General features: G+C 41.0%; 1 protein-coding gene across 1 annotated transcript; it reads right to left on the bottom strand.

Annotated features, from left to right (window-relative positions):
* Positions 1-8502: 8502 nt before the first annotated feature.
* LOC147454634 (respiratory burst oxidase homolog protein A-like) lies at positions 8503-36131 on the bottom strand. The gene is made up of 15 exons (XM_086516524.1): positions 34494-36131; positions 33338-33497; positions 33221-33269; positions 32895-33008; positions 32385-32807; positions 31329-31715; positions 31142-31237; positions 30302-30417; positions 30133-30235; positions 29969-30039; positions 29394-29559; positions 28921-29085; positions 27766-27894; positions 27585-27663; positions 8503-8749 (listed from the first exon to the last, which is right to left on the bottom strand). Exons 1-15 carry the CDS (start codon positions 35236-35238, stop codon positions 8640-8642), a joined length of 2913 nt encoding a protein of 970 aa, XP_086372650.1. The 5' UTR covers positions 35239-36131; the 3' UTR covers positions 8503-8639.
* Positions 36132-72089: the final 35958 nt, after the last annotated feature.

Genomic DNA, 72089 nt, shown 5'->3' on the forward strand with positions numbered 1-72089 from the left:
ATTTTTCCTCCAAAAAACCATTAGATCTTTGTTCGCTTTTCATTTATGCGAAATCTGGGGCTATGAAGTTAGACAAGTTTCTCGGATAGGTCACTTATTTTTTAAGCAGTTTTAGCCTTTGTACATATAACACCCTTAGCTAGGGTATAAAAGAGAACTTTGTAAGGTTTTAAAGGATAGTTTTATTATCATCAATAAATAGATAAGGTTTCTCTGTACGTCGTGAGCACTCTCTTGCTATCAAGATTTCATCTTTTTGCACCGCACCGCAAAGCCAAGAGCATCAGTGTGTTAGCCTCGAGGAGCTCTTCACGTCAATATCTACATTGCAAGCATCTCGCAAGATCCGAGAGTCAACACCACAACCTTCCAGGTGATAAATCTCACTATTCGAGCGTTGTTTTGAGATTTTGTCAGTTGCATTAGATTCTTATCACTTAGGAGCACCTAGTAGGTGTGTCCAACATCAGATTTGACGACCTTCAATTTCGCTAATGAAGAAAATCGTAATTTTCCCAGTGTGCAGATTTTAGGTTTGCTCGTCCAAAAGTGTTTTTGACCTAGCAAGGAAAGTTCCTGCCAAGTTTTGTGTTGATCGGAGTTTATTTGCCATTGGTTTTGCATGTGGATGTGTGATCAGAACAAAGCGGTAGAAATCAGATATTCTGTAGTTAGAGAGTTCATAGATTGTTTCCATAGAGTTATTGTGTTTAAACAAGAGATTAACAACCTCTTGGCATGTCTCCATGCCCTAGTCGAGTCACATGTTCCCTAGGATTGACATTTTAGTCTTGGGACCGTCTCTTTGTGAGATGTAACAGATGTTGTAAAAGCCCCGTGGACATTGGCATCGTTGTAGGGGAATGAGTACCTAAACTAGCGTGAGCACATACAAAAATTGATAGAGTTACCTTAGATAGACAAGTTAGATAGAGTTGAATAGAAGTGGAGATCGAGGCATCCTGGGTCTTTGTGTTTTTAGTGGTGAGTTTCTCGTCATAAGAGTAGTTAAAAGATAGAATATAGTATTGAGAATAGGTTCAAAGCTTGGTGTGTAGCTTTGTGGCTGTTATAGCAATGAAGTTTGCACTAGATTGGAAAAAAACACAAGAAAAATCATAGATTTCAAAGTTTTTCTAGTAAGTTGTTTTTTAAGGAGTTGTTTTCTTTTGTTTTAGGAGTACAGTATATGGATGCATCTTTGGATGAGGTTTTATCCACATTTTTGGCTGAGGCTTGTGTTAGCTTGTGCTTCATGTAAAATTCAACAAAACGGAGTGAGGAAATATGAAAATTCACCCAAGAAGTTCAATTTTTGTTGAAAATTTTGATTTCTTGTGACACATTAAACCTAAACTTATAGCAAAAACCTGTGGAAATGTGAATTTGAAAAAACTATGATTTTGCTGTTTTACAGAAAAAAAATACAATTTTCTTCCAGCTACTTGCTAGAAAAAGAAGTTTTTGTTAAGATTTGGTCCAATGGTAGGCCCTGATGTAAGGAACACCCCTATCAAGTCAAAATTGAAAAAATTTAGCAAAAGCAGTAGTAAAGAAAAACGGATTTTTCTCTCAGCTACCAGCTATAGGAGTCAAAACTTGACAAAGGTTGGGAAAAGGGTTCTACCTGACTTTAAAAAAAAGCAAGCCATCAAATCAATATTGTATTTGGACCCATAGTGTGAGTGTGAGGTCAAATCCCAGCTTTCAAACTCAAAAAATTGCTAGAATTGGAGTTAAACTCAAATTAGTTACCCAAACATTGTAAAATTTGGTAAGTGTACTCTTGAAAGAAGGTAAAACACTTGGAAATTGCAAAAAATTGCAAAAAATTGCCAAGAGCAGTAGCAAAGGAGAAAATCACATTTTTCTCCCAGCTACCTACTAAAAGAAGAATTTGTTGCCAAGATTTTGGTTTAGTGGGCTTTGATGCAAGGATCATCCTTATCAAGTCAAAATTGAAAAAGTTTGTCAAAAGTAGTAGAGGGAGAAAATCGTGTTTTTTTTCTAGCTACCTACAAGAAGAAAAAAAAAACTTGTCTTAACTTTGGACCAGAGCGGGACCTTGATGCAAGGACCGTGATTTTTCCTCTACCTTATTCATGTTGAACAAAAGTCAAATCTTGATTTAGCCAATGTTTTACCCTAACCCAGAAACTAATGCCTATGAAGTCCCAAATGTATTGGACTTACCCAAGCCAAGAACTTGCTTGTTTTACCTTGCTAGAAGTCCAAAAGTGGTAAAAATATTCTGTGGGAGGCCACATTTATGGTTTAAATAGTTCAGTATCCTTAAAACATCATGGGGAACATGCCCACAAAGCTGGAAGTCAATCAGAGTTGATATCTCCAGGTTGAGAAAAAAATCGGGAGTTTTTTCCACAATGGCTAATCACACACCCAACAAAATTTTCAACTTAATAACCACTTTGGTAAGATCCTATAAGCCCCCTTTATGAGATCAAAACTCAAAAGAGACTTAGAACTTGTACAGAAAGCTCGAAAAATTTGTAGCTAATAATGGAATCCTAGTTTCTATGCAAACCTCGCAGCCAAATTTCATCATTTTTGTACCAAAGCATATTCTTACAGTGTTCATCAAGCCCATGAGGTCCAAATCCCAAAAAAAAAATCTATTCATCATAACTAGAAAAAAAATCGCGATTTTTTCTTAATCTTACATTAATAATTTTTTTCAAGTTTTCATGCATTCTGCATGAATCATATGGTCATTTTAAGAGAGCAAGAGAATCAACAAGCTAAATGGATACATAGAGGCATGGAAAATGCAAGAGTTTATTTCAGACCTTGGCTCATGTCAGGGACGACATGAAGTAGGAGGGGAGGAGTATTGGAAGATTCCAACAATCCATACCTGCTTCAAAAAAGAAGATGCTCAAGAGGTTTTTTAAGCCCTTGTAACAGAAAGTGATTGTAGTTTTCCAGCCAACCATTAAATCTCTATTCACTTTTTATTTATGCGCAATCCGCTGCTATGAGTTTCCAAGTTGTATCATAAGTTTGACAAGTTTCCCAAATAGGTCACTTATTTTTGAAACAGTTTTAGCCTTTGTACATATACGACCCTTACTCAAGGTATATAAGGCATCTTTGTAAGTTTTTGAAAGAGAGTTTTATTATCAGATAACGTGTCTCTGTACATTGTGAGCACTCTCTTGCTGTCAAGATTTCATCTCTTTGCATCACACCACACGGTTACCGTATTGACAAGCCGAGAGCATCGATGCATTAGCCTCGAGGAGCTCTTCACATCAATATCTACATCGCAAGCATCTTGAACGTAGACTCCCACGACCTTCCAAGTGACATATCTCACTATTCGAGCGTCGTTATGAGATTCCATCATTTGCATTACATTCCTACCGCTTAGAGCAACTAGCATCATATTTGGCAACCTGCAATTTTGTTGCTGAAAAAAAAATCATGTTTTTTTTCAATGTACAGATTTTAGGTTTGTTAGTCCAAAAGTATTTTTGATCTAGTAAGGAAGGTGCCCACCAGTGTTGATCAGAGTTGATTTGCTATTGGTTTTGCATGTGGATGTATAATTGGATCAGAGAGGTAGAAATCAAGTTTTTCGCAATTAGAGAGTCCATAGATTGTTTCCACGGAGTGTATAGTGTTCAAACAAGAGAGTGACAACCTCTTGGCATGCCTCCAGACCCTAGTTGAGTCACTTGTTCCCTAAGATTAACATTTTATTCTTGAAATTTGTGAGATGTGACAGATGTTGTAAAAAGCCCCCTTAGAGACCCTATAACTAGGATATCCTTTAAGTGTTCCCATAACCGAGTGCTCCCATAACCGAGCTCTATCCTTCGCGATGCAAGGCCCATATATATTGATATTGGTAAAAGGTTGGTCATCGCACTTGACCTGCACTCCTTAGGCTCTTTCCAAAAGATGATTGAAGACCACCTTCGACTCCAGGTCCTTGTCCACAATTGTAAGGACGCCAATAAACCCATCAGCACCTTGGTCATAGAAGATAGGTATTTTATCCATTGCTTGCCTTCTTTTGCCAGAGGCATCCAGGTGGTGCTCTTGGATGGCCCAATAGTTGATATCCTTACTTTTCCTAATCACCTCCCACAAGAGGGAGGAGCTCTTTGTTTGGTCTTAATACCTTTACATTCCAGATTTAGACACTGAACTCTTCCATTACTAAGATAGGGGTACTCGCTCCTCAACCTTGAGGAGATCTTCCTTTATACCCTTGTTCTCGTGGTCTTCCTCCAATTGAGCATTTTCATTCACAGACTCAGCTTGACAGCTCAGTTATCATGAAACTCTCAGGGTTGTCATTCCGTAGCACCTCAAAGAAATTGTTATACATTACTAGGGTTTTGGAATGTGATATCCAAAGGGGCTTTCCTTCAAAAACCCAACCGCTCTGGCTTAGGATTTGAAGCACTTATAGGAGATGTTGGAAACTTGTTTTCAACCATCATCTTTCATCATATAGGTAGGTGAAAGAACAATCTTCTGCACCACCGGGGTGGCCATTTTGAGTTGAACTGAGGACGTAAACTGGTGCCTGAAGTCGCCTTTCCATTACCATTTTGGACTTTTTAGCCTTTGCTACGTTCTCTTGGGTGGTTGCCTTTTCCTTAGTTTACATGCCTATGTCATCGTTGATTTCATCTCAAATTTGTGATGGGCGAGTTTTCAAAATCATTGTGTGCAATCCCTTTTACGATTATAAGTTTCTATTTGTTGGCAATACTCTCATTTTGAGAGAGTTGAATTAGATTAAAGAAACCAATAACCTTGTACAACCATACTCCCTACTCAACATGAGCCAGGGAGGGAATAAGAATGACATGAGATTCAAAAAAATAATAGGCACATAAGAACTAGATCAATAGTGTACATCAACAAGCTGAGAAGAGAACTACCTTGTCAAAAATAACTTAAAATACTCAAGCCACATAAGGTGGGAGCCTGATAGCTAGAGCACCTCGCAAAGAATCCCCCAAGTACAGCAAGCTCTTGCGGTGAGCCATGTGACGTTGTCAAAGTCCAATGCTGCCAAGAGGACACATCAATAGTTGCACGCTTTTTAACCATCAAGGAGAACCTTGACAAATAATACAAAACCAATCTTTAACTGAAGGAGAGCAAACCTATGCGACCATGAGGGAGGAGCCTACCACACCCAAGCCCCATGCAAATTGACGCCAAAACTAGTTGGCCACCATTTACTCCCAGAGAGGAGGTGGGACCCAATTTCAAAAACAAGGGTGGATAGAGCAAGAAAACAGGGAGAATCGGCTTAGGTGACCCCCTTCGGACTCCCTTCCGACCAAGCCAGCACGCCTTCCTCGTCCTCGAGAGCCTTTGCACTCCTTAGATTACACTATACTGGCCCTTAGATTGCCTAATCCTCTGCACTCCTTAGATTGCACTATACTGGCCCCCTTTACCCCACTCTTGACTCTTTTGAAAGAGGGTATGTTCTTATGAGGGAGTTATTCATATGACAAAATTGATAGATTGGTTCTTTTGCAATCATCTTGAGTAACTGGTCTTAAAACAAAATCGATAGATTGGTTATTTTGCAACCGTCTTGAGTAACTGGTCTTAAGTTTCAAGACTCCTTGGATAGATCTTTAGCTCTATTGGATTGTTCCCATCACAGCAAAACCTTTCCTAATTTTTCTTCTTACTAGATTTCAATCATCTGAAATTACCAAAAATTCTTCATATGCAAGTTTACTTATTTCTTCTTATTTTCCTCCTAGAAGAGGAGACAAACTATCCTTGAAATATGTATGAAAGAAATTGCCGCAATTAGGTCTCCCCGACATTGAAAATTTGAAAATCCTTTCAAAACATCTCAAGTGCATAAGTGAAGGGTGAGTTTAAGAAATAAAAAAGACCATGGAAGTGGAAAGTCAAGACTTTTTGTGTGCATATAAGTGGAGATGGTCGAATGCACCTTACAAATTTGTATTTTTCTTCTTAATTTTTTTTTCCTCTAAGCGTTTTCAAGCCATTAGAACTAGGAAAGCCTTATAATTTTTTTAGAGCCATTACAAAAGTATTCTCCACGAGTTTCAAAACATCTGGAGGAGAATCCAATAAGATGCTCTCTCTCTCTCTCTCTCTCTCTCTCTCTCTCTCTCTACGCGTGAGTCTCCCCCCGAGCAAAGGGCAGCTCCGTGGAGGGGACATTAAGCCTGATGCTCGTCCTCTTGTAGCCCTCTCGCCCTAGCTCCTGCCACGCCCTGTTTGCTTGTAGCCTCGTCATCGGGTCTCTGCTCGACGCCCTTGTGTCTTTTGGTCGCCAAGCCGCCTTGCCTCGTCACGCCCTTGGCAAAACCACAACCCTCGTCCACTTGCCTTTGGCCCGTCGGCCTGCTCGTCAAAGCACCACCGCGACAATGACGTTTGATGCCTCCACAGACCGTCCGGCATCTCACAAGTTTTTTTTCTTAAAAAAACCATAAACAGGGGTTCACACCACAAGCCTTACCACCCAAGTCTATAGTTTCCATACCTTCTCACACCCAATCTAAACAGGGGTTCTCACAAGAGTTTCCCACAGGAAGCATAAAGACCCCGAAGATCTTTGCGAAAACACGATCGAGCTTTGTTGCCGAACAACCCCCAGCAAATCCAATCGACTTAAACCTTCAAGTAGATCTCAATCGGATCATGGAAGAGAGTCGAGACTTCAAAGCTCGTCGTAACAAGCTTGAGGCACGGTTTGATTCCATGGTCGATCTTGCCACCAACAAAGTGAAAGAAGTCGAAGCCAAAGCCATTGAAACCCACTCGGCAACACTTGTGAAAGTGAAGACATGTGACAATAGAGCTTTGACAACAACTCCAAAAAGAAAATACCCTCAAGATCCGGATTGGTGGGCTATCTCAAGCATGAGAAACAACCAAAAATGACCTCTCGTAGTGGATCAATTTCCTCAACGAGACTCTCAAGCCGATCAAGCTCGACTGTAACACAATAGATTGTATCACCTCGAAGGGCCTTGACAAACCTATACCACGTAACCATGCCATCCTTGAATTCGGAAGTAGGAAAGGTCGGCTCAAGCTTCTCCAACAATCACATCTTCTCAAAGACACCAAGTTTTGGATCGCAGAAGAACTCTCTGTTACTACTCAAACGCAAAAGTGACAAGCTCAAGAAAGTATATGAAGCCCGTAAACAAAGTAAATGGATAGTGTACCAAGGTGGTAAAGCTATCATCCAAGAGTTTCAAAATCTCAAATGGACTCTTTTCACCCCTCCTAGGTTTTTGTCTTCCCCCTTTCTTTCTCGTCTACCCAATGGACCCTAAGTCCTTAAGTGATATGTATCATTGCGATTTGCTATACAACACCACCGTCGTAATGTTTGTTTTTGGTCCCATGGATTATATCTTACCTCCATGGATAATAAATCAATCAATCTCTCTCTCTCTCTCCTTCCTTTCGAAACTCTCTGTATAGTTTCATAATATAGTTTAGCTTCAAAATATACTGTGAGAAATAAAATATTTGTGAGAAATAAAATATTTGTCACCAACATTGTGCCATGCTTACTACTCTTATATTAATACATGAAACAACTCATTAAATTACATTAAGTTCATGATTATGTACAACTAACCATATCCCTACACAGTAACCATAGGATAGAAAAGGGGGAAGGGGGTGGGGGGGGGGGGGGGGGGGGGGGAAGGGGGGATTAGGCTCAGCAATATAATTGATTGTGAACTAGATCTTCACGACCCTGTGTACTTTCAAGAGCATATCGAGTTTTGTTACCACTCCGACGGATGGAGGCATGGTGACAATACAAAAACATAAAAAATTGTGCATATAAAATATGAAACCAAAAAACACATGCTTGGAAACCCACAATCTTATGTGGGAGACTAATCAAAGAGAGCAGCATTCATACCTTTGAAACTACAGTACTACACATGCACATGAGACAAAAGCAACCCATGTGAGCCTACTTATAAACTAGGACTGTTGAGAGAGAGAGAGAGAGAGAGAGAGAGAGAGAGAGAGAGTTGGCTTATCCGTGAGCATCTGACATCCACCATCAGCTTCTAAAAGATAACAAAATGATACAGGTTTCTTTTGCGATAAATAAATGCGATTGATATGAAATAAATAAATACCATTCCATAAAAATTTGAATGATTTGTTGATGCAAGACAATGGTATCAGAAGAGTGTATAATCAAAAAAACTTGACACACAATCTCATGGATTACCACTACAATCAACAGTGCATCATCAAGCGTAGACGATATGTTTCCAATTAAGTAGTAGTAAGGCCTCATCTTTAAGGATTTTTGGATTTTAGAATCTTGTTTTCAAAATGCTGACTGTCCTGGCGCGCTTACACATTTTCAAAAACTAACTACCCTTTCCTCGATACGGTTTAAATTCACATCCTAATTAATTAATTAGGGACGAACATCCCAACACCGTTCTACGTTACAAATTGCAAAATAAATCACTCTTCCTGTGATTTTCTATGCCTTTTTTTTTTTGTGATTTCTTTGCTTTACAAAACCAATCCGATTTTTCCTGAGCAATATGAAAAAATCAGCTGGAATCTCTTGAAAATGGGTGGAGAATATTTACTTATATATCTTGTCAAAAATTTTCCTTGTGAAACTCGAAGCGGGTGTTGGAGTTGTGGTTGTACTCGCGTGCCAGCTCCTTGAGCTCCTTGGCCAGAATCATGGGTCCACAGTAGAACACTCCTGCAACACACATACAAATAGGATGTCCTCAAAATGCATCAAAATTTAAAAGCAACACTACAACAACCAATGCTCACAAAAAAAACATTTTTCCAACCAGTTCACACCCAAAGTTTTGCATTGATTTAAACAAAAGTCTAGCTTTTCAAATTTTATATGTAAACTAAACTTTCTAGTATTTTGGATTTTTTTAATTAAAAATCTACTTTTTCAACTAATATATGTAAAATTTTCGAGAAGATACCAAAAAACAAAAATTTAACATTCCTAGTTTTTTGCATTAATCTAAAAAAATTCTAGTTTTTCACCTAAAATATGTAAAATTTTCGAGAAGATACAAGGTAGCTCCCATCAAGCAGAGAGACAGCACCAAGCTTTCATACACCTGTCACCTCCCATTTTGTGATTTAGCCATTGTATATTTATTTATTCAGCATTGGAGAGTCTCACCCTTTTTTCTCTTGAACCATTGGGCACTATCAAAAAACTAAGAGAAGGATCTTTTTCATGCAAAAAGAAAAAGAAAGACCGTGTTCTTCAAACAATATACCTAGATGAATCCAAGATAAGCCCAGATTCACCTTTCAAGAAAAGTGCAAGGTATAGACACATGGTAGTCACCCACAAGACAACATAACCATTACCTCCATCATGCATAGTACTGAATAGATACCACGACATCCCCACTAACGTCATCAGTGCCCAATAGTGGGTGCAGAACAAGATCAAAATCTAGTCTAAATTTTAGAAATTCAGAATAACATGTCATCGTTTTCCAAAGGGTTTGCAGATATTTTTACCTCAGGCATCTCCCCTTCTTTTGGTTCTTAAACTGGGAAAAGAAAACCTTCCATTTCTTTGATTTAGCAAGTACTTAGATTCCAATTACCTAAGCATCTTTGCCTTGAATAAGCATCTACCCAGAGTTCAATTGGTGAGCTGCATTAACATCCCCTCATGGCTGAGGGTTCACCCATCACTTCAACTATCCCAATGAATGCCAACCTTGAATGAGGCCCATGTGCGTTATTGAGTGTCTACATGCTCTCCAAGTTTAATGGAAATAAACCATGCAGTAAACTTTGTCTTGCCTCTTTCTCAACTAAGCAAATAGGATCTTGAAACACGGAGCCGCAGCAAAACAAGGAAACCTTGCATATGTCAAGGCATAACCACAACCTCACCGACTATGACCTTTACCAAAAACACAACCACAAGGAGTGCTCATAATCAAAGAAAAAACAATACTTATGAAAAGCACTTTAACCACTAATGGATACTGTTAACATTATTATTAATAAAAAGATATGAACATTGAGGAGGAGAGAATGCCCTTATGCATGCACATGCCCATGCCTAATTGTCCTTCCTCACAATTTTGATAATGTTACACTATATATTATCCGAGTAAATCGCTTACAGTTCCCTTAGTTCGTGAATCCCGTTAATGCCTCTCATATGGTATCTACCTACCCAATCTTCCATCAACATTACAACCACCCAATGAGAATTCCCTTATTCCATGTCCCATAATTGCCCAAAGGAAGATTTTACTTCAACACAAAGGAAAGGATCTCACTCTATATGTGAAATTCAAGGGAAAGTCTAGCCCAATTCTGTCTGTTGCAGCAGTTTCGAAGTAATGAAATCTCATATATTTACTTACTTGATTTTTGTTCGAGACAGGTCTCTAAGGTAATGCAAATTTACCTTCTTTGCAAAGAGAGAGAATTGATTTGTTGAAACAACAGTAGGATTGTTCCTCAGAGAGCCTACCGAGGGAGTTGCCCCTTAATCATTCTGAGGATCATACCATTGATTTGATTCCAAGGAGCTCACCTCCCAACCAATCCCCCATACATAGTAACTTGTAAGTATGGCACAATAGCAGGAGATTATGAGTGAAGTCAATGATCTTCTCAAGAGAGGATTGATTCAATCCAGTTATCACCCTTTTGTTCACCAATTTTGCTTGTTTAGGAGGAGGAGGGATCTTGTACACGCAACAAGATTACAATCAAGAAGAGGTTTCATATACCCAGGATTGACGACATCCTCGATCGACTTCACGGATCAAGTCATTTTAGTAGGATTGACCTTAAAAGTGGCCATCATTTGCTCTTGAGAATGTTCACAAAACAGCAGTGTATACCTTTTGGACTTTGTGAGTTTTCAATGATGCATTTGGTCTCACTAATGCTTCAGCTACATTTAATTAGACGATGGATCAAATCTTTTGAGAACATTGGCAATTTGTGGGGACATTCTTTGATGATATCATTATCTTCTCCAAGTCGAAAACACAACATCAAGAGCATCTTGTAAAGGTCCTTCAAACTTTACGATCTCATAAGTTGATTATCAATGGCAAGAAAATCGAGTTTTTCATGTAGGAGATACACTTTCTTGGATCCAGCCAAGGTTGGAGCTATTCAGGACTTGGGAACGTGCATGGTGTGTGCAATTTCTTGGGGCAATGTTCTTACTACAGAAGGTTCATTTTCAAACTTTTAAAAATTTTCAAGCAGTCACTACTATTTTTCATCATGAGTTGGATGGCGACAACAATATGCTATAGATCCCAATTTTCAGAGCGTTTATGATAACTTACACGTTTATGATAACTTACACGATGGTGAGGCTATAGGATATCCTCTTAAAGAAGGATCTTTGATAGAGACAACCAAGTTGTGTATCACATGACAACTTACACAAAAAGTGTTGATTGAATATCATAATCCACCTTTTTCAGGGCATCGTGGGATTGAGGCTACATTAAAAGCAGTAGATACTTACTTCTTTTGGCCTCAACTCAAGGTAGATGTGGACATTTTTGTGCGTACATGCTTGTTACGCCAAAAAGTGAAGTATTACAAACATAAAACACTAGGACTATTAGTACCTTTGTCGATTCCAGATCGGCCATGGGAGAGTATTGCTGTGGACTTTATTTTTTATCTTTCAAAGAGACAAGGTGGGCATGATGACATATGGACTGTTGTAGACAAGTTCAATAAGCAGACTCATTTTATCCCCGTAAACAGGACAATCAAAGCTGATTATATGGCAAAATTATTCAATACTCGTATCTTTCAATATCATTGGATGCCTTCTTCTTCTTTTAGATAGAGATCCCAAGATGACAAGTTTGTTTTGGCAAGTTTTTTGTGAGAATTTGAAGATTACATTGAAGTTCTCTTCTTCTTTTCATCCACAAACAAATGGACAATTATCACAAATTCAGTTGTGTTAGATTTATTAAAGTGCAAATCATTAGTTGCTTTAAGGAAAACATATTGTCTCCTCATAAATTTGTCTAACCCTATCTTGAGTCAAGCCTTATGTCTTCTCGTTCTATTGCAACAAATCTTTCTTGAGTCGCTCTTAATAAAAGTTGTAGATTATTTGCCTTCCACTGCTTTACCGCCATATCAAGATCCTTTGTCGAATTGAACTTTGAAAGCTTTGGATCCTTGGTAGCAACAAGAAACTATTGCATGGTTTCTATTTTAGCTACTTCATCATCAACAACCTCAGAGAAAATACTCTCTACAAGATCCCTCTCTCTTTGTTGTCATACCTGAGCTCTACTTCTTCATTGTTATTCTCCTCTTCACTTTCCTAAGAGGTAGACTCTGAAATCATCCTTCACTGCTACTGTGGGAGGGATCAGAGTTTTTTCATAGAAGAACAATCGACTGAGCTCTAAAGCCAATGAAACCTTTTTGTACGTTAAGAACAGACGATGAATCACAATAGCAAACACTTCAACTTGGAAAGAGAGAGAGAGAGAGAGAGAGAGAGAGAGAGAGAGAGAGAGAGCAAACATAAGGGACACGAGAAAATGGAGTTCCTCCCTAGAAGCGTTGGCCCTAAAAACGAGTGTCCCCCAAGGGTAAATCTTTTATATTGCAAAAGATGGCTAATAAAAGTTGTTGTCATAAGTGCTCGAGGCCTTCTTGATCTTTTTAAGTGCTCAAGCCTTCTCCGTCTTCAAGAAAGCTCAAAGCCTTGGTCATCTTCACAAAAGCTCGAAGAGATTGCCCAAAACTGACGCTCCTTACAAATGCCCCCAGAAGATCTTTATATAGGTATTAGCCTAGCCTCTTGGGTGCCCCTAACCCTTGGATTTTCATTTGTCCAACCTTTGGTATTTCATTTATCCACCCTTAGGCTTTTCATTTGTCCAATCTCTATGCTTATAAAAAGAAGGGCACCCCACTTTCTAGGGTTGATTTGTGTTACGCACCTCACTTTTAGGGCTTGGCTACTCACGACGGTAGAGACATCTCTGCTTTGATTCAATGATGTCCAAAAGGTAGAGATAAGCTATTGGAAATGGAGCTAAAGATGTAAGCTTCTAATAATGAATTTCTCCTATGCACAACAAGTAATTGGCAATGTGGAGCCCTCATGATGTCTACAACTCTCGTCATAGTTGTCTTTGATTGAAATCATTTGGCTCCAATTTGGTAACACCCAAATGTCCAAAAGGTAGAGATAAGCTATTGGAAATGGAGCTAAAGATGTAAGCTTCTAATAATGAATTTCTCCTATGCACAACAAGTAATTGGCAATGTGGAGCCCTCATGATGTCTACAACTCTCGTCATAGTTGTCTTTGATTGAAATCATTTGGCTCCAATTTGGTAACACCCAAAGAGGTTGGATAGGTGGATTTGGTATGCCGTCACATATGTACACAAATAGGTTAGGATATGGTATCTACTATTGGTTGAATCAAAATAGCTAAGGAGAAATGGATGAGGCTGTCTAATTAGTCCAAGAACACAATGGATGGATGCAATGCCTTCAAGATAAAGATCTCCGCCACTACACTACCAAAAATGGATAATTTAGCAGCTTGTTGAGATCACCAGATGTTAGACTAGTTATGATCTCCAATATGCACATCATTCGTGAAAAGAGGGCGACAATGGCAAGAGATAGGGTTGCAACGGATCTGTAAAACAACCAAAAAATGAGCTGAAAACAGAACAAGGAAATGGTCTCAAAAACCCTAGGCGGCTATCTAATTCCTTGTTTGTATACCCTGCGAGAATATACTAATACTCACGATCAAAGTCTTCATGATTCTTGTGTATGTCTGCAACAAACTTGTTAGAAACAACCATGCAAGGCCTCATTATATTGAGATTTGTCTCACACCAAGGCAAATACTCTCTTGCACACGCAATTGCAACCCGATACACAATAATTGAGTTTCCTCTTTCAAGTAGCATTGTCATCTCTCCTTACAGATCCTGCAATTTCCTACGTGAGAATAAAGTCTTAATAACCCTCAAACATACATTCAAACACTAGAGAAGAGAATTCTGAAGGATTAGAAATTAGTGTGAATGATGTTAAGAGTAACATCGCACCTAGATTTCAAACATACTTATACGACTAGTGTGCTCCCAAATTGACCACCCACGTTTCTTGTCTGATTCAAAGCCATATTGGCAAGTCGCACACTCGTTGTCCACACACCCTATTTTGGGCCATTTTTACATGTACATCATGGTGCTATTAGTAGGGTTGGCCGACCTCGGAGTTTTGGCTCTATATAGATAGCCCATTTCCCAGTCATTTGTTCCTCTATTGTATATGCTATATGGCATCCCCAAAGGGTGGGGGGGGGGGGGGGGGGGGGGGATCGAGGGGTCACATATGGCGTTCTCTCTCTCTCTCTCTCTCTCTCTCTCTCTCTCTCTCTCTCTCACATGGGTCTCTCACTGTTTTTAGGGTTTCACCACTACTTCTTTGCTGTTTTTAGGGTTCCGAAATTGCCTTTTGACTGTTTTAGGGTTTAGTCATTATTTTTTTGCTGTTTTTAAGGTTTTGAAATTGCTTTTAAGTGTTTTTAGGGTTTCGCCACTGTTTTTTGCTGTTTTTTAGGGTTTCGTCACCGTTTCTTGCTATTTATTTAGGTTTCTCCACTGTGTTTTGCTGTTTTTTAAGGATTCACACGCGTTTCTCACTGGGGTTTTTTTTTTACTCTTCTTCTTCTCTCTCTCTCAATCATGGGAAGCGTCGAAGAAGTCCCAACGGCTTCCCCCACGTGTAAGAAGACGCATCCCTCGCCGATCGCCCACAAAGCCTCTTTCATGCGGACAAGGAAAAAGGATGTCGGCAATAGAGAAAGAAATGAGAGAATGCAGAAACGAAGTTGAAAGTGAAGGAAGGAGAGGAGCACTATACTTCAAAGATGGATCGAAGAAAGAGATGGAATGTGTAGGAGGATCGCTTCGCTGGAGGAGAAAGAGGTCATCCAAGATTCCATCATCCGAAATCTACAAGCAAAAAGTGGCAGCTCGAAGAAGGCAAAATTCAACCATCCATGATGGAAGAATTGAATACCATGAGAGAAGAAATACGGGTTATCAAGGAAGGTGAGGAGAAGAAGTCATGGGCCGCGGTCATCTCCGCAACACAAAAGGAAGTAGAGAAGGCCGAAAAATGGATTGAGGTTATCAAGCTCCTTGTACACCCACTCTTATTAACATGACCTTTGAAGAGGAACAAAGAAGGAGGATGCATGCTCTACATGTGAGGGTAACCAGCCTCAAGGACATAAACAATGTGGAAAAAGAGGTCACAAGCCTCACATCCATGATGGGGTGGACAAGCCTTCAAACACAGACATGGAGAGTGGACAAGAAGAGTGATGGGCCGGGAGAATCTTCGAAAGGGAGAGCTCTAATATTACGCTTCCCCTCCTTGGAAGAGAAGAAGGAATTCTTGAGAAAGAGGCCTACTCTTAAGAAAAGTAATTTTCTCGGTGATGATATCACTCTCTCACAGCTTGCGCATATGAGAGAGGTAATGCCAGAGATTACGACGGCAAGGAAGAAGGGAAAGGTGGCCTTTCACAGAGATGGTCGGGTGGTGATTGTAGAGCAGCGCTCTACATGACAGTGTGAGACCTATGGGACCACACTGAAGATGGCTACTTGGAATTGTAATGGATCTATGAGGTTGGACGTTGGTACCTTTGAGGACAGTTTCAGAGACAAGGACATTATTTTCTTCTCAAAGACGCATTAGGTCCCCGGACAGCTTATGCCACATGTGGTGGGATACAAATGGGAGACAGCCCATAGGACAATCGCAAGATCTGAGCATGGGAGTAGAGGTTCAGGAGGAGTAGCAGTGCTATTTAGGGAGGAGTTACAACCACTACTACATATTGTATGGAGAGATGATCATGCTAGATACATGTGGGTGAGGCCAAGAGCTGACACAGGCCGAGAGCTATACATTACCATATTTTACTTCCCCCCCCCCTCCCAGTACGTCAGTATATGCTGCATCCAGAGGACAGTCGCCTTTCTCTATACTAGATGATGATATATGGGAGTTTTCTACGAATGGTAATATCATCCTCCTAGGGGACTTCAATGTCCAAACAGTAACTCTCAAACAGTCTTCTATGACACTTCAAATGAGATGCTCAGAGAGCTGGATGTGGGTGAGTTGGGGCTTGACAGATGCTCACATGACAAAGAGCAGACGGAGTATGGGAGATACCTCACGGAGATGACGACTCCACACATGGGTTAGCCATACTTAATGGCTTGCAACGATTTCCTCGAGCAGCCGGCTTCACATGCTTTCCACACAGACACGGGACCAGTACAGTGGACTATGTTATGGCATAGCCGAGCTTTATTCCTTGTATTCAAGATGTCATAGTGGGAGCTAGACCAGTGGACGTAGAAGTGGATCGTGCACTTTTGACATTTTCTATTTCATTTCAGTATAGTACAGCCCAGACATCAGGAGGTAGGTCACATATCCATTTACACCAGAGACTGACTCAGTTTATACAGAGGAGATCTATAGCCGTCTATGCACAGTTGGTCTTGGCCTCTTAGTGGAGGAGTGCACCAATTTACTAATTGAGACACTGCAGCATTAAAGGCATACCCACACACTCAGTCAGGTCAGAGGTGATATTTTGGGAGCATGTCCCAGAATAGTTGGTATGATGAGGAGTGCGGAGATATGAGAGCCCAGCTTCAGAGGGATCTTCTTTTAGGAGTCATCACTTAGATAATCTCGGATTCCTTCTCGACGCCTAGTGCGACGAAAGAAACGAGCTTACTTGGCCCAAATGGAGCCAGACTTGTATCAGTTGTTCTTGAGTAGAGACTCAGGAGAGGCATGGCGATTCTTTCATGAGCACTCCCCTCCCCCAATGATTACTTCACCTGATGTGTGGGGCAGTATGCCTCATCATTATATACGGTTCCTGAACAGGACCCCCTTCTAGATCCTACAAAGCCATACCCACCTACCAGCACTTTCTTTACCACTGAGATGGTAAAGAGAGCCATTGACAGGATGACGACCAACAGGGCATATGATCATGATGGTCTAGTAGCAAAGCACTCTACACATGCTAGAGTAGAGATATGTTGATAGAGGTTCTTGTAGTGTTGTTCAATCGTGCCATGTGTGAGGGGTTACCTGAGATTTGGAGATTATCTACTATTGTGCCCATCTTCAAAGCAAGTGATCCTACAAAGCCTGGGAATTACCGCACTATTATAGTTGGGCACACATTGGCACGGTTGTATGCATCCATTCTTGAGCAGCAATTGAGTAATTGGGCAGAGGTGAGGGTATACGAGCCATAGTAACAGGGAATGGCCGTTTTCAGGTCTCCGTTCCCCGTTCCCATTCCAAGTTCCCGTTCCAAATCCCCGTTCCGTGTTTCAAACGTGAGTACTCGTAACACGGAATGGCATTTTGTTCCGCGTTCCCGTTCCACGTTCCCGTTCCGGTTTCCCGTTCCTGGTAACTATGATACGAGCAAAGGGCCAGGCCGGTTTCAAGAGGGGTTTCTCCACTCTTGATCATATTCTGACACTCAAAGCCATCATTGAGGAGGGCAGGTCACATGGGAGACGGATTTATTGTAGCTTTGTGGATTTCCGCAAAGCATTTGACATGGTACCAAGAGCTCGATTGATGTGCAGACTGTGGGAGATGGGGGTGTCCATAGTGTTGATTTGAGGGATTATGGCTCTATACAGATCAATGATGGGATATGTACGCACTCCGGAGCGGATATCTGATTTAGTTCACTCCACCATTGGGGTGAAACAAGGTTGCCCATTGTCTCCTACTCTATTTGATATGTATGTTGATGAGGTGTTTGATTACATTGACAAAGAGGGTGATAGAGATGCCCAACTGGCAAGGACGTGGATCCCATTGTTGTTATATGCCAATGATATTGTGTTGATCTCCGACTCACCAGAGGGTATGCAGCAACAGTTGGATGCATTACACAAATTTGCAGAGGATAGTGAATTGTCTGTAAATCTTGGTAAAACCAAGGTTATGGTTCTTAACACCACACCACAATGGATCAGGAGATCAACACTGACTTTCACATATAGTCAAGAGATTGTAGAGTATACAGATATATACACTTACCTTGGGATTGTCTTCACTAGGCCGAGGATGGCTCTTTGATACCTTAGTAGCCTCAGCTATGTTGCATGGGGTGCAAACATGGGGACCTTCTGTAGGCCAGGATGGTTGGAGACATATGGAGAGGTCCTTGCTATCTATGATCTCTCGATTGATCAAAGCCAAGGCCTCCATACCCCACACTATCATTCGAGCAAAGCTAGTTGCCCCTCCTATGGAAATTGAGGCGCTTACCAGATCAATCTCCTTTGTGCACAGCTTGTGGGATACTACTAGAGACATATATGCTAGACTAGAACTTATGTCTTCCAGACAGTTAGCTCTTCAGAGGGACACTTCATGCTGGTATGCACAGATGACATTAAGGTTTCAAACGCATGGTTTCACCATGGACAGGCTGCCCCCTTTCCAGTATACTCTTCAAGCACCCTCGATGTCTCTTACACGGGTGGAGATTACTAGACTCATTCGTCAAGACCTGATCCAGCTGGATACCATGAGGACATGGATAGAGCCGCCACAGGAGTTGGGCACGAAGATGGCTTGCTATATAGAGCATCTTCTCCACCTCACAGGAGATGGGTTTGTGATTCGCCTTAACTACATGGACACACATATGTCTCATGGTCTGCGGTGTGCCATTGGTCAGATACGCACATCCTCACATCAGCGGAGATTGAGATTGGTAGATTTAGAGGGATACCAACAGACAACAGGATATGCCGCTTATGCCAATTAAAGCCAGAGATAGAGCTACATTACATGTCATTGCAAAGTGTACTATGAGATACGGGGCCATTTCCATTGCTTATTCAGAGAGGGTTTCGGTCCTTTCTCTAGGGTCATGAGTTATGAGGATCATCTATATCTACTTGAGTTACACAAATATAGAGACACTTTACTGGGGAGAGATAGAGAGAGACAGTCCCAGAGACAGATTACAGATTTCTTTTCACTAGATATGGGACATTCAGAGGAGCAGTCATCATTGCAGAGCTCGGCCCGCACTCATTCGGCCACTACCGGCACTCTCATCGATCGAGCACTGGAGCTACGGAGATCCAAACGGCCACGATTGAGGAGAGGGGCTACACAACACTGATGGAGACTACAGTAGAGGATTCGAGCCATACTCTCTCGATATCCAGAGTGCAGATGAGGATGGATTCTAGTAGTAGTATCTAGTTCTTTTGTACCCACACATGGTATTAGATTCACCATTTTGTAACAAATTGGTCTCATAGGTCATTTTGGCCTTTTAAAGACGTTAATATAACATAACATTTCATTTCTCTCTCTCTCGCGCGCGTGGTTTCTTGAAAATGGACGAGGCAACCTTCCCTCGGGTGTCTCCTCTCCTACGGCAACATCGGATCTCAGTATGGGATACTCTTCTTTTAAACCTCACACCTACATGAGCTAGATCTCAACTTCTTTTCCATTAGTATAGTCAAAAGACTTAAGACTACGCGGAGATCGACTACGAGGGTTTGCAAAAGTAACTTAAGACTACGTATCGAGCCTCGGAGATCAGCTACAAGGGTTTCATGGGTGATAGAGAAGGCTCCATGGTGGAGATCGACATAACCATTGAACAAACATCTACTCCGGTTCTATGACCTCTGCAATGCTCCAGTACAATCCGAAAGCAGACCAGCAATTTTCAACTGCTCTTTTCCTTATGTTTTCAATCGTTTGAGGCTGATTTCATTTGTAGTGAGCAGATTTGAAGGTTTTTCTTCATCCATCTCTACTTAGCCTCGTCACATATCCAAGTTCTCCCACACGATGCGGTGATTCTTATGTTCTTCGATGCATAATGAAAAAGTACAACAAGAGAACGTTTATGATGGAGCACCTGTCAATGAGAAGTGAGGAGATTGATCCCATTCCTACACCAGCACAAGTGATCAACCAATCAAAGATACCTACCTTTTCCACGAATTGGCAAATGAATGGCAAAAACTATGCCATTGGAAAGCGACCATGATGACAGTCTTCCACTCTTATGAGCGTGAAAGCTATGATACAAGCAAATTTCAAAAGCCAAGGGATCCTACGAGAGCAAAGCTTTTATCTTCCTCAATAGTACACCATTTGTCATCGATCGGATCCGATTGATCTATATGGTTGGAGGCTTATCAGATGTTGAGAGCAAGCATGAGAAATGTATTACTTGCATTTGTGGGCAGCAACATAGAGAGACTATTCGAAAGCAATCTACATGTGAAGCTATCATAGATTTCGAGTTGGTTCACACCGACTTTTGTGGACCTCTGCGTCTATGGGCAGAGTTCTTTACTTCATGTTGCTAGTGGATGATTTAAGTAACTATACTTGGGTATAGTTTCCACAATAGAAGTCAGAGACATTTGATCTTTTCAAGAATTGGCATACTCTTGTGGAGAAGGAGAGCAATGAGGTGTTCAAGATAATTCAATCAGACAGATAAGGAGTTTACTATCAAAGCATTCATTCAGTTTTGTGTGGACGATGGCATCAAGCGAGAGCTTAGGAATATCGAATCGCCTTCAAAGAATGGAGTTGTGGAGCAAAAGAATATGACAATGGTTGAGATAGCGTGGACTATGTATGAGTATCGAGATTTGCCAAAGTCTTTGTGGACGGAGTAGTTGCGACGACAGTTGTGATTGCAATTTGCATTATAACCGATCTCTAACCTCTTCAATTCTAAGGAAGACCCCGTTTGAGGTTTACTAAGCTTGATTCTCTCTCATTTTCGAACGTTTGGAAGTGATGCATACGTCAATGTATTGAAGAAGCAGAAAAAAGTTTGTCCTAAAGTCCAACAAAATATTGTTTGTCAACTACAATAATCTTTTCAAGGGATATTGATTTTATGATCCAATGAAGGACATTATACACAACCACGATGTGGTCTTCAACAACCATATTCCTTCATAGGGAGCTTGAAGTAATTGAACCCTCTTCTCTAGTTCTTGTCCCATTGGCTCTGTAGTAGACTGCACCCATTCTAAATGATGCACATAACAATGATTCTCACCGTTACGCAGAGGTAGAGCAAGATGTATCAAAAGCTCTCTCTTTCGTGGGCAAGTCTAATTATTACTAAAGTGGCTATTGAAGACTTTGCGAGATGCAACTACTTCAAATTTTTCACAAGATTGTGTTGATGCCAATACGGCGCGAAGTTTAGAGTGGCATCAGATTGCTGAGACGGATGGGACTTTATTAAATTGGCCATGCAAAAAGAGCTTGATTCCATTAAGAACACCACCACTTGGGACTTGGTAATGGCATGCCAATTGCTGTCAAATGGATCTATAGAACCAAGTATAAATCTGATGGTTCTTTAGATAGGCACAAGGCACAACTCATTGTCAAGGGCTTCTCTCAGAGACATGACGTGGACTACGACGAGACCTTTTGCACCCACTATGACGATCGAAACCATTCGAACAATTTTGCCGATGTAGTATTTGCTTTAGATTGCATAAATGCAATGTACACAAATGTAATATCTCAATACAAGACTACTCTTCACTCGATGGATGATGTAGCTGCTCGACATGAAGCACCTCAATGGCTGATTTGATGTGCATATGAGATCCAACTCAGAGTGAGTTGTGGATAGCACCACGGGGTAGATTTGGGGCTGCATTCATACCCGATGCGACAAGAATCAAGGGCAAAATGCTGGCTGTAAAAACAGATATGAAACACAAAAACACAGCAGATTCAATGCAGATGCAAGGCTGTAAATACAACAAATGATAGTAAAGATAGTGCATTTGATGGGCAGAAGAAGCCGGTTCCAAGAGCAATGGTGCTCAAGAGGAGGGTGACAAATGGCTTCCAGATAGAGAGAGGCCAATGGAAGGGCGATCTGGAATCCAAAAATGCTAGGCTGCAGGAGAGGGTGCGATCTGCTCTCAAAACGCATGAGCGATTTATAAGGTCTCGCCATCCATAGGTTCAATGGTCGCCCCACAATGTGCAATGAAATGGCCGGAATTCACTGATTGTGATGCAAAGGAAAGAAATTTTAGAAAACCGACTTGTCGGAACATGCAAGTCTTGTGAACAAGCTCACAAAATTGCAGAACTAAATCCCTTAGACAAACCTTGGCTCTGAAGATTAAGTAGTAGCATGTCTATATACTATGGCCCATAAGCACATGACAAAGTTTATTTAGCAATTAGCCACTCAATGCATGTTAAACCTTGTAGCATAACTAAGAAGGAAATCTTTTGCATGAATTTCTCATTTTTCACTCGTTACTTCTTTTGTAATTTCTGCAATGTTTGCCCCCATGGTTCTTTTAGGTCTTTTCCATAACGTAAATAAATCTCTCTCTCTCTCTCTCTCTCTCTCTCTCTCTCTCTCTCTCTCTCAGAAAGAAAAAAATACCAAACACCTCAGTAGGACAACCATGGCCCACGCTATGAGGTCATGGGCTAATCTAGAGACTTGAAGAGAGATAGTAACAAATCACCTAGTGTTCTAGAAATTCGGCTCTTTTAGATTCCAGCTCTTACCAGGAAGTAATTTTTGAATTTTTGCTAATGAGATGGCATCAAACATGAATATAATTTGGTACTTGTCTCATATGCCACACATTGGCCTTTTGTAAACAGTAATCTCTCTCTCTCTCTCTCTCTCTCTCTCTCTCTCTCTCTCTCTCACAAGTGTTAGATCAAGAAGCAAAGGACTCCCTTTGTAAGAAAAGGGGTAGCATCTAAGGCTCATTAATAAGGTGATATTATTGATGAAAGGGAGTCGCTACTCCTCCAAGAGATGCATTTGATACTCGCACATACTTAGGATACCTTTTCTATATTGGATGTCTCATGGTAGATACTCTAGGATTTATGGTGGATACATAATGCTCATGTATAATCATATCATCTTACACATAGTGGAGGTTCACATAAAGGTGCATAGGCTACAAGTCCAACTCTAACTATCCTCCCCTTGGTGTTTGGAGTATAGCACAATGAACAGAGAGGCTTGTATCTCACTAAGGACTATAATGGCAAAGTGCTAGGAATAGCCTCATTATTGTTATATACCAAGATGAACTCAGGATAAGCCCAGATTCACCCTTACAAGAAAGTGCAAGGTATAGACCCATGGTAGTCACCCACAAGATAATATAACCATCAATTGCATCATGCATAGTATTGACTAAATACCACGACATCCCCACTAACGTCATCAGTGCCCAATAGTGTTACCTTGATCTTCGTCTTCATATCAATCTATTACATGTGCTCTTGGCTTTGTCTTCTTCTTGATGTAGTAGATGCATATGCACTTTGAGTCGTCTTTAAATAACATCTTGCAAGTGGGTAATAGATATCCTTTGTAATGGAATTGGCCTATTAACTTGAGAGTAGCAGAAATTAACGAAAGTACTTTTGAGAATTACTTTGTGAGTATAGCGGGTGAACAACATAATCATAACAATTAGTTAACTTGACATGAACGATACTTTTGCAAGAGAGAGAATTTAGAGAATATGACAACATTTGAGGACCGGATTTATGTGAAGTCGGACCCCCCTCCGCATTTGTATCATGATTTCTCCCATTAAGAGAGACTCGTTACAATACAACCTTTGTGTTCCTTGTGACCTAGGTGATGCAATGAAGATGGAAAGCTTCATGCATCACAAGCATAACATTAACTTTGAAGAAAGCTTTAACTATCCCAAGCCTCAGTCCGAAGACCTCAAACACCTTCAAAGGTGGAGAGAGCTAGGAGAGAATCAGGGTAGGAAAGAGGAAGAAGAAACATTTCATAGGAGAAAGAATTAGCTCCTCACTTATCATAACTCTTCTTGCTAGCATACATAATAGCACAGCAATGAAAGTGAAGAAGATGACAAGCTTAAGCATTGAAGCATGGCTCTTCGTTGGATTTGCACTCCATAGCCAAGAGTGTTGGTGTAGGCTCTCAACCTCTACTTCCTTGGAGAAGGAGAGGGAGCTCTTGCACTTTGCACAATGCATAATGAAGTGTGTGTGTGTGTGTGTGTGTGTGTGGGGGGGGGGGGGGGGGGGGGAGAGAGTATACACCCTAAGCAACCCCCTAACTTGCTTTGGTCGACCCCCCCTTGTAGCTCATGCTTGAAGCTCATTGGACCCTTCCAAGTCTAGCCAATCACAAGCAAGAGGCATTACAAGCAACAAGGGTAGCCTTGGGACAAGTATCCCCCTTTCCCCTTTGAGAGAGAGGACTTGATAAATGCAAAGACAATTAATTAAATCTCCTAAATTCTCATTGGACCCCTTGGGTGGCCAACCAATAGACTTCAGGCACACCATGAGGGCAACAGGAGGAGGAACTTGACAAGTGTCCCCTTTGCTTTCTTGTACTAAGCATGCCTTGTGTGAGTGTGTGTATGTGTGTGGGTGTTCTCTCTCATCCCCCCTCATGTAGGGCTCGCCCCCTCCTTGGTAGGGATTGGATCTTTGACTTTTGACACCTCAAGCCCCTCAAGCTTAGGCCTAGTTCCCACCACAAGCTTGGCCCTTGAGCACTTTAAGCTTGGGCTAGGTTCTCACCTCATGTACAACCCTAACATCTCAAGCATGTCAAGCACCTCAAGCATCTCAATCATCAAGCACCTCAAGCATCTCAAGCACCTCAAGCACATCGGTCATCAGGCACCTCGAGCATCTCAAGCACCTCAAGCTTGGGCCGGGTTCCCACCTCAAGCTCAGCCCTAGCTTACCTAAGGTCAAAGGACTTTTACACTAACTATTGGAGGTCTTCAATGAAGCTAACCCTAAAGTCTCATGCTCCATTGGTTAGCCTTGCTCTTTGATATATCACCTCTCATTTGGGCCCCTTTACCATTGGTCCCAGGTAGAGATAGATCTATAAGCACAAGTCTATATCTTAACCCTTGTTCCTGTTTATTCTCCCACATTAAATGATCAGTTTAATATGAGAAAATCATTTGGGTTGGTTAGATATTAGATTTTATGACATCCTTTTTAACCACCATGATTCCATTTGTTACTTTGTAATGATCCTTTGCTAAGTGTCATAACTTGCTCCAACTGTAATGTTTTGAGATACTTGTTGATGTAGTGGTTATGAGTGCTACTCCCTTTGAAGTCAATTAAGAAAGTGGATTTATACGATCTTGTAACTCGTGTTTGTTCCTTTTCATCAAGCATTGTGACTGGATTATCAAAAGACTTACGCAAAGCACTTAAGACAATCGCAACTTTGTCATCATTGAGCACTTCCCATTTTGATAGAGATGAGTTGAGTGACTATGCTTTTAAGCCTATTTACAAGGCTTGTAATGTCCTCCATCATCACTACCTTACACGAAAGCTCCTTGAGAGAGGCTCCATGATTGAGATTAGGCATCACAATTCGCGATGTCGTGCCACTATGTGGGCACGGTATGAAAAGCACAGTTCAAATTGCATTTACAAGGTTTTATGTAGGTTCTACTTGAGAATGAGGACTAATATTGATAAGGGTTTGCTACCATGTATGCCAATGTATCGAATCAGGTTCTCGCCAAATTTGCAGTTAAAACTTAAAATGATGCATTTTAAATAGCAACGTGATACAATGCTTGGTGTGTATGCCAGATTTGGTTGGAAATGATGGGTCGAAAGAAATTTATGCTAGAAATAATGCCGAATGGATAGAATTTGGTTTCAAGACCGAACCATACGTTTTCAGGTTCAATCGAAACCAAAACAAGGCCAATATGGCAAAAACTACTCAATTTATGTGAGTTCTATGGTTTTTGAGAAACCATGGATTAGTGTCAAATTGATTCATCATTGGAAAATTTGGTGGTTGGCATACTCAAATTGAAATCTGAATTGCAACCAATGTGTTCGAGATCTGATCAGATTTTTTAGGGGTTCAATCGGACCCAAAATGGATTTAGAAGCGCCAAAAAAATTTGTTAATGGTGGTTTAAGGATTCTTGGAGGTTAAAAAGGAAGGAAGGATGTAGAGGTGGCACGTGGCACCCCACTAATCTCACAAGTGATTGCAAATGAAAGATCCACGCTCTATATATGTAAAATGAAGCACATTCTACAAGCATCCAACCGGGGAGCTCCTTAAGCTCAGATATGGCGTTGGCTCATCTCCCTCCCAAGCCGTGTGCTAGCGTTGGCTCATCTCTCTCCCAAGCCGTGTGTAGTTATGCGAGCTGCCGTTGGCAGTAGCCTTACTTTGAGTTATCATTGGCAACACTTCAGTATGTGGGTTTCACACCCTGAGCGACCTTTGGGCCACTCCTTATGCTAGCAAAGGTTCACGCCTTCAAGGAAGCAACTTGGAATGGAAAGGAAGATGCATGTGGTTGGGTGCGGCCTTTCAAAAGTAGAAAAAGAAACACCTTTTTTATGCTATTTTTCGCAAAATGTCCAAAAGGAGGGGAATTTGGGCATTATCATTGGTGTATTGAGACAAATTGGAGAGAAGAGGAAGAAGGAGAGCTCAAAGGAAGAAGGGGAGGAGGAATCCAAGAATTCTCGCTCTCTCCCACAATCAAAGGATGTGACAGTCGAGAAAAAAAGAGATCTTAACACCTAATCCTAGCCATGAATTCTCTCTCAAGGATACCGTGTCAACTAGAGACGCAAAATATCCTCCTTGGTTGAACTTTACAACTATTTCTTACGCCTCACCTTGCTTTTCTTAGCTCTAGCCCAAAATTGTTTTCAAGAACTTTCCGAGCTTGGTATATATTGATGTAGTGTTCAATGGCGAGCACATAATTATCATGAAATGAAGTTATTATTATGTACCGGACTTGCTCATCATATGTCCTCTTTGTCTTCTCTCGCTTGTGTGTAACCTCTCTCAATTGAACTCCCAACATCCTTCTCTTTAATGGTGTTAATCGAGGGTTCTTAGCACTTGGAGACTCTCCAAGATCACTATCTACCTCCTTACACGAGCACAAGCCCTAGGTCATTCACAAAGATAAAGAATAAAGCATACATTGCAATGTATATTGTTGTGCTTTGATGTGTTCGATTTTAGAGTAAATGAGAGAAGGGGAAGAAGGGGGGAGGGGGGGGATTTCCTATGTTGATTCGATTGAATTGCTTACAAAGCAAAGGCATGTCCTTTTCTTTTTTCCTAGAGATTTATCCCACTGTATCAAATGGGTAGGGGTCATGAACTCTTAGATACTGATTGTACTAGACTTCAAGTTTAAGTTTGATATGAGATGTTATCAAAGTACTCCCAAGTGGAAAGCATGATGTACAAAAAAAACATTAGCACACCTGTGTAGAAAGCTCTAATTTTGGTAGCACAAACAAATGACTCAATGAGCACATGCAATACAAATTTTATATAGGCGTGAGTGCCTGCATCATCAGTGTAAAAGTTGAGATGAGTGGGGTACCTATTCTGGATCCTTTGTGAGCGTTGGCTACCCTTGAAAATACTTTTTTCCAATTGGGCCTTGCAAAGTGGGTTCTGACCTGTTGAGAGCGAAGTACAAAGTGAATCAAATGAGGGAAACCGACCATAAAGCGTGACTCACAGTGAAAGTGAAGGGTCGTGGAGCACATATAGAGTCTTACTCGTGTGCCAGAGACAATGTCCACCCCGTTCCTGGCATGATGAAGGGATTGCACCATTGTAATGAGTGCAGAGCGAGCATCCCCTTCCTCGTACACACTTGTCAAGTAATTGTGCAGCTCAATCACAGCCTGTTAGCCATCAGCTCCTCTCTCTCTCTCTCTCTCTCTCTCTCTCTCTCTCTCTCTCTCAAGCAAAGCCTTCTAGACGGTGTTTTGTCAGACTTCTTCACAGCTAGCAGTACCATAGGTTTTCACATGGCTACCTGATGAACACCTTGCTCAAGTTTGAATAGAGCTACGACAGTTTCAAGTGAGACACCCACTTCTACCAAGGTCATGCCCATCACGCAACCATCGACAGAACAGGATAATCATCACCGACAACGACATATGTAGATTTGACAGCCCCTCTTTCCTTCAGTCTCTAGTGAGAGATATTTTGATCTGAGCATTTTACACCACAAATGTACTAATAGAGTTAAGATTAATATTCCAGATCTGTACCTCTGTTCATGGACAGCATTTTAGCTCTAGCTTAGGACATCTTTCTCCTCGTTAGGCAGTTTCAGTGATATATCTCTTTTCTTCATGTCTCTCTCTTTCTCTCTCTCATTACATGATGAAGGTAGTTGCGTAACTAATGAATCAGTAGGTGACCAAAAGATGGCGCTTAAGGCATGACAAATGTGTTTTTCTCTTTTCAGCACATGGTTGTGTGAGTGCAATAGTACATAATTTGGCAAACAATGTACACACATGCAAGCATGTCTCAAGGTGCACCTCCAGATACGTAAGTATAGCACACGAGTTCACAATAAGGGGTATTATATCTGCCAAAATTGTGAAAATTTAACAGGACTCCATTTTTTATAGCATTTTGGAAAAAATTGTAAGTTTCTTGAGGAAAAGTGGCTGTTTTACTACCTCATAGCATGCAAGTATAGAGGTTTTTTTAAAACCCTTTGAAAGCACATGACAGATGATTTTTTTAGGTGAACCTCTTGAGCATGCTCATGGATCAGAGCTAGACCCATCTCTGAGCAAATACTTTCAAAACCCTTAATCATGAACACCTTCCATAAATGGGTGTTTAGAGTCATAATATGATTAAAGAGCATGTCTCCTGTATTTGCATAATGAATATATTCAACATACCTTGCTATCAATCTCTGCAACCTCATTCATAATCCCTTTAAACCAGTCAAAAGATCCTTGCTCCTTTGTCACCCAGCAAAAGTAAGCATTGGTTGGACATCTGGCCTTCCTCTTTTTTCTGGGGCTTGGATTTTCATAAATTGAGCTGAAATCAAGTACAACATCCTGCAACAATGACAATCAGGAGTGTTAATTAGCCAAAAACATGCATTAACAATCAATTCACAACAAGCAATGTAGATGTAAGTTGTAGGAATATTAATAGCAATCTTAAGTTTAGTTTCTTTTCGTATTATGTACCTTTAAATTAAAGGTTTGTTTGTCACTAGTTGCAAGGGATAGAAGAGTTTGAGGAGATAGCAAGAGAATACTTCAAAAAACAAGCTTCGACCCATCAGTGTTGTATGCAATTTAAACAGCAATCAATGGAAGGCACAACCATGCAGTTCAATAGCAAACAGTCCAGCATAGACCTGAGGTTGCTGTTGTTCTCCCATTTTGATTGTGTTAAGAAGATCCTTGAGGATGCTGATAAAGGGTGTTGCTCCAATGCCAAGTCCAATGAGAAGAAGTACATCATACTTCCTATAATCTTGAGCAGGAGCTCCATAGGGACCATCTATTCGAAGTCTCGGAAATCTGCAGCCCAGAAAATGTAAGTTGAACTCTCATGCCTATCGAAAGCCCACAATCAGCAACATTAAGCGAAGATGGAAATGCATGCTACCCATCAGTATGCAGAATATGCCAGCAACCTCTGTACTTGCCTCACATTCATGAATTAGCTAATGATTAATTACCTAACAGAAACCATGATTGGACATAGGGAAAATGATCTTATTAGCAGCCCTGTATACATGCAAAGGACGAATGCAATATAGTCTATTCCCGCATATTTCACCAAGGTATGTCATTTATCACTTACAAGGAAACTGTGGACAGCCATTTGTGCAAAATTTACATACATATATGTGTGTTGTGTGCATCACAAAAGAGATAGCATGAACCACTTAAAGGGGCTATCAAATCCATGAAGGGTGGTGCTTACTTTGAATCATCTCCGAGATTGTATTCCACTCTCAATAGCCCACTTTTCCCTCCTACTGGAGGTGCCATGATCTGCCCTAAACACCAAATGAGCTTTGTTGGGCAAAAGAGGGAAACATTCTGTATGGTTAAAACAAACACAGAAAGCCAAATGAGGCCAGTCACCTTGGAAAACAGATTCCTCATTGCCAATGTCCAATCCCCAGCTGTTCGAATGTGTACGCTCACGCAATCATCACCCGGTGACGATGTGATTGAGAATGGATGCCTGGACAAAGAAGAGATTGTCAACCACGTGAAAAATGCTGTTAAGATCACCCCCTTGGCAGCTTACCATTCAAAAGTTGATATCTCCGGGCATTGAAGAAAGAGGTACATTCCACTCCTATATTTGAAACCAGGGGGCTTCGTCATATGCAATGCAAGAACGTTCCCAGGGTAAATGGCTGCCTGCACAGAGGTTACTCATTAGCATGTCTCATTAAAAGAGTGTTAAAGAAAGGCATGAATCTTTCGGCATCAACAAGGCTTGAATTGATGTTATGTGGCATGGATTCAAAATCTTCACGGATAAGATAGTTCATGGTTTTGAGGTGGTGCAGAGTATACACCTTAAAACTGTTTGACTAAAGCTCAAAGACATTGCAGGTAATCCTAGGCATAAAAGTATAATGGAATGAAACATCGTATCAAGTAAAGAAAGACCCATATCAATTGCTTAGTTGTACATATACACTAGGTGAGATGTTGGAAACTAAGCATTCCAACTTTATGTCCTTCATTCAGCAAACAAGCAGATACAGCAAGTGAGTAAGTGCAAAGGTATATGGCCATGCTGTACCAAATGGCACACAGCAATCAAGCTGAGCTTCCAGTAAAATTGAGTGTGAAAACCCAACACTCAAACTTATAGGGCTAGGCATAAATTGGAAATGAAACATTCTATCAAGTAAACGAAGACCCATGTGCAATTGCTTGATAATTCCCATATGCAAGGTGAGATGTTGGAAACTATGCATTTCAACTTTATGTCTTCACTATTCTTATGGAGGAGCATCCTCAAACTAGCAAACAGAGCAAGTGATTAGGTGAAAAGGCATGTGGCAATGGTGTATTTGAGTGCATGCACCACCCAAGCTGAGATTCCAATAAACTTGAGTGTGAAACCCCTCACCTTCACAATGTTCACTGTGTAGTGACCAGCTCGAAGTGCCCTGAGTGTGCGTTCTCCTGAATATAAAAGAACTGGAAATAACAGGTAGACCCAAGTCTGCAATTGTTGGCAATACAAGTTAGAGGAGCATATACAACCACAGCAACAATTAACCCATAAGGAGAAAAGCAAGAAAAGGCCTACATACCGTTTTCTGTCTCCAATCGCGAGTAAGCAAGAGGAACCAGGAGTGTACGAGAAGCGAGACATAGACTAGCACAAAAAGATGATGAGAATACCAAAATGCATTGAACCCTGTTAAACGGTGAAAGGGCCATGGCAACTTGACATGATTTCTTCTGAACCATCGAGTAGCTAGAACAAAGGCTATGCACATGAGTACTACCATGAAGATTCCAGAGAGACTCACTGTAGTGAAAACTATTTCCCTATAAGATGGTTTAGTTGACCCAAAATCTGCTCCCAGTAATGCCACAAACTGCTCTTTATTGAAGAGTTCAACCCGTACGAAATCACAAGTAAGATGAAGGCCAGCATGAAGAAAAACACCCACAACTATAGCAGCTGCTATGGTCTGCAATTAGCATACAGAGTACATTAGGAAACATGCTTTAACATTCTTCTCTTCCCATGACATGCATTCACCATGCCAGCACAAGTAGTAGTACAAGCAATAAAACCGAAGTGCTAGTAGCTGCAATTGAATGTTGAGCAATGTATGACAACTAGACCAAAACGGTTTTATATGACAAATCACTTAGGATCAAGCATTGTAACCACCTATTACACATGTCTGTTTTCCGAACATTTGCAAACAGTATGATGCAAATATGAGTGCTGCAGGTAAATTTCATACAATACTACCAAGTAGAACACATAAATCAGCACATTTCTGTACCCACAAATGTCAAGCACAGTACCACCTATTGCACATATATATTGAGTGACGAAACTAAGAGTATGCTTTTGTAAGGACAACCTGGCAGATCAGCATGTCTTGGAAAAATACTTGGCTAACATCTTTAAAACTTCTGTAAATGTTCATAAATATATATGACTACATCTGTGGAATCAACTGTCTGATTCTATACTTTGCAGTAGTTCTAACACAAATCACATCAAGATGCTTGCTTTTATTGCATATCTTGACTATTCTGAAGAGACCATGCACAACAAATTGTGATAGATAGTTCCTCTATGACATTATATAAATGTAGCAATACAAGAAGCATGTGTAATGCACCTTGTGAAAGTTTATATTGTCATCGAAGGGAACAGCTGACCCTAACGGTGAGGATCTGAGCCAAGTAATTGTGTTGCGGCACACAGGCAGTAAAATCAAAGCCATGTTGAGTTTAAGGGTCTCAGCAGCTCCTTTGGCAGTGCAAAGGCAATAGCCCATCACTTGAAATGCTGCCCTTTGCCTGTACTGTAGAAATTTCCATGTAAAAATCCCTGCCATTGCAATTATCCACAGAGCCACGACCCACATTCTCTGCCAATTCTCATACACAAAGTACATGGTTGCCTTGGTCTTCCTTTGAACCAAGCTTTTCCTTCTAGTGGGTGGTCCCAAATTTTGGCTTAATGTTTGGCTGTAGTTGGTATGTGGATCTTTCATAAAACCACCATATTCACCTAAGAGTAGAGATTCAAGCTGAGCTATCTGTAAGAGCACAAATACAAGGCCTCAGAGGAAGGAGAGTCATGACATTTAAGCTTTAAAAGTGTTGCCACAGAGAGAAAGAATCACCTCAATGTAGCCAAGATTGTCTGGATCAAGCTCTTCCATGATCAAAGCTGCATATTCATCAGCTTGATCTTTCAGCTTGGCAAGCTTATTAGCTGATGCACTCAGCGCAATAATCTGCCAGAGAACAACAAATGCCATGCATTACTAAGAAAATCCAATGGTCAAAGCTTAATCGGAGCCTATACAACCTTTCATATAGTTCCAAAAACGTTCTCCTAACTATGGGTCTACCTAAAGCATCAATTCCTACAATGCAAATTTCATGGGACAGACGGCGCGATAATATGATGTGAAATTAGATGTGTTCCCCCACATAATGCTTTTACCTCCTTCACCTCTCCTTCTGAGATTCTGCCATCAGCATTCTTGTCACACCTACATTGCATTCGAACTGCATCATTGCTGGCTCTCAAAGTGAGGAGTTATACAATATGATGACTTACATGTCAAAAAAGATCTGCAGCCTAGAATCAAATTTCTGATCTGAGATGAGAATCCAAAATTCTCTCAGCTCTTCTAAAGAGATGGACTGCAGTGTCTGACCTCGCCGCCTGGCAAGAGCATCAAACAACTCCTTTGCAAAGTCTCTGGAGTCCTTCATCCCTGCATACAGATTCTGTGAACCTTAATTACTAGGCAGACGGTAATGTACTCAACTGTGAAACAATAAACCATCGTTCCGATTTCCTACACACATAATTGCAATCTCAGATCTCCTTTCCATTGTCAATGTGCTAGCTGTCTTGTTTCCTCTCCTGCCCTTGCACATTGCTTACACATGGATTCGAAGCTTTTGGTGATGCCAGTTCACTTTTCATTATGTGGATTCACAATTGTGTCATGCAGCTGCAGTGGCATCATCCATTGATACCAGTATATGTTCTCATGCTATTTGTATATTTTAATTTTTGTGTGTGCTTAGCCAAATGAATGCATTTCTTGTTAAGGAGTATAGAAGGAATTCAAATTTGAAAGCTGGTCTTTAATATGCTTTACGAAAACCGAAAAGGTATTTGCTTATGCAATGTTCAAACGAGTGTCAAATTGAAGTTATCTCCGATAGACTAAGAGATCTTTTAGGCAAACATCCGCTTTTCTAAAGCGTTATGTCTATATGCTGCTAACCTCTAATCTCTTGTCTAATAAAGAGAAGCTGATTCTACAATCTTCTCTCTTTTCTTTCTAGCACAATTTTCAAACATGGCATGGAGGTAATCACATGTTTTTGATACTACCCCTTTTGTTGATAGGCAAAGCATCTAGCTATTGTTGAAGTTTATGCATCTCAAGTGAATGCCCAGTGGGATCCTAATTATATATATTGTCATTTTAGTATTTATTTTACTTACTTGGCATGAGTCTAGGTCGGGCAATTCCTGCAAGGGGTGCTTAAAGTCCCCCGAGAGAGAATATAAGAGCAGCACTCTACCCCCATTGTATAATCATCTATTTCAATTCCTTGGTTGGTTGGTTCGAGCAAGTCTCTCTCATTCTCTCTCTAACTCTACGCTTCCACATTGTCGACATTGACAGCTGTATCCTTAGCTCACTCAACGAATCTCACTCATGTAAACAAATCTTCTCTCAAGTAACACTTACCGATACAGAAGCCAAAATCTTCCCTTGAGAGGAGGCCATCAACAGCAAGTTGATGAAACCTGGACTCCACCGCTTTCCAAAGAGCATCTGCCTGGGAGTTGCCTGTTGCCTTGCTGATAAATTGCAGTCCTTGAAGAGCATATTGCGTACCTGATTTTGTTCTAGACATCACCCTCTTCCTTCCGGCATGAGCTCCATTTCTAATCATGCCATAATCCTTATTCAAACCCACTCCTAAGTTTCCTGATATCCTTTTGATCTCTGCTTTCAATTCCTGTGAGAACTGCTTGATCCTACTATTTGGTGCTGCAGTGAGTTCTTGAGAAAACTGTTTCAACTTGCCAGAGAAATTGGTTGCAACTGGATTTATCTTCACTTTGGGTGGAAGCTCATGTGACACATTCTTCTTCAAAATGCCTGACAGGTTTCCGGACTTTTTCTGAGGCAAGGGTGGGGTTGATTTTTCCCACATTTCATTTGCAAGCAAATTGGATTCTGGGTCTTCTTCTGCTGGGGAGCAATTCACATCAAGTGCGAGGACCTCATCAGGCATTGCATCTAGACTCACTTCAAGAAAGTGCTGGTCTGCCTCTTCCCCTGCTCTGGCTACAATCTCTTCGAGCCTCCACGGCGTGCTGCTGCCATGGCTGCTATCTAAATCCAAACCAAGATCAAAATCAAAAGAAGGAGATGGGGATGGTACTGTTACCACTGTGGTGGTGCGGCTCCGCCTGAAGCTCTTCATCTCCGTGTGTCTGGAATGGCAAAAGACAGCATAATCAACAGGGGTGTTGGTTCATGAAGTTCAGGTTGGCCGACTCAATGAGAGAAGGAAGGAAGTTTAGTTTAAGGAGGATGCTAGTTGGTTGTCGCAAAAAGACGCTAATCCAAGAATCAAGCAATGTGTGAATGAGGGGAGAGTGATTGACCCTGTTTCTGCTGGTATTTGGGCAATGTCAAGCTTGGGAAATCTGTGATGCCACTCAAGAATGGAGAACAAAGAATGCAACAATGTTGGTGCAGGTAAGTAAGCTGTATGTCCACAATGTAACATAACTAGAGTCAGTTCTGCTACATTACTTGGGCAATGTAATGCTGGGTAAAAATTAGAACAGCTTGTAGCAAACAATGAGTAATTGTTCTCCTGCGATATAATGTACATGCATTGATGGGCTACCAGTGTGATAATCAGAATTGGGCGTGCTCTAGTTAGCAGATTAGTGGAGAAACTGGTGGGCACAGAAGAGAACGGAAGTCTTTTTGCCAAATGGCAGGGGAGTGTCAAGCTCATGCACAGTTAAATGTTGAATCAACGACCAAGAATGAAGAGCTGCGATGTGCAGAAAACTACTTTTTCAAGAATGCCCAAACACTCAACTACAGCAGAGCGTGAAGCACAGTAGATGAGAGATGGTTGATCTAGAGACTCACTCTCAACTCTCTCTCTCTCTCACACACACACACGGAAAATGTCACACTAGCTAGAGTCACTAGCAAGCTCAAGGTCGATTTTGGCTACTAGGAATCTAGCGAAATGCTGTCTCTCTCTCTCAAGCTTGCTCAATGCCTTAGTGGTGCATTAGGAATTCTAAAGTTTAGCACACACATGCCGTAGCTTGTTAATGGGATGGATTAAGCGAAGGATTTGCCCACTAGGCCCCTTATGAAGTCGGTTTAAGAGCAGTAGACTCGAAAGTTCAAAATGAAATAAAGGAGCGTCAAGACTGTACACCGTAGTGGTGGGTAGTAGGGTACAATGTATGATGCAGAGGTAGCTTTTTTTGGTTACAATTTGTCAAAAATTAAATATTATTCGAAATATGGCCAAAAATGGCTTTTCTTTAGAGCAAAATTACGTATCGAGTATATTTTTTTATTTTTTCTTCTTTGTATAATTTGCCCAATTTCAAAGTCAATAAATCCCATAACTCCATTTTATAATTTGCCCGATTTCAAAATGGTGGCTCATTTTTATGGCTTGAAGTTCCGGCCAGCATTGGATAGCCGCTCAAAAACTATTAAAATTTTTTGAAAACTCCTAAGCAAGACCCTTTTTGCCTGCCAGCGGTGAAAGCAGCGGCTGCAAAATAATAATATTTTATCGCAATTTACTTTTTCGCACGGAGGAGGAAAATCCTTGGGTGAAAAAAGGTGGCTATCGGTATTGAAATTCGGAACGTGGGAATACGACCTTCCCACAGAAAAGTTGGCCATGCACACGCTAACCAAGAGAACAAGGTGGAAGGGAGACGTGGATATGTGACATGGCAAACATACAGAGCTGTAGGGGGACGTGGATCTCTGACATGGCATCTGATTAGTGCCAGCGTGGCTGGCTTACGTGGTAGCCGGTACCTTTTCCTTTGGCAGGTTCTAGGGCAATTATTTCTGGTTGAAATATTGGCGCGGTAACCACTCGATCGATCTCTTCAACACCGCCCCCCAGCTACTCTACACCCTCCCTCCTTTAATGCCTTTGTACCCTCACAGTCACAAAAACTCGGAATACTTTTCTCCTCCACCAAGGCTCCCCCTTTGGTAATGGCCTCATTTTTCCTATCAAAATTCAAAGAATCAACCTCCAGGCTCCGTCCCACATATCCACAAAAGGGCCGGCATATTCCTTCTTTTCATGAATCATCCTCCTCCCTCCTCAATTTGCGCTTTTGTAAGCTCCTCTTTTGAAGGCCATCACTGGCCTCCCATATTTATACATTGGAGGAAATCAACACCAAGACATCATGCCAAGGTTCAAGACTTGTCGAATTAGGCCGTTTACACACCAAACTGCCAAGCGAGGGCCACAAGTGCGCATGCTAGTGTGGCGGCCAGCAGACTACCTCTGATTCGACGCTCAAAAGGGGTGTGCCCGACACCTTGGATAGCCTCGACTCCTTGCCCATTCGTTGCCCATGTATATGCAATGGTTGAACTGCAGACCCCACACCTATAATTTCCACCTGCGACCAGTAAATAGGCTTTGTTACTTTTGGTGGAAAAATACACGTCGTCAAATATTAGGTTTTGGAATGGGCACTTGGTGTATAAGACCCTCCCACCCATTCCAAAAGGACATGGACAGCCACAAGGGCGATCTGTAAACACATTACACCGTACGAGTGGGTTTTGCAATGGGTGAAGTATATTGTATGGACTCGTTAACCTTAGGGTCCGATCACTTAAGTATCGTCCGTTGTTGGCAATCATCTAGCTGCCAATAGGTTACACTTTGTCTCCTATTGCAATCAACAAGGTGGTCACTCAATGACAATGCGGTGAAGAGGAAGCTGGTCAAAGACCCCTTCCCAATGGATGGGTCCTTTGAAAACAAGCCTTCGTTAGGAAGGGCAAGTTTTGAAAACTCCCTTCAAAGACAAATTTTACAAAATATCAAAATGTAAAATTCTTTGATTAAAACTTGAGTTGTAAGGTGATGAATACAAGGTTATATTTATTAAAATTTGAGTCCTACCGCTAAGTCAAACACTTCTAATGAGCTATTTTTATCTTTAAAAATCAAAACAAGGCTAGGACTCAGGACTTATCAGGAGTCGCAACTTGCAGCTTGCTATGAGCTATTTTCTATAGTTGAGACACAACCGCTCTAGTGATGCTTATTGCTTGCATGCTAATTCTATAATCCACCAGCCCCTAGGCTCAGCCTTTAACGGTCTAACCTATAGTGCATGTGAAACTACAAGTTATTGAGTGTGAACAATCTATAAGCTGCTGAGTTTGGGCACAAATCTCTTAAGTAGTTAGAAGAAAGTGCTCGAGCCTTGAGGAGATAAGTCACAGCAATGAATGTAGCTGGCACACAGATCGGACGTTACCTCGATATCACTTGAAAACTCAAGAGACAATGACTACCAGTGCTTTAAGTATTTTTTGAATCCAAGAAAGACTCATGCTTTAGTGGCCTTGTAAAGTTATAAGTTGTGGATATGGACACTTATTCGATGTAGTCATGTAAAGAGTGAAAGAAGAGATAAAGAGGACAAGCTAGAGGTCCAAATCTCATAGCTTTGCAATAAATCCAATAGGCCAGCTTCAACACACTATCAAGATTAGGAGTCAGGAGTCAAAAACATAGTGATGAAGCAATGGCAGCCTGAAAAGTCAACCAAGGGTGGGGGGATGCATTAGCAGTAAGTACTTACTATAGATCACAAAACTGAGAAACAAAGACAAAGGAGTATTCAACAAATTAGACTGAACAACTGAGAACCCACAAAAACCCACCATTCTTTGATGGTGCAAATCCTATATGTAGGGAACCTGTGAGAATCTCCACGTTATGAATATAAAATGACATCATAATGAAACAAAACCAACTAGAACAATGAAGTCTGATTCCATGGAGGAAATCCAACCTCTAACCAAACCACCTAGCATTCCATATGGAATATCAGCATCCAATAAACACCATCAAGGAAAGTGCTCTTCATGTTGGGGGTTCGTGGTGGTTGGGGGCGCGGCGTCGATTGATGGTAGCAGAGGACCCGTTGTGGCATCCCCGCCATCTGCTTGTGGTGGTTCGGTTTCGAGGGTTGTTGGTGTACGTCCGACTGGGTGATTTGGTCGAGCAAGTCGGATCTTCTGTTGATGTCGTGCTCATTCGGTCAGCAGGTCATTACATCAGAAAGGGCATGGCTCCCTTGTAAGCTTGCGGATGTTTGGCTCTTGGTCATAGTTTCGGTGATGTGATGCTTATCTTCTCCGAAGGCTCTTCTCTTTTGTCATTGGGATGGTGATGTGCTTGGAGCATGGCATGTGTCGGTGAGACAGGAGCTTCCCCATGGTGGCTCTCCGAGTAACTCTTGAGGTGATGGGAACAATGGGCCCCGCCCTAGCTTCAAATATACTCTCGATATGTCGTCGTTCCGGTTATGGTTTCATGGTTTTAGCCGAGTAGAGAACAATCATCATCCATAAGTGCCCCAGGGGAGGCAAGCCCTTGGTTTGCTTTATACAAAAAACAGAGTTATGATCTATATACTCAAAAGCAAACAAGACTCGGGAGACTGATCTAGGGCTACCCATGCCATGTTGTCAGCCTGGGCAGCTCATGACTCCTACTATGAGGCTTAATAAATGATAGATCTCATAGCTACAGTTGTCCGCGTTTGATTGAAACGCCTTATCGATGAATTTTGTGTATGAAAAGAATTTACCATCACTATCCTCACTAACAATCAAAGTGCATTCGCATTTGCATGGAACCAGTGTTCTATGCTTGCCCAAAGCACATTCCAATGCATTATCATTATGTCAAGGAGAGGCTCTTTGCAAGATAGTTCATGTGCCAATGTAGGACATCATTACAAAAAATTTCACAAAGTCTCTACGACCTAAGAAGTTCAACGCGTTTTGCAAAGCATTGAGCTTAGACACCTTTATGTTCACATTAGAACCAGACACTTCCATATACATGAGTACCACCTTATAAGCACCACATCACTGCAGAGGGGATTTGTTACCATATTATGGTAGGGATGTGTATGAACATACATAAGACCATTGGGATACATTTTTTCCCTTAATAGGAGGTTTTTCCCCCCTCAACTTGTATATATACCCATCATTATAGGGCTAGTTTTATCTTTCTATTAACACACTCGACAATACAACTTATTGTTTTGTAAGTCCTTGAGCTTCCCTTCTCCTTCGTCATTGTGGAAGACCTTTAGCTTCTCTTGCAACAAGTAATAACCGATATGCCTATTGCCCTTATGTCATCAATATTAAACATGAATCTTTAATATCGTAAGCCCTTGCTTTTTGTTATGCTTAATACTAAACCACTCAAATATTGTGAGTTTTGCCCAAAAAAAACACCATCAAGGAAGTGAGAGAATTGTTTTGTATCACCTTCCACCACTTACGAAATATGTTAGCACATATTTTATCTCGATTGGAAGTCATTTCTTAAACCCATTTCACACTTGTTGTTCATCTCACTTTAAATTGTTATTGATACCTAGCATCGTTATGGAAACGTGCCCACGAGGATTAAAATAACATTGATAATTATTGCTACAACCAGCACTACTAAAATATTTGGCATATGAATATAATACCTATATTTTAATTAGGAAGGGTTTTTCCTTTTGAAAAAAGACAATTTATTAATACTCTTTTACAAAGGATACTGAACAAGTATCTTATCCAATCTTTATGAATTTGGAAAAAGAGCTTAAAAGTAGTGACTTAAGTAGACACCACTTCACTTAATAAATGATACGTGAAAATATAATTAAGATATGTGATTAACACGGATTGGAGTCATAATGAGATGAAAGTTTATTAACTTAGGATGATATTCTTGTTGGAATTAGGGTTGCAGAGAAACGCACACAGCTTGGAGAAGACGAAGGAAGCTCAAGGCACACAATAGAGAGTGTGTTACTTAGTGTGCAATGGAAAGATGGATAGCCCTAGAGTGATGGGTGTATATACGATGCACGGGGGGAAAAAACTCCTAAAGCACGAAAAAATGCCCCGACAGTCCTAGTGTATTCACACTCATCACTACCACATGTATATGGTAACAAATCACCCCTTGAGTGATGCGGTAAACGAGAGATGGCACATGAGTAAAGGGAAGTGCCATGCCCTGAGGACATGATCAGTCCACAAAGGGGAGTAAGCCCAAAGCTTTGCGAAAAGCTTTGAGCTTCTCATGAGACAATGCCTTTGTGAAAAGATCTGCAAGGTTGTCCTGTGTTGGCAAATAAGCCAAGTTGATCTCCCCTACTGAGAGCCCCTCGCTGACATAGTGGTAATGCACCTCAATGTGATTTGTGCGAGCATGAAAAATTGGGTTCCTCGCAACTATCAATGCACTCTACTGTCAGTGTAGATAGTGTTGGCAGTGTCCTGTCCAACACCCAAATCAGTTATGAGGCGTCTGAGCCATACACACTCAATCGTAGCTTTGAAGACTGCCCTGTACTCAGCCTCACAACTAGAAGTGGCCACAGTAGGTTGCTTCTCGCTCAACCATGATATGCATGAGCTGCCAAGCATGAAACAAAAACCACTTGTGGACACTCGCGTGTCAAAACAACCAGCCCAATCTGAGTCCGAAAAAGCATGTAAATCTAGCAGCAATGATCCCCCCTTGGGATAAAACAAGCCAAGATGTAAAGTGCCACTAAGGTAGCGGAAAATCCTCTTGATAGCCTGCCAATGCTTAGACCCTAGGCTATGCATAATAAATTTGATGATTGTGAGACTGCGAACTGAATATCTGGCCTCATGTTGCATACCTAAATGAGGCAGCCAATAGCAGTTTGATAAAGAGTGACATCAGCAGGATCACCAGCATCATGTAGACTTAACTTCAAACCTGTTTTCATGGGAGTGGCAATAGGTTTGCAATCCTCAAGTCCAAACTTACATAGCAATGTCTCTATGTAACTTTTTTGACACAAGGCAATACCACCATCACACTGCTTAAATGGTATGCCCAAATAATGATGCAACAGCCCCAAATCTTTCATCTTGAAAGTAGCATTCAAATCAGCCTTAAATTCAGCAATATGTCTCTCATTTGGTCCAATGATCAGCAAATCATCTACATAAAGAACAACAATGAGAAGTACATCACCCTCAAGCTTTACATACAATGTGCTTTCTGTTGGACTGTTATGAAAGCCTTGTTTGACCAAATGAGTGTCAGCTTTCTCATACCAAGCACGAGGAGATTGCTTCAACCCGTACAAAGCCTTGCTACATTTGCACACTTTGTCCTCTTGTCCTTTCTTGACAAAACCACGAGGCTGCGTTACATAAACTTCCTCAAATATGTCACCCTTCAAGAAAGCAGTAACAATGTCTGATTGATGTACATCCCAACCAAAACGAGCTACCAATGCACATAGAAAACGCACAGTAGTCATACGACAAGTGGGAGCAAAAGTCTCTTCATAATCTATGCCTTTTTGCCGTGCATAACCCTTTGCAACGAGTCGAGCCTTATGGTGATCGATCTCACCATCTGGCTTGCGTTTCAACTTGTAAACCCACTTCATACCAATGGCCTTTTTGCCAGGAGGCAAATCACATAAAGTCCATGTGTCATTTTCTATAAGTGCATCATATTCTGATTGCATGGCAGCCATCCAATTTTCGTGTCATAAATGTCCTGTGAGCTTACATTACTGTCTCTAGTACATGACAGTAAGGGCTGAACAGAATCTTCCACAAACACTACATCCCGTGAAATTAGAATTCGCTTTGTTTGCAGATGATACAACCTGTAACCTTTGCTTTCAGCACTATAACCAACAAAAATACATTTGACAACCTTATCATCCAATTTTTTGCGTTGTGTTTGTGGCACCAAAGCATATGCCAAACATCCAAAAACACGCATGTGCTCAATAGAAGGCTTTCTATCATGCCATGCTTCATATGAAGTAATAGACTGCAAAGCTTTCGTAGGACACCTGTTAAGTACATAAGTGGCACACATGATGGTCTCAAGCCAAAAAGAATGCGGCAAAGCTTGACTTTTGACCATACATCGTCGTGCCATTTCCGTAAGTGACCCGTTTTTCCTCTCAACAACACCATTTTGCTGAGGCATATAAGGTACGATACATTGGTGTTTTATCCCACGACTAGCCATAAATGCATTAAATTCATGAGACATATACTCCCCCCTTCGACCGGAATGGAGGGTGCCCATAATACATTTCGAGAGATTTTCAGCCATAGCCAGAAATTGTTCGAAGCACATAAAATGTAATGGTAATGGCCTATGAACTTTGAGAGTAGCGAAATTAGGAAATTAGGTAAAGCACTTTTGAGAGATTACTTTGTGAGCATAGCGGGTGAACTTAATCGATGGTAGCAACATACACATGGTACTTAGTTAACTTGGCATGAACAATACTTTTGCAAGAGAGAGAGTTTAGAGAACATGACAATAGCGAGGACCGGATTCATATGGAGCCGGTCCCCCCTTCAATAGGAATTTGTATTATAGTTTCTCCCATCAAGAGAGACTTGGTACAATCTTTTTGTTCCTTGTGACCTACGTGATGCAATGAAGATGGAAAGCTTCATGCATCACAAGCATAACATAAACTTGTAGAAAGCATTAACTATCCCAAGCCTCAGTCCCAAGGGCTCAAACGCCTTCAAAGGTGGAGAGAGCTAGCGGGGAATGGGGGTAGGGAAGAGGGAGAAAAAACATTCCATAGGAGAAAGAAATAGTTCTTCACTTATCATTACTCTTCTTGCTAGCATACATAATAGCATAGTAATGGAGATGGAGAAGATGGCAAGCTTAAGCATTGAAGCATGGCTCTTGGTTGGATTTGCATTCCATAGCCAAGAGTGTTGATGTAGGCTCTCACTTCTCACAAGCTTGGAGAAGGAGGTGGTGTTCCTCAACTTTCACCAAGTTATGCCTCTGCAAACGAGTGTGTGTGTGTGGAGTATACCCCCCTAGCACCCCCCTTGCTTGATTTGGGCGAGTGGTGACTTTTCTACATGTTGCAAGCTCATTGGACCCCTCTCCCCCTAGTCATTTGACAAGTGTCCTCATTACCCCTTAGAGAGAGAGAGAGCTTGAAAATATCTAGATATTTGTTGGATGGAAGTAGAAGCTCATTGGACCCCTCTTTAGCCCAGCCAATAGCATTCAAGCACACCATGTGGTTAAGCTTAGACGTGTCCCATGTGCCCTTTTAGAAAAGGGGTTTCCCTTGGGTGAGTGGAAGGTTAGGTCAAAGATTCCCCTAACTTTGGGACTTTTATGCATAGGAAGCTTCTCAAGCAACTTCCTCATTAAGTGTGTAGGGTCTCTTTTTGACTCAAGCATCTTACCCTCCATGCATAGGAACCTTCTCAAGCAACTTCCTCATTAAGTATGACAAGTACCTCAAGTACCTTAGTCATCAAGCATGATAAGCACCTTAGATGGAGTTCCCACCTCAAGCTTAGCCCTAGCTTGCCTAAGGTTAAAGGCAAGTTTAGGTCGGGTTCCCACCTCAAGCACAACCCTAGCTTGCTTAAGGTCAAAGACAAGTTTAGGTCGGGTTCCCACCTCAAGCTCAACCCTAGCTTGCCTAAGGTCAAAGAACTTTTAACAGTAACCATTGGATGTATTTAATGAAACTAACCCTAAGGTCTTTTAAGCTCCATTAGTTAACCTTGCTCTTTGACAGACCATCTCTCATTTGGGCCCCTTTACCATTGGCCTTGTGTTGAGATAGATCCGTAAGCACATGTCTATATTCTAACCCTTGTTCCCGTTTATTATCCCACATTAAATGATCAATTTAATATGAGAAAATCATTTGGGTTGGTTAGATATTAGATATCTAATGGCATTACCTCTCTCTTGAAATCATAGTTGTCCTCGACTTTGAGGTAAAAGAGATAAAGTCATAGTCATTAGTCAATTTGTCTTGGCCGGTAGAGGATCCCTTTTTACCCTATGACATCATTCCAAGATGGATGACTAATCTATTTGCTGCTTGGGAGATATAGCTGCCGCGAGCATGTCTGCTCTTTACTCCATTTCATCTTCCCAAGTAGAGCGACAAATTCTACATGGTGTTTGAGAGACGTAGTCATCCCAAACATGAATCTTAGTATGCATATTACTTAAATTTGTGCACAATTAAGAGAGAATTATTCTTATAAGACAAAACATTGATCATTAAAAGAAACATGTACATTTGTTTACTCTAATGTGGCATTGTAAGCGTTGACAAGGTTCATACTATCCTTAAGCTGCATCCATCTAGCATATTCAAAAGGATAATTTTTGAACTTAATAAGATACCATCGAATAATCTTACCATGTCGTAGTACCTTGTATTCATGCCAAAGGATAGCTTTAGGTTGTAGTACCTCTTCTTGATCTTCGATTTCGGGAGGGTCTTCAATAATTGGTTCATTTGGAGGCTCTCCTTTGTAGGGCTTGAGTAGGCTCACATGAAAAGCATTGTGTATGAGCCAATGATTAGGCAACTTGAGTTGACAAGCCACCTCATTGATTGGCTTCAAAATTTGAAAAGGACCATAGTATCTTTTTGCTAGTTTAGCAGAATACTTTTGATGGCCCGTAGGATTTTTGCTCGTCGTTTGCCTCAATCGAGCCTTAGGAAACTTAAGTAAGACCCAATCATTTTCTTTGAACGTTAGGGCCCTTCTGTGCTTGTCAGCAGCTTTTTGCCTTAGTTGGGAGATGGATATAGCCTCCTTAATCTTTTGAAAAGATGCTTGCAGGTCACGGCTATACTCATCGGCAGCGAAGAACTTCCCATGTACTTTAAGTAGCAAGGGACTTTTAGGTCTTCCCTCTATGATTTCAAAAGGTGCTTTTCCCGTGGAAGTATGGATAGTATTATTATACGCATACTCTACAAGAGGTAAGTACTTCTCCCATTGTGAGCGTTGATCTACTTCTGTAACAAAGTCTTTAGTAGATCAAGAATTGTAAGATTGGCTATCTCACTTTGGCCATCCGTTTGTGGGTGATAGGCTGAAGAGAAATTCAATCTTGTACCTAGATTTCTAAAGAGACCTTTCCAAAAATTACTGGTCATTCTAGGATCTCTATCTGACACGATGGATGTTGGCAATCCATGGTGTTTGAAAATCTGTGATATGAAGAGAGTTGCCATTTCGTGTGCCTTAATAGTCTTCTTGACAGGGATAAAGTGTGCTTGCTTGCTAAACATGTCGACTATTGTCCATATTCCCGTATTCCCATGGATAGATTTGGGTAATTCAAAGATAAAATCCATGGATATACTCTCCCATGGTGAACTAGGAATTGGCAATGGCTGGAGTAATCCAGGTTGCTTCCCTCTGTCATACTTGGTCTTTTTGCATACCACATATTTTGAAACATACTCTTGTATGTCCACTTTCATGGTAGGCCGATAAAAGTACGTCTCGACTCCTCGAAGAGTAGGTTGAATGACTCTATGCCCCGCATAGGGAGGTGCATGGGATTCATACATGACTTTCTCATGAAGGGAGCGTAGCCTATTGCCATGGAGAAGATAACCATCCTGCAAGGTGAATGGTTCCTCTTTCTTCCCCAAAGCAAGGGCTGACATTATGTCTTTGAAGTTAGGGTCAGTAGCATACTCACCTATCATAGAAGATAGATCATTGTGAGTTGCTATTGACACAACATTAACTTTTGGTCTTCATGAAAGTGCATCAGCCACTAAATTGTGCTTATCAGCAATGTGAGCAATGTGGAAATTAAATTGTGAAAGAAAATTTTCCCACCTCATTTGTTTGTCGGAAAGATATGTTTGCGTCATGAAGTACTTGAGATTTTAATGATCTGTTCGTAAAATGAATGGAGTCCCCGATAGATAGTGCTTGCATGTGTCTAGGGCATGTAGAAAAGCTAACAGTTCTTTCTCATAAATGCCTAAGACCCGTTCATCCGTGTTGAGCTTTCGGCTCTCATATGCCATGGCATGCCCTTCTTGAAGCAAGACTGCTCCAAGACAATCACCACAATCATCACGTTGGACCTCAAATGGATTTGAGAGACCCGGAAGCTATTGAGCACATGCGTGTTTTTGGCTGTTTAGCATATGCTTTGGAGCCACAAGTGCAACGCAAAAAATTGGATGATAAGGCTGTCAAATGTATTTCTGTTGGTTATAGTGCTGAAGCAAAGGTTACAAGTTGTATCATCCGCAAAAAAAACGTATTCTGGTTTCTCAGGATGTAGTGTTTGTGGAAGATTCTGTTCAGCCCTTGCTATCATGTACTAGAGACAGTAATGTAAGCTCACAGGACATTTATGACACTTTGTTGCCTCTTTTCAATGGTGGAAATACGAATGTAAGTTCCAATGAGGCAAATGTACAGCCTATGGGGGTTTTTGAAAATGTTTTAGATCAGCCTATTACTGATGCAGATGTACATGATGTACTTGATGAGGAAAGGGCTGAAAATGAACAGGCTAGAGGTATGCCAAAATGGCTGGTGCACACTTTGCGTGACAGTAAATTGGATGCACCTTTGTCTAGTCGTACTCGTTCAGGCTCTCACCATGGATCTTATGCATCATATTGTTATGCTTTGGCTATGTCTAGGTTACATGATGTTGAGGAACCTCTGTCTTTTGATGAAGCACATAAATCAAAAAATTGGATGGCTGCCATGCAATCAAAATATGATGCACTTATAGAAAATGACACATGAACTTTATGTAATTTGCCTCCTAGCAAAAAGGCCATTGGTACAAAGTGGGTTTACAAGTCGAAATGCAAGCCGGATGGTGAGATCGATCGCCATAAGGCTCGCCTTGTTGCAAAGGGTTATGCACAGCAAAAAGGCATTGATTATGAAGAGACTTTTGCTCCCACTTGTTGTATGACTACTGTGCATTTTCTATGTGCATTGGTAGCTCATTTTGGTTGGGATGTACATCAAGCAGACATTGTTACTGCTTTCTTGAATGGTGACATATTTGAGGAAGTTTATGTAACGTAGCCTTGCGGTTTTGTCATAAAAGGACAAGAGGACAAAGTGTGCAGATGTAAGAAGGCTTTGTATGGGTTGAAGCAATCTCCTCGTGCTTGGTATGAGAAAGTTGACACTCATTTGGTTAAACGAGGCTTTTGTAACAGTCCAACAGAAAGCACATTGTATGTAAAGCGTGAGGGTGATGTACTTCTCATTGTGGTTCTTTATGTTGATGATTTGCTGATCATTGGTCCAAATGAGAGACATATTGCTGAATTTAAGGTTGATTTGAATGCTACTTTCAAGATGAAAGATTTGGGGCTATTGCATCATTACTTGGGTATATAGTTTAAGCAGTGTGATGGTGGTATTGCCTTATGTCAGAAAAGTTACATAGAGACATTGCTATGTAAGTTTGGACTTGAGGATTGCAAACCTATTGCCACTCCCATGGAAACAGGTTTGAAGTTGAGTCTACATGATGCTGGCGATCCTGTTGATGTCACTCTTTATCAAACTGCTATTGGCTGCCTCATTTAGGTATGCAACATGAGGCCAGATATTCAGTTCGCAGTCTCACAATCATCAAATTTATTATGCATAGCCTAGGGTCTAAGCATTGGCAGGCTATCAAGAGGATTTTCCGCTACCTTAGTGGCACTTTACATCTTGGCTTGTTTTATCCGACGGGGGATCATTGCCACCAGACTTACATGCTTTTTCGAACTCAGATTGGGCTGGTTGTTTTGACATGCGAGTGTCCACAAGTGGTTTTTGTTTCATGCTTGGCAGTTCATGTATATCATGGTTGAGCAAGAAGCAACCTATTGTGGCCACTTCGAGTTGTGAGGCTGAGTATAGGGCAGTCTTCATAGCTACGGTTGAGTGTGTATGGCTCAGACGCCTTATGGCTGATTTGGGTGTTGGACAAGACACTGCCAACACTATCTACACTGACAGTCAGAGCGCATTGGAAGTTGCAAGGAACCCAGTTTTTCATGCTCGCACAAAGCACATTGAGGTGCATTACCACTATGTTAGGGAGAGGCTCTCAGCAGGAGAGATCAACTTGGCTTATGTGCCAACACAGGACAACCTCACAGATCTTTTCGCAAAGGCATTGTCTCGTGAGAAGCTTGAAGCTTTTCGCAAAGCTTTGGGCTTACTCCCCTTTGTGGACTGATCATGTCCTTAGGGCATGGCACTTCCCTTTACTCATGTGCCAGCTCTTGTTCACCGCATCGCTCCAGGGGGGATTTGTTACCATATACATGTGGTAGTGATGTGTGTGAACACAGTAGGACCGCCGAGGCATTTTTTCGCTCTTTAGGAGGTTTTTTCCCCTGTGCATTGTATATATGCCCATCACTCTAGGGCTATCTATCTTTCCATTGCACACTAAGTAATACACTCTCTGTTGTGTGCCTTGAGCTTCCTTCGTCTTCTCCAAGCTGTGTGCGTTTCTGTGCAACCCTAATTCCAACATGTTCATTCTACTCTCTTGGTTATTGTCAGCCATGTTAATTAAACCTATGTGTTTACTTAGTGTATGCTTTGGCAATTCAAAACCTTAGTTGCTACTCCTCTTAGCCTTTGAAAATAGGCACTTAAGTATCTACATCCACGGCTCAATTTGGTTAATTATAGAGAGTAGTGGAGTGGGTCTAACATAGCAGAGTTGCCGAGGGCTAGCTCCTTTCAAGCTTCTCATGGCTCAGTAATGGTAAAGCCGTAGGCAAGTTTAAAAAGACTCCATTAATAAGACCAAAGCTCATGAGGTGTGCACCATATCCCACATAGTGAGCTTAACAAAACCGATAATAGATCCCAACCCCACTTACCCTAATATAATTAACAAAATCAACCATTAATAGGCTACTTAAGGACCTCTCTTCTTAAGCAAGAAAAGAGAAACCAAATGCTCTAATGTAATGGAAATTGCCTATGAACTATTAGAGTAGCGAAATTAGGGAATTAGATAAAGCACTTCTTGTGAGATTACTTTGTGAGCATAGCAGGGTGAACTTAATTGATGGTAGCAACATAAACATGGTACTTAGTTAACTTGGCATGAACAATAGTTTTGCAAGAGAGAAAGTTTAGAGAACATGACAACAGTTGAGGAGCGGATTCATATGGAGCCGGTCCCCCGTCCAGTAGGCATTTGTATTATAGTTTCTACCAACAAGAGAGACTTGGTACAATACAATCTTTGTGTTCCTTTGTGACCTAGGTGATGCAATGAAGATGGAAAGCTTCATGCATCACAAGCACAACATAAATTTTGTAGAAACTATTAACTATCCCAAGCCTCAGTCCCAAGGCTTCAAACACCTTTGAAGGTGGAGAGAGCTAGCGGGGAATGAGGATAGGGAAGAGGAAGAAGAAACATTCCATAGGAGAAATAAATATTTCCTCCCTTATCATCACTCTTTTTGCTAGCATACATAATAGCATAATATTGAAGATGGAGAAGATGGCAAGCTTAAGAATTGAAGCATGGCTCTTGGTTGGATTTGCATTCCATAGCCAAGAGTGTTGGTGTAGGCTCTCACTTCTCACAAGCTTGGAGAAGGAGGTGGAGTTCCTCCACTTTCACCAAGTGAGAATTATCCACAACATGTGTGTGTGTGTGTGTGTGTGTGTGTGTGTTGTATACCCCCCAACACCCCCCTTGCTTGCTTGGGGCGAGTTCTAGCCTTTCCACATGCTTCAAGCTCATTGGACCCCTCTCCCCCTAGCCAATCACATGCAACATGCATTCAAGTACATGGGTAGTCTTTGGACAAGTGTCCTCCTTACCCCTTAGAGAGAGAGAGCTTGAAAATATCTAGATATTTGTTGGATGGAACTAGTAGCTCATTGGACCCCTCTTTAGCCCAACCAATAGCATTCAAGGACACCATGTGGCTAAGCATAGGGAGAGTCTGACATGTGTCCCATGTGCCCCTTGAGACAAGGGGTGCCCTTTGGGTGAGTGGGAGGTTAAGTCAAAGATTTCCCTAACTTTGGGACTTCTCCCCTCCTTTGTAGGGTCTCTTTTTGACTCAAGCACCTTACCCCCCATGCATGGGAAGCTTATCAAGAACCTTCCTCATTAAATTTGTAGGGTCTCTTTTTGACTCAAGCACCTTACCCCCTGTGCATGGAAGCTTCTGAAGCACCTTCCTCATTAAGTATGACAAGCACCTCAAGTACCTTAGTCATCAAGAATGACAAGCACCTCAAGCACGTCAGTCATCAAGCATGACAAGCACCTCAAGCTCCTTAGTCATCAAGCACGACAAGCACCTTAGCCATCAAGCACGACAAGCACCTCAAGCATCTTAGTCATCAAGCATGACAAGCACCTCAATCTTAGGTCGGGTTCCCACCTCAAGCTACCCTAGTTTGCTTAAGGTCAAAGGACTTTTAACATTTACTATTCGAGGTCTTTAATGAAGCTAACTCTAAGATATTTTAAGCTCTATTAGATGCACGTTGCTCTTTCATAGAGTACCTCCTTTTGGACTCGTATTGAGATGTTTCCATCTCTCCTCTTGGTCCCCTGTTGAGATAAGTCTAGAAGCACTTATTGCAGATTGCTCTTTGGTAGACCATCTCCTTTTGGACCCGTATTGAGATGCAACCATCCCTCCTTTTGGTCCCCTACTGAGATAGGTCTAGAAGCACATGTCTCTATTCTAACTCTTGTTCCCGTTTATTCTCTTACATTAAATGTCAGTTTAATATGAGAAAATCATTTGGATAAGCTAGATATTAGATTTTATGACAGGGCTTAAGTAGGCTCACATGAAAAGCATTGTGTATAAGCGCTGGGCAACTTGAGTTGATAAGCCATCTCATCGATGGGCTTCAAGATTTGAAAAGGGCCAAAGTATCTTTTTGCTAGTTTAGCATAATACTTTTGATGGCCCGTAGGATTTTTGTCCGTCGCCTTGGGAAACTTAAGTAAGACCCAACCGTTTTCTTTGAACGTTAAGGCTCTTCTGTGCTTGTCAGCAACAACTTTTTGCCTTTGTTGAGAGATGGATATAGCCTTCTTAATCTTTTGAAAATATTATTGTAGGTCACGGCTATACTCATCGACAACAAAGATCTTCCCATGTACCTTAAGTAGCAAGAGACTTTTATGTCTTCCCTCAATGAGTTTGAAAGGTGCTTTTTCCGTTGAAGTATGGATAGTATTGTTGTATGCGTACTCTACAAGAGGTAAATACTTTTCCCATTGTGAGCATTGATCTACTTCTGTAACATAAGTCTTTACTAGATTGAGTATCGTAAGATTGGCTATCTCACTTTGGCCATCCGTTTGTGGTGTGATAGGCCAAAGAGAAATTCAATCTTGTGTCTAGATTTTCAAAGAGACGTTTCCAAAAATTACTAGTCATTCTAGGATCTCTATCTAACAAGATGGATGTTGGCAATCCATGGTGTTTGAAAATCTGTGATATGAAGAGAGTTTCCATTTGGTGTGCCTTAATAGTCTTTTTGACAAGAATAAAGTGTGTCCGTTTGCTAAACCTGTCGACTATTGTCCATATTTCCGCATTCCCATGGATAGACTTGGGTAATCCAAAGATAAAATCCATGGATATACTCTCCCATGGTGAATTTGGAACATGCAATGGCTTGAGTAATCCAGGTTGATTTCCTCTATCATACTTGGTCTTTTGGCATACCACACATTTTGAAGCATACTCTTGTATGTCCACTTTCATGGTAGGCCAATAGAAATACGTCTCTACTCCTCGGAAAGTAGGTTGGATGCCTTTATGCCCCGCATAAGGAGGAGCATGGGATTCATACATGACTTTCTTACGAAGGGAGTGGGTAACACATAGCCTATTGCCGTGGAGAAGATAAGCATCCTACAAGGTGAATGGTTCCTCTTTCTTCCCCAAAGCAAGGGCTGACATTACATCTTTAAAGACAAGGTCAATAGCATACTCATCTATCATAGAAGATAGATCATTGTGAGTTGTGATAGACACCGCATTAACTTTTGGTCGTCATGAAAGTACATCGCCCACTCGATTGTGCTTATTAGCAATGTGAGCAATATGAAAATTAAATTACAAAAGAAAAATTTCCCACCTCATTTGTTTGTCGAAAAGCTTGGTTTGCGTCATAAAGTACTTGAGACTTTGGTGGTCGGTTCGCAAAATAAATGGAGTCCCCAATAGATAGTGCTTCCATGTGTCTAGGGCATGTAGAACAGCTAAAAGCTCTTTTTCATAATTGCCTAAGACCCTCTCATCCGTATTGAGCCTTCGGCTTTGAGAGTTCTAGAAGCATGAGAACTGGTTGGGAGGTAAGATTCTCTTTGAGCTTGTCAAAAACATTTTTCTCCTTAGCAGTTCATGAATACTTAATGTTCTTCTTGGTTAAGTCATGTAATGGTCCTGCTATTTGAGAGAATTTTGCTATGAAGCGTCTATAATATGCACACATACCAATAAAGCTTCTTAGCTCATGTAGATTCTTTGGATTAGGCCATGCTTTTATTACCTCCAACTTTGATGGATCCATATGGATACCATCTTGAGAGATAATATGACCTAAGTATTGACTCTCTTGAAGGAAAAATTCTCTTTTCTTTTGATTGAGAAAAAGCTTGTTCTCCCTCGATGCTTGAAAAATCACTTGGAGATGTTGCTTGTGTTCCTCCAAGAACTTGGAGTAGATGATGATATCATCAAGAACACTCCAGTGAATTTACGGTAGGGTCTAAAGACTTTTTCCATTAGACGATTGAACGTGGCTGGTGCATTAGTCAAGCCAAAATGCATGACTAGATATTCATAAAGACCAAACGTGGTACAAAACGTGGTCTTTAGGATATCTTCATCCACTATCCTTATTTGATGATAGCCACTTTTAAGGTCAATCCTACTAAAGTAGGTAGAGCCTTCTAGCTTATCAAACAGATCTTCTACCAGAGGCACGGGAAATCTACTTTTGATAGTGGTATGATTTAGTGCTCGATAGTCCACACACATACGGTATGTACCATCTTTATTTTGCACTAAAAGGACTGGAGAACAAAAGGGAGAGAGCTAGGCCTCGCCATTCCTTTGTCTACGATTTCTTGTACTTGCCTCATGACCTCCTCTTGTTGAGCTTGTGAAACTCAATAGGGAGGTTTGTTAGGCGGTGAGCTTCTTGGTAGGAGCTCAATTCGATGGTCATCATCCCCTCGTTTTGGAGGTAAGTCCATAGGGATATCATCGATGAACACATCTTGGAATCCTTTCAAAAAATTAGACAAGTCTTACTCTTCTTGATTCCTACCATTTACATTTGATGAAACATTAGGACCTTTTTGACAAAAATCATGTATTCAAAAAATTAGACAAGTCTTACTCTTCTTGATTCCTACCATTTACATTTGATGAAACATTAGGACCTTTTTGACAAAAATCATGTACGCAGAAATTGAGCTCTTCATTGATTTATCAAAAGTAGGAGGATTTGCAAGTGGTATAGTATGACCAAACTCAATAGCATCTATATACATGTTCTTTTCCCTATAGGTGAAGCAGATTCTCCTTTCATGACTTCATGTTGGCATCCATGCAGTTGAACCATGGTGCCCCTAGGATAGTATCCTCATGTTGGAGAGGAGCGATAAAAAAATCTTCTTTGTCACCATAGCTTTGAACATGAAGCCTCAACTCCCCAATCAAGGGAGTAATGGAGGCTTGTTGTCCCCTGAAAGCTGTGTCAGCCATTACAATATCTCCCACCTCAAAAGCTTGAATGCCCAACTTGGTGGCCAACTCCATTGATATGAAGTTGTGAGTAGAGCCATGGTCAAACAAGACATCATGCTCCCTTACCTTTCCCCAAGCATAGGAGAGAGGTGATCCTTTGCACAATGAGTATCCTCTTTTGGAGCTTCGATGGTGGAAGCTCTAGGAGTCTCATTGCGGGCATTTCTCTCGGGACAAGAACGATAGCCATGTCCTTGCTCCCCACACTTAAAACATTTATGGTCCTTGCGAAAAGCTTCAAGCTATTCAGGAGAGAGTTTGTTTTTACCTTTGTAAACTCCCTTCTCCTTGGACCGATTGTTGTTGTTGTTGTTGGAATTGCCTTGAGAAGAATTTTGGGCATTGCTTTTTCCCGTTGCATCACTTTTGTCTTTGTTTTCCATGGGCTTAACATTCCATCTAGCCCCTTGTTGGAAATCGATGGGCGAAGAAACCATGGTGTGGTGGATTCTTTCAGCGATAGAACTGGGCCGTTGGGAGTTAACATACTTGGCCATTTCTTCAGGTAGTCCCGCACAAAATTTTTGCTTTTGCTCGATGAAGTCTATCTTTTGGAAGACAGTAGCCTTGGGATGTAAATCCCAAAACTTGTCCACATATTTCTGAATAGACTCATGGGAGAGAAGCTTCAAACTTCACCATTCGGTAAGCACTTTGTCCTTTCCATCGCTTGCAAGGAATTGCTTCATGATGGAAACTCATAGAGTTTTCCATGTCTTTGGGGCTTCGTCGTTGCCACGAAGGTTAGCCCGCATTGACGAGTACATTTCCAGAAGTGCATAGCTACATGGCGTATCTTGGAGGCCTCCATGAAGCCCTCGTCTCCAAAGGCCACGTCAAATTGCTGGATGAAGGCCAATACTTTGTCGGTAGCACCAAAGGTGCCATCATAGGTGAGAAATGAGAAACTCTTTCCTCCCTCTTTGAACTTCTTGAGCTTTTCTGACCTTCGCCATGCAGGGTAAGATTTATGATGTCCTCCCCTCTTGTATTCTCTATGAGAATAGCCATAGATTTTGTAAAATGTCTCCCTTGATGGGGGAAACCTATAATACAAAGCCTTTTGTAGGGGGATTGTACATCTGGTCCTCAGCTGTTGTCAATAGCTTAATTTCTCTCTCTTTTTGAAGTATTGTTCATGCCTGATTCTAACAAGGTGTTATGCTTTTGTTGCTCTCTCTCTCTCTCCAACCAAGCACTCTTGCTATGCTCATTAGGAATCTATTATTAATGAAATGCTCACTATGTCTATGTTAATTTCCGCTACACATAAATTACTACCCCATTAAATGTTACAATTTGTCGGCATCAGGTCTACTCAGACTAGGCCGATTTCTAAACGCATCTACTGGTCCTTCCACCCGATTGGTGACCCACTCCAATCCAATCCCAATTCCAGGGCATTAAATGATCGCGAGCTCAAAATATAGACCAACAGTTATCAGTTCTAGCTAGAAAGGATCATCCCCCATTACATTCTAGAGGTAAACACTTGGATCGATCTTTTTCCAAACTTTCACACTTAAATCTTTTAGGTTATACTAGGGCTATCCACGTCAAATCTTCTTGAGAAAGTTTCTAATAGTCGAATTTTAAATTAGGTTTATTGAGTTTTAATCCCTTAGTTCCTAATTCCCTTTAATTTCTACTCAAACAAGACCTTAAGGAATACAACGAGTCTCTTGGGAGTTTAAGGTTTTGTCTCGACGTAAGTTTCAAGTTAACTCTGTCTTGGGTGAATCCCGTTTCTTTTTCTTGTATCATTTGCCATCCATGGGGCATCTCCATGGAAGGAATGGGAGTTTTATGTTCAAGCAACATGATCGTCACTTGCATGAAGCTATCTCCTTACTCTCCCCTTTTGTAATCACAATGCAAACTTGAAAGTAGACAATTTTGAAATGAACAATGCATATGCTTATATACAATGTATTTTGCTTTGGAGAAACCATAGTTGTATACACCAAACTTTAAAATACACCAACTTGCAATCGTGAGGCAATTAAAACTTCCTTTGATTGATTATGCAAGACTCTATGATGATTTATGCAAGAGTAGAACTCTTTGATGACTGGTAGTGTAAGATTAAAATTGCAAAATTCCTAAGAGTGGATATTCTCCTGTAGTGAGAAATGCTCATGTAAGGGAGTATGAATGATTGACAAAATCTTCTTAAGATGGGATTTGGGCTTACCTCTTCTATCGTGGAGAGGATTACTCACATAGCTAGGAGAGGCTTAAAGATTTGGATTTTCCAATTGACAAAAGGGAATGGAGGGAATGACCTTATTTGGAATGGGAATTCTCTTATTCAACGAACTTCCTTTAATTATGCTAATTTACCCTTTAAAACTCAACTTCCTCTTGAGAAAATTAGATATTAACATTATTGCATAACTAAACAAAACCTTATTGCATACTTTTTAGATGCTATTTTCTCATTTAACTTGAATGCATTAAAAAAAAAATTTGTGAGCCTTTCATGAGAGCATTTCATTTTGGAGAAATTATAATGCCTCTTCCAAAAATAAAGTTAGTTTCAAAAATTCCAATACCTAATTGCCTTTGATTTATGGCATTTATCTCCATTAAGTAATTTAGGTATTAAAAAAAAAGAGTAGCTTAAAAATCAATAAGAAATTGTTGCGGGGATTTAGGGGTAAGTTTAGATATTATTCACCATTCATCATGCATACTATTTAGATAAGTATGATCTTCAAGCACCTATGGATAAAGAGAGTGCTTGCTACTTTCTCTAGGCCATATTAGCTTGGTACTCTAAAGAACTTGAAATAACGGAACTTGAAATAACATCGTAGTTAGTGGTTAGTAGCGTTAGTAGTTAACAATCAGGACAAAATTAAAAAGTTGTTCTTTAAAGTAACGGAAAATCTTGCTTAGGGAACATGAGAGCTTAAATACGAAGTAAAAGTAACCCAATTTTTTTAGGTGTGCAATAGCATGAAGATGATGAGCAAAAGTTACCTTGGTGTGTGTATGGTAGAGTCGTCTTCTTGCTTTGAAAATCATTGGAGAAGCTTGGCGGCGTAGTCTTCTCTCTGCCTCTTTACTTCGATTAAAGACCACCAATGGCGCTACTTGGAATGAGAGGATAAGGAAGATTCAAGCTATGGAAAGCTTGAAGGTTAGGAGAGAGCAGAGGGAGAGTGTAATGATAAGTTTGATTATTGGTTTTGGCCTTGGCTTCTCTTAGAGAGAGATGTGTGTGTGTGAAAGAGGATTAGCTTTGGCTTTCACAAGCTTTTTATACCACTTACTCTTAAGGCCCTCTCAACGTTGCCCTTCCAAAAATGAGAAAAGTGTTGAACGATTAGGCAAGAGCTCTTTTTAGGCTTAATTTGATAAAGGCCTTAACAATTTCATAAGTTATATTAACATATCTTGATAGCTTTTCTTCCTTTTCAAAACTTCTCCAACAAGCTACTTACTCACCTTATGCTTACCCTTATCTTCTCTTTCTTTTTTCTTTTGTTAATTTTCTTGAGAGGAAATAACTAATTTCTCATGCATTGGTTATGCCCCTATCCCCATGGAATAAGCTAGAAGTGACTCATGGATAAACTTTGGAGCTTGGATATAGCCCAAATTTACTCAATTTTTTTAAATAAAATTATTATTATCATCTTTTTTTTTTTTTGAGTCAGTGGCTTTGATGGGTTGGCCATGTGTAAGGGCTAGGAGAAGGCTCTTACATGGCTTATAAGTCATCATGCAAGGGAATCTCTTCAATGTTAGCATACACATTAGTTAGCAGGAGTAGTCTCTCCTCCCCCCAAAGCAAGCTTGATGATTGGGTCTCATGTCAAGATCTCAGAACATCTCTTCAATGGCAATATGATCATAAATTAAAATTGTGATATACAAGTCCTTTTGTAAACAATTGGACAAATCATGTTTTTTTAACCAATCTTTTTCTTGATTAGATATATGGCTTGCTCGATATTCAGTTTTCTCAGTGTTTGGTAAAAATCTCTTGTGGCAACTCTCTCACATGACACCTCTCTATATATTGTTTGAGACATCCTCACAATTCCTCGCTCTCATTCTAGGGTGTCTCTGGCCTCATAACCCCCACTAGGAACTCTAATTGGAGTTCTTTCTGCAGCTCTCTCCTAAGGATGCATATCTCTCTCTCTCTCTCTTATCAAGGTAACTGGATCTCTCGTTGTATATATAGTGCTAGGAGCTTCATTGTCCCTATGTATAGTCCTTAGAACCCATGAACCAGAGGATCCCATCAGTTTAATCATTGAAAACTGTTGTGTATCATTGAATCATCAATTCTTGATCTTTCTAAACTCAATCTCCATGTCTCTGGTCTGGTATCTGATGCAGTAGGTATGATTGTATTAGGAGTGATATAATATTGTTGGAGTGGACCTCCAAAATATGTATAACTCTCAAGTTCTCTTCGATCAAATGTCAAGTACTGACGTCCATACTTATCAAGCATGATAATATGAGTGTCTCTCCCTTCATGTATGTAAAAACATACAACCTTTTTGTTGGAACTAGGGTTGCAGAGAAATGCACATAGCTTGGAGAAGACAAAGGAAGCTCAAGGCACACAATAGAGAGTGTCTCCCCCTGACATAGTGGTAATGCACCTCAATGTGCTTTGTGCAAGCATGAAAAATTGGGTTCCTCGCAACTGCCAATGCGCTCTGACTGTCAGTGTAGATAGTGTTGGCAGTGTCCTTTCCAACACCCAAATCAGCCATAAGGCGTCTGAGCCATACACACTCAACTGTAGCTGTGAAGACTGCCTTGTACTCAGCCTCACAACTCGAAGTGGCCACAGACCCTGGGCTATGCATAAATCTGCTGACCTATGAGACTGCAAACTGAATATTTGGCCTCGTGTTGGATACATAAATGAGGCAGCCAACAGTAGTTTGGTAAAGAGTGACATCAGCAGGATCGCCAGCATCATGTAGACTCAACTTCAAACCTGTTTCCATGGGAGTGGCAATAGGTTTGCAATCCTCAACCATAGCAATGTCTTGTTGGACGGATACGCCGTGACAGACGTCAGCATAGCAAGAACTCACCTAACATATAATGTCAACTGAGGACGAAGCTCGACCCGCAAGCGCGTGGAAGAAAGCAAAGGGTGTCAACCTCTAATCGACCGACTAATGACTACTTCCTACAGAGATATCTACCTAATGTCTAAGCTACAGCCTTCAAAAGTGCTTAAGAAGAGATTTCCTACAACGCTTACAAGAGCCAAACACCCATCAAACAGTCTCAAAACGCCACAGAACTTGAAGGAGACCCTACTAACACCAATAGGTCGCTCTCCCTAAGGTCCATGAACCAAAATCTCAACCCAAAACACCCGGTACAAAATCGCGTAGGATGTCTGGCCAAAATTTGCAGGTTGTCATTTCGAAAAACTAAAGTGCCTAATGTGTAGTTCTACTCAATGCGAACACGTGGATATGCTGAAATGCAGAAACGGACAAACTATGCTCATCGAATCACCAGATGAAGCTCGTAGATGGAGCTCGCAAAACCGGACCGTACGCGCACAATGTAGGTATTGGCACGTAGCTCTCGTTGGGGGCAACACGCTACACTTCTCCGCACTCGATTCCGACCACTAGTATGCGTGTAGCGTCAAGAAGAAGCTCTCACTCTCTCTCGTACACAGTACGCTCACTCACAGACAGTAGATCAGATTATTAGAAGTCCCCTTACAAAGCTTTAGGTTTTGGCTTATATACTAAGCCTTAGAAAACCTAATGTCCGACCAAAATGACCTTATTTGTCCCTAGGCTTCTATAGAGCTTAATTACAACACCGTGAGCTGGCTTTGCTCATCCAACAAGCATCTGTGGCCAAAATACAATTGCTGACTTAAAATATGAAGTTCCCGTAAACATTACAAAAGTGGCCGTAATGGCTCAAAATAATAATAACGGGATATTCGATGATGTCCACGAGCTTGTATCTTCACATTACAACATCTATCTTCGTCTTCATCACTTCATCAGCATCTTTATTTGGAATCTTTAGAGAATCTTTGAGGAATATTCATGGAATCTTTGTGGAAGCGTTGTTGAAAGGTTGACCTATCAACACTCTCCCCCTCCGAAGTCTTGTCGTCCCCGACAATACCCTATGTCTACAGTGGCCTTGACGAGTGCTTCATGTTTTGGTGTTGGTTGAAGCTTTTATTGTTGCAGTTGCTTCTATTAGATGCTTTGTATGTTGTAGAGTTACCTTTTTCTTGTACATGTAGTGTAGTTGAAGCCATAGTTCTCCCCCTCCGATTGGTTGTTGTAGCGGGAATAGGTTGAGTGAGGCTTGTTGCTGCAGCAAGTCATTATCTTGGGAGCTCTGTATTGTTTGTTCTTTGGGTGTCATCTTGCATGTGTACCTGTAATCTTGAAGCCTTTTTGAATTGTTTCTGGGCTGTTCCCCTTTGATCTTCTAGTTGATGAGCATGTAGTTGTTTGGGGATGTCGTTGGTTTGCTTTTCTGTGTTTTTATAAGAAAAATAAAACAATACAAATAAAATGTGGCGTATATTACAAAATGAAGGTCTTGGATACCTGGATAGGACTAAAGGGAAAAACCCAGTGGAAAAAATGCCTTTAGTCACAATTAAATGTGAGGCTATATGTACTTATGTTTTGATGTAACCGATTGGTGTTACCTTTGTAAAAGCCTTGCTCCTGTAGTAAATGATGAGGGATCCGGTTGCGTAGTTGGGTTGTCATTGTTGGGCATGTTGTGCTACATGAGTTTTCTTCATGATCTCAGGGGAAGCTTTAATATTTGGCAACCAAATTTGAGTGTTACCTGTATAGTATCCTTGTGCTTCCAGTAGCTTGACTGGGATCATTCGTTGCACTGCTTGCTGTGTGACCTTAGCTTGACTTTGTGGGGTATTTTCACCGCAGAGCTCTGACTTTGGTACCCACAACTGCTTCAATGTTTGTTGCTTGGAAGGCATTTGCTTCTTCTTCCTGTACCTGTTTTTAATCCTGTATGAATAGTTAGACCTGCGCTTGATGCCCTGTTGATCTTGTTGTGAAGAGATACCATATGCTGGGTATGTCCAAGCTGTTATCTTTGGTTTTTTGACCTATACTTTGATGTTCTTGTCATAGTAGCCTTGAGCAGTGATTGAACTGTTTGATGCTATCCAACCTGTGACTTTTGCTTGTCGTGGTTCTTTTGATGCTGGTACCCAAATTGGATCTTTGTCCTTGATGTACTCCTTGGATACTAACACTTGGTTGACCTGTTTCTTTCTTTTGGGGAGGCTTTGTTGTGATGGAAACTCTGGTTGATAGACTTTGCGCTTTGGTTTCCATTGTGTTGTCGAGGGTTTGGCTTTTGATGTAGAGGCTTCTTGGTGTACGTGAATTGGCTGTGGACTAAAGACTTTGACTGAAGAGAAGGATTTGGGTTGCAGAACACTGTTTCACTTGCTTTAGCTTTTCCTTTGTCGATAGTGGCCGAAGATCTTTGAGTTGTCGTAGGCTTAACCACTGTTGAAGATTCAGGTGCTTCTTCAAACATTTTCGCCCATTGCTTGGACAAAATCAAGTGTGTACTCATTTTTTGAGAGTCCACCACTAGGAATTTGTCTTTGATTACCTTTGACCGTAGTGTAAGGGTAGCTTTTGCAATCCCGAAACTTGTGACGACTATTCCATGTGATATAGGAACCTGTACCTGAATTTCATACAGTTCTGGTTTATCTAGAAGTAACCACAGCCCATAAGACATGACATTAATTGTGGCAGTGCAATCTATGTCTGCTGTAAAATTGAATTTTAGTTTCTCATGCACATCCAATGAGAATTTAATCTTATTGTTGGCTGTCAAGTAACTGATGTCCTCTTTGCTTTTGGTACTTTTCTTGGACTTTTGTGCCTTGGAAGCTTTGTCATCCTCTTGTATGTTGAACTTCTTTATCATTTGACTGGTTGTAGCATGTCCCAAGTGCTTACTATCTTCTGATCTATAGCTTTGGGGAAGGTCTATAGCCTGAGCAGCTTGTTGGTCTTCATTGCTAGTTTCTGACGGTGATGCCTTGACTCTTGATTTCAGAAGCTCTCTGTCACTATTTACTGCTTCTAGCACTTGAAGGTAATTCAATGGTGACTTTTCTTGTTGGAAATCTTTTGAAGTTTGTGTAGCAGGATGTTGAGTTTGACTCTCTTCTTCTGATGCAATGGTCGCCGTGGCCTTTGGTTTCCATTGTTCCATGGGTTTTTGTAGAGTCTCTTCTCAAAAATATTCATTCATATCCTATATTGCTTGTCCTTGGTAGTCAATCTTGGACTCAATCATTTCCTGTTCTTCTGTGAATTCTATGTCTTCAGTTACATCTTCTTTTAGCTTCTCATACTCTTTGATTTGTTCAATCACCAATGAAGAGTCCACAGTAGAGAATTTATTTGGTAGACGTTCAGCTTCATCCATTGATTCTATTTGCATGTCTTCCACTTGTGACGTGGCACTAAGATTTTTTGTTACCACTGCCACCTCTTCTTGTGTTGGCTCACTATCGTCAGAATCTTGGCTTCTTTTGCTCTCAACCCTTGAACTGCGAGCTTCATCTTCATCACCTTGTGGATGCTTTGACTTGTCCTCACTGAGGTTCTTTAAGCAATCTTGAATCAGCTGATTCAATTGATCTTTTTTGAAAGCCTGATTCTCTATGATAATTTCATTGACACCCTTGACTTCAAGCAACTGTGTCTTGAGCCTATCTTTTGTGCTCTGCGACAAGATCTGCTTCTTTTCAAGAGATCTCATTGGGGATTCTTGCTTTCGTTCCCTTGTTGTCAGTGTCTGAACTTTGCTTTTGGCTTGTTGCTTCTTCTTTTCCATGTAGAGCTTTGTTGGGCAGTCCTTCACTAAATGACCAATGGCACATTGGTTGCAATATGTCGCTATCTCAACATGTGCACCCTTTGGATGAGGCAGCTCTCCATAATACTGCTGATAATGGTTTCTTGTGGTATCTAGATATAGATATGACCTCTTCTTTGCATGCATGAACCTGTAGATTACGACTGATTTAGGTGTATCCACTGGCTTCATGTCTTTAGCCTTCATCGTCTTGTCCTTGAGAAGCTGAAAATAGCTTCCATTATTGCTTGCATACAACATCAAATCACTATCCATGTTTTCTAGCAGTTGTAATGCTAATTCTTCCATCAGTATATGGTCTTTGTCATGGGGCTTCTGCATAGCTTTAGGGCTATGTTTTCGAGTTGATTTTGGCGAGGTTTGCATCGAAGTTGAAGATCGAACCGAATCTTTGTTTTTCGTTTCCTTGGATGGTGCTTTTGGACGGGGTTCAAGTATGTGACTTACAGGTTTCCCACAAATGCTAAACTCATCCATATTTTTCACATTGGCTATTTCATAGTGCCTATGACATCTTGACCTGACCTTCTACATTGGGCATTGTGAATTTCCAGTGGTTTCTCCTCCGGCTCGGCATCTTCCAATGCTTCTTGAAATTCCACTTGGGTTTCTGAAAAGGACAATGCTTCTTGTAAAGCTGGACTTCTTAATCCCACTCTTGAAGATATAGGGTCTCTTTGTTGAGTTTGAACTCCCCCCATCCGAGAGGGTTCCATATCTGATGTTGGCATGTGTTTAATGCCTGATGATATGACTTCTTGTGCTTTGTTAAGTAGCTCTTGAAACCGAGCTAGCTCTTTTTGAAGTTGTGCTATCTTCATAGCTGGTACTTCCGGCGTATTCCTTGTTTGTGCGATTTGGTGTGTTTGTGCTTTGTCTTGTGTTGGTGCGGTGCACAAGACTTGTGCAGTGTCTTTCCATGTTGTGCCTTGTGTTGTGCCACCCATTTGTGTAGTGACAGCTGTAGTTGTTAACTCTTCTAGCTGCGTATCAAGAGGTAGAGCCATGACTAGATGATAAACATTACCACCTTCAGATTTGTAGTCTTCCCCTCTTGATCCAAATATTTCAGCTGTTTGCAAAATATTGGTTACTCTTTGGAGGAACTTCATGATTTGTGGCAGCTTTGTAGTAGCGACCGTCCTCATCTACATAAAGGGTACCAATTTGCCGTTTCCCATCTTGAGCTTTGTACAGAAAAATACTTGGAGGATATGTGTAGAGTTCTGTAAGTTGATCCTTGTGCAACATTTCTATCTCATTGTCGATGTATTTTCCGTGCCTCATGTAAATTGATCCCAGACAATCTTCCATGAAATCTGGATGTGGGTGTAGTACATTCTTCGCTGTTTCAACTTCCACATATTGAGATGTCCGAGTTTCCTCTGTATCTTTCTTTGTCTTGATGTACAAATTCCGATTTATATCCTCATAGCATGGCAATCCTTTGTAATGGCCAATTAAATAGAGCCCACTTTGCTCTCTTGTAATTTCTGTGGATGTACTTGAAGCTTCGTCTCGGCTGTTCTGATTCCTTTGAGATGCCATTGCTTTCGTCTTGACTCCCTTGTTGTACCTTTTCAGTGATAGCTCTTATAGCTTGCCTCAAAGCTAATAAAAATTATTAGCACCCTTGTGTCGGTCTTTTTTGCTTGAGGTCCTTCAGCTTTTGTGGATGCCTTAATCTTTGAGTTTTCTGAACTGGGCTTTGCTTGAACTTCTTAGCTCCCTTGCTTGCCAAGGCTGATACTGTCTTGTCTAGCTGCTTGCTTTGCCTAGAGATTTTTAGCAGGCCTTGATCTATTGGAAGCATTGTGATAAGTTATGCAACTTACCACTATACTGCAAGGACTGCTCCCTTCGTAGCGATTCTTGATTCGAGCTAACCTGTGTTCACTTTAGCACACAATCTGCAAAATTCTATTTAGCTTGCAAACTTTTTCACAATGAATGTAAAAATTCTTGATGTGCCTTTGACGGCCACACTTGTTCCGTGGGCTCGGAAGTGACTTTCAAGTTCGCTTTTAGCTGAACTAAACTTAAGCTAGCACAAGAGAATTATGCACAAGCTGCAGTGATTTGCTAGCAAAATCCTTGTGTTAAAGTTCTCCAAAACTTGCGACTGTTGTTGCAAAATCAAGAGTCCTTGTGTATGGTCTTACTGCTACCAGATTTGTGTATGGACGCAAACTAGGCCGTAGTTAACTTTTACACCTTTCCGGGGGTGACCAATGGTTTTCCCAAAAGATAATTTCAATCTGCTAACTTAGCAGTCTTCAATACCGTGACCGTTTTCTCACAATTCTTTTGAATTATCGGTTTTAGACACTCCTGACTTCTGGATGCATTTTGAGGCCTTAAACGATGTTTTTTTCAAAGTTGACCGAAATGGTTGCCGTTGGCATACATTTAGTTCAAGTTTTGCTCTGAGATCTGTAGAGTCGCTCTCAGGTTATGTTTTGATATGAAAACTTTTTCGATCTGATACTGTTTGTGAAAGTTATGGCCAAAATAGTGGAAATGCAGTTTAGAATGGTCAAAATGAGTCCAAATTCAATTTTAAAAGAAGATTTAGGATCTCTGTGACACTGTGAACACTCCTGTATGGTCAAAATTTCAGTTGGACCCTAAAACTGGTCTAGAGACATCCTACGCGTAGGATGTCTATATGCTCAGAATTTAACAAAATTTGGTCCAGAGACTCCCCTTAAGTCCAGCAACACAATGGTATGATCAGAATTTCATTTGGACCTAAAAATGGCCTTGAGACATCCTACGTGTAGGATGTCTTTTTGCTCAGAATGACTTGAAATTTTCAACCCAGCTTCTCCTTGATGTGTTGATCACAGTGGTGTGCTCATAGGTTGGTTTGGAGTCCTAAATCAAGCTGGAGACATCCTACGTGTAGGATGTCTAATTGCTCAGATTTTGTCCAAACTTGATCCCAAGATTCTCCTAGTGCTCAGCAACCCAATGGTATGCTTAGAATTAATTTTGGATACCAACAGGTCAATATTTGGGCTGCATAAGCTTCTAGTGCACTCCAAGAGTAGGATGTCTGACAATTCTTGTCTTTGCTTGGTAAATAGGCCAAACAAGTTCCAAATTCAGTTTTGAAAAAAAGATCTGGAATCCTTGAGACACTTAGAACCTCCCTATATGGCTACAATAGAATTTTGACCACTTTATGACCCTGGAGACATCCTACGTGTAGGATGTCTTTTTGCCCTGTTTTAGCTCAAACTTGCACTGTAGCTTCCCCTTGATGTGCTAAACTCACAGCTATTTTTACTTTTTGATTCTGGCACCTATAGGTTGGTCAAATGATCAAGAATTTGTTCCAAAAGCCTGATGTCTGTTCTGATGAATTCCCAAGCCAAATCAATTCCAAATTGGACCAAATTTGCCTAGGAGGCTTATCTAAGGCTATATGACAGCATGGTATGGTCACAGGAGAATTTTGGTCTCAGAATCATGCAGTAGACATCCTACGCGTAGGATGTCTTTTTGCCCAGAATGAACCTAAACTTGGACCAAAGATTCCCCTAGTCTTCAACAACCCACTTGTATGCTTAGATTTGAGTTTGGATGTCAAAAGACCCCAAAACTAGCTATTCTTGCCTTTTGTCTGTCCAAAAACACTAAAGTCTATTCAATCTTGACTTTCACTGACCCAAATGAGATGAAACTTATCACATGCACTCAATGCAACATTTAGAACATGCCTATGGAGTCATCCTATGGTTTGGTCTCAAAATTAGGCCTTGGACACAATTTGGGTAGGATGTCTGGCAATTCTTGTCTTTTGGCTTTAATGTGTCAAAATTTGGTTAAATTTCCACTTTCCAGGTGAAAATAGGGTAGAACCTACCTTCTAACACACTGATAACCTCAGTTTTTCCAAAAAGTGCCCAGATCACCCTGTAGACATCCTACGTGTAGGATGTCTACTGCTTATTTTTTCAGACTGAAGTGTCTCTGATGCTTCCTTATGCTCTCAGCAAGTGCAAGTATGCTTCACATTTGCAAAAAAAAAAGCAAAAATCACTCAATTTAAGCCTTTTCTAAAATTTTACGTTTTTTGACTCCGCCTTTTGTCTTTTGGTCAACAAAAATAGGGAAAAACACTCAAGTCAATACGTTACTAGGGTAAAACCTACCCTCTGAACCCACTGGTAACCTTCGTTTCCCCAAATTCCCTGCCAAAAGTGCCCTGGAGACATCCTACGCGTAGGATGTCTACTGTCTTAAAATGAAAATTTTTTCTGGTAGTAGTACTCCCTATGCTCTGTAGAGCTCTCAGCAATAATCACAGAAACTTTTGGACTTCAAATCAGCTTCCAAACACAATTTATCGTCTTTCCTACTTAGCGTTTTCCACTTCTCTGATGAGCCTAACAGCAAATAAGACATGCATAAAGTACTCTAGATCAGCAATCAAGATATCCTACTTACCCTACTCCTACTCATCATGTGAGATGGTGATTTTGATGTCTTGGTTGCTTCCTGGCCTCACACGAACTCTCAAGTCAACCTACCACCACATCTACCACTCCAACTCCTACTCTCTAGACCACAACCTACTACTACCTAATACTACCTAAGAGAAGATCTAGGCTAGACACACGCTCCCTAGAATCCTCCTAAGACCTAGAGAGCCCACCACCCTCTGATCCTATCTAAATTTAAAATAGTATTCTGGCAAGCCAGAGGGACCTCTATCCTCAAGGACTAGTCTTGGTCACCTACTTAGGGCCCTCGTCCCCGGCAGTGGCGCCAATGTTGGACGGATACGCCGTGACGGACGTCAGCATAACGAGAACTCACCTAACATATAATGTCAACTGAGGACGAAGCTAGACCCGCAGGCGCGTGGAAGCAAGCAAAGGGTGTCAACCTCTACTCGACCGACTAATGACTACTTCCTACATAGATATCTACCTAATGTCTAAGCTACAGCTTTCAAGAGTGCTTATGAAGAGATTTCCTACAACGCTTACAAGAGCCAAACACCCATCAAACAGTCTTGAAACACCACAGAACTTGAAGGAGATCCTACTAACACCAATAGGTTGCTCTCCCTAAGGTCCATGAACCAAAATCTCAACCCAAAACACCCGGTGCAAAATCGCGTAGGATGTCTGGCCGAAATTTACAGATCCTCGTTTTTGAAAACTAAAGTGCATAATGTGTAGCTCTACTCAATGCGATCGCGTGGATATGCTGAAATGCAGAAACGGACAACGTATGCTCACCGAATCACCAGATGAAGCTCGTAGATGGAGCTCGCAAAACCGGACCGTACGCGCACAATGTAGGTATTGGCGCGTAGGTCTCGTCGGGGGCAACACGCTACACTTCTTCGCACTCGATTCCAACCATTGGTATGCACGTAGCGTCAAGAAGAAGCTCTCACTCTCTCTCGTACACAGTACGCTCACTCAAAGACAGTAGATCAGATTATTAGAAGTCCCCTTACAAAGCTTTAGGTTTTGGCTTATATACTAAGCCTTAGAAAACCTAATGTCCAACCAAAATGACCTTATTTGTCCCTAGGCTTCTATAGAGCTTAATTACAACACCGTGAGTTCGCTTTGCTCATCCAACAAGCATCTGTGGCCAAAATACAATTGCCGACTTAAAATATGAAGTTCCTGTAAACAACTCCAAAGAATGATGCAACAACCCCAAATCTTTCATCTTGAAAGTAGCATTTTAAATCATCCTTAAATTGGTCAATATGTCTCTCATTTGGTCTAGTGATCAGCAAATCATCTACATAAAGAACCATAATGAGAAGTACATCACCCTCACACTTTACATACAATGTGCTTTCTGTTGGACTGTTACGAAAGCCTTGTTTGACCAAATGAGTGACAACTTTCTCATACCAAGCATGAGGAGATTGCTTCAACCCATACCAAGCCTTGTTACATTTGCACACTTTTTCCTCTTGTCCTTTCTTGACAAAACCGCGAGGCTGCATTACAAATATGTCACCATTGAAGAAAGTAGTAACAATGTTTGATTGATGTACATCCCAACCAAAATGAGCTGCCAATGCACATAGAAAACACACAGTAGTCATACGACATGTGGAGCAAAGGTCTCTTCATAATCTATGCCTTTTTGCTGTGCATAACCCTTTGCAACAAGTCGAGCCTTATGGCGATCGATCTCATTATCCGGCTTGCGTTTCAAGTTATAAACCCACTTCGTACCAATGGCCTTTTTTCCATGAGGCAAATCACATAATGTCCACGTGTCATTTTCTATAAGTGCATCATATTCTGATTACATGGCAGCCATCCAATTTTCTAAATTTTGTGCTTCATCAAAAGACATAGGTTCCTCAACATCATGTAAGCCAGACACAGCCAAAACATAACAATCTGATGCATAAGATGCACGATGAGAGCCTAAACGAGTACGACTAGACAAAGGTGCATCCAATTTATTGTCACACAAAGTGTGCACCAATCATTTTGGCATACCTCTAGCCTGCTCATTTTTAGCCCTTTCCTCATCAAGTACATCATGTACATCTGCATCAGTAACAGGTTGATCTGTAACATTTTCACCCCATAGGCTGTACATTTGCCTCATTGAAACTTACATTCATATTTCCACCACTAAAAAAGAGGCAACAAAGTGTCATAAATGTCCTGTGAGCTTACATTAATGTCTCTAGTACATGACAGCAAGGGCTGAACAAAATCTTCCACAAACACTACATCCCGTGAAACCAGAATTCATTTTGTTTGCGGATGATACAACCTGTAACCTTGGCTTTCAGCACTATAACCAACAAAAATACATTTGACAGCCATATCATCCAATTTTCTGCGCTGTGTTTGTGGCACCAAAGCATATGCCAAACAACCAAAACATGCATGTGCTCAATAGAAGGCTTTCTATCATGCCATGCTTCATATGGAGTAATAGACTGCAAAGCATTCATAGGACACCTGTTTAGTACATAAGTGGCACACATGATGGCCTCAAGCCAAAAAGAATGCGGCAAAGCTTGACTGTTGACCATACATCGTGCCATTTCTGTAAGTGACCTCTTTTTCCTCTCAGTAACACCATTTTTCTGAGGTGTATAAGGCACTGTACATTGATGTTTTATCCCACAACTAGCCAGAAATGCATTGAATTCATGAGACATATACTCTCCCCCTCGATCAGAATGGAGGGTGCCCATAGTACATTTCGAGACATTTTCAGAGCCAAAAATTGTTTGAAGCACATAAAAACTTCGGACTTTGCTTTAAGCAGAAATACCCATGCATGCCTGGAGTAATCATCAATGAAAGTCACGAAGTAAAGGTAATTGCCCAAGGACGGAGTTTGCATGGGCCCACAAACATCACTATGCACAAGCTGTAACCTGCATGTGGCCCGAACTGAACCATCCTTTGGAAACTTAGAACGCTGCATCTTACCCAAAATACAGCCTTCACAAACATGTTTGACAGGTGCTTCAAGAGGCGGCAAGGAAGCAACCATATTAGGAAGATACAAATGCATCAAACTGGCAAAATTCAGATGACCAAAACATGCGTGCCAAAGTTTTGCATCTGAAATCGCCCTTGAATCTGCAACAACTGCATTTGCAAAATTTTGTCCACACTTGTCATACAAAGTGAGCTTATACAGCCCACGGCACAAAAGCCCAAATGCAACAATTTCATCACCAAAACTGAGATCATGAACTGTACATGTGTCATCCACAAATTTGACTACAAGTCCAAGTCTAGCAAGTGCAAATATAGACAAAATATTCTTCTTGATCTTAGGTACATAAAGCGCATCAACAAGTGTGAAAGAACTGCCATTTATAGTAGTAAGCACAATCTTTCCAACTCCCTGAACCGAATAAGAGGCATTGTTGGCACAAGCGACTGAATTCCCATGAGGGACAGACTCGAGAGAGGGGAACAATTCACGATGTGAGGTAATGTTCTTTGTAGCACCACTATTGAAATACCACACATGTGAATCTGGAGCAACTGACAAGCATGCATCATGGACAACAAGATTGTAAGTGCACTCTGCGCTAAAAGACCATTCTGCATCAACATCAGCATCACAGTCTCCTTTCACAGAAGACTCAACAGTGGCTGCATTTGTAGGGGAACCAGCAGTGGAACCACTCTCTTTCTTCTTAGCCTCTTTGGCCTTCAACTTAGGACATTGCTTGATCAAATGATCATTAGCTTTACAATAATGGCAACACATCTTCTTTTTGCCCTTATCACCAGAATTTCCAGACGAATTGCTGCTAGCAAAAGCATTAGGAATAAAAGTTTTGCCACTCGCAGTAGAACCATAAGAAGTGGCTGCATTGCTGTTACCACCCTTTCTTTGAGAATCAATAAAAGCCTATTCAACTGCACGCTACTTAGTCCTGTTTTTTTTGGAAAGTGACTCT

Source organism: Adiantum capillus-veneris, chromosome 7, assembly GCF_014529385.1.
Source record: "Adiantum capillus-veneris isolate H3 chromosome 7, ASM1452938v2, whole genome shotgun sequence".
NCBI lineage: Eukaryota > Viridiplantae > Streptophyta > Polypodiopsida > Polypodiales > Pteridaceae > Adiantum > Adiantum capillus-veneris.

Excerpts from the sequence above, each read along its gene's own strand:
- LOC147454634 (XM_086516524.1), bottom strand. The coding sequence starts at position 35,238 with ATGAAGAGCTTCAGGCGGAGCCGCACCACCACAGTGGTAACAGTACCA. Across the intron at positions 33,270-33,337 it reads CTGCAGATCTTTTTTGACAT|GTGTGACAAGAATGCTGATG; the intron begins GTAAGTCATCAT and ends AATGCAATGTAG. Across the intron at positions 33,009-33,220 it reads CAGAAGGAGAGGTGAAGGAG|ATTATTGCGCTGAGTGCATC; the intron begins GTAAAAGCATTA and ends GTTCTCTGGCAG.